Source organism: Dasypus novemcinctus, chromosome 10 (genome assembly GCF_030445035.2).
Source record: "Dasypus novemcinctus isolate mDasNov1 chromosome 10, mDasNov1.1.hap2, whole genome shotgun sequence".
Taxonomy (NCBI): domain Eukaryota; kingdom Metazoa; phylum Chordata; class Mammalia; order Cingulata; family Dasypodidae; genus Dasypus; species Dasypus novemcinctus.
Window position 1 is genome coordinate 90,755,840 of NC_080682.1, and position 56,667 is coordinate 90,812,506.

Below are 56,667 nucleotides of genomic sequence, written 5' to 3' on the forward strand. Positions count from 1 at the left end.
ATCTCTGGACTGACCATGTGATAGCCAGGCCCTGAGCCTCAACAGACTCCAACACCTACAATCTGATTTATTGGACTCACCTCACTCAGCTAAGATGGAGTTGAAGAAGGACAACCACCACACCATGGAGCCTAGAGTGCCTACAACTGAAAGCAGGAGGATTGCATCCAGTATCCATGTGGAATCTGAGCCTCCTCTTGACATAGAGGTGCAATGGACATAACCAATCCAATGTCCACAGAGAAAAGGTGGCATTGGAGTGGGAAAAGTGGACATGGTGGCTAATGGGTATGGGGAATGGCAGGAAGAGATGAGATGTGGAGGCGTCTTTGGGACTTGGAGCTCCCCTGGATGGTGCTTCAGGGGCAATCACCAGACATTGTAAATCCTCACAGGGCCCACTGGATGGAATGGGGGAGAGTATGGGCCATGATGTGGACCATTGACCATGAGGTGCAGAGGTGCCCAGAGATGTACTTACCAAATGCAATGGATGTGTCATGATGATGGGAATGAGTGTTGCTGGGGGGGGGAGTGGTGGGGTGGGGGTAGTGGGGTTGAAAGGGTCCTCATATATATTTTTTTAATGTAATATTTTTACAAAATCAATTAAAAATAAATAAATAAAAATACAATAGTGTATAATAAAAAAAAAGGAGAGGATGGAATCAGAAAGCAAAGAATAGGATACAGTAGAAATAATGTGGGCTACAGAAGTAGAAGAGCTGAAGTTAGAAGATTATAGACAAAGAGTAGGCACTGAGACATTAAAGAGGTCCTGAAAATTTGGTTTTATCCATTTTTTCAGTTACACAATCTAATTCTCTTGTAGGTATGTATTGTAGAATATGGTTCCCTATGTTTTCCCCATCCTGAAGACAAGCACACATACCTTCTTCTTTGCTCAAAGGTTTTACTGCTTATCTTGGGAAGACAGAAAATAAGAAAGTAACAACCTCAGGAAACTGATGAAGTTCTAGAACATCCTGGAACATTTATAGGTTTCATTTCTGCTCTGTGATCACTGATTTCCTAGGAGTTAGTGCCTTGAAGTCATGTGGTTTTTTGATCTGTTGCTCTTAGATATCCCTTTCTTTTCCTGAAACCTGGCAGAATCCTTTCTTATAAGATACAGTCCATGAAAATATTGTTATTAATTAATGCAGACATGGCTCAGGAGTGAGAAATTTGAAGTCAGAGCACCCATTTTCTCTGTCATCTGGGAAAGAACCAACTTCCTATTGCTTTTATCAGTCTCAAACTTGTACCCACAAACCCTGCTTTAACCAGGGTCTGGAAATGTTGAGGTTTTCCTTCTGCATATAGAGGTAATTCTCAGCTGCCAGGTCTGAAGTTAGCAGTATGTACTGACTTACAGAACAAAGGAATGTGCCAATAAAGTAAGCAGAGGTTCCCTACCCAGAATAGAAACCAAACAGAGTAAAAAGCCAGTTTATTGGCTCCAGGAAAAGAAGCAACGGGGTACCCAGCTCTCAGGCAAACCCTCACTCTCTCTGTACTGGCTTCAGCCAACCCAAGGTCCACTGGATCCCTCAATCTGAGGGCCCCTCAAGTCCCTCCCCTCCTGGGGTGAGGCCAGCTAGCTGCCTGACGGGGAGGCTCCGGGCTGTTCAGAAGCAACACCTGGCACAGCCGAGGCGGCCTCGTAGTCTGCGATGCGGCGCTGTACCAGGGCAGGCATGAGCTGCACATAAGCGGCCATGAGGCGGTGGTTGGAATGGATCAGCTTCCCTGCACAGCTGTGCAGACAGGCCTCCTGGAAGGAAGACAGGGTGGTAGCAGAGGTCAAAGGGGTCTACCAGGCCCCATTTCCTTCTTTCTGCATTCCCAGCCTAGAACCAACGGTCGTGTAAAGGCCAGGGTTGGAGATAGAGGAAGCAGGGAGATGGGCAGTCGACCGGTAACTGAGGAACTCCTACTCAGTACTCAGTTCCCCACCTCCTCGGCGTCCAAAGCTCGGTGGTGCAGGCTGGGCACGCAGCGCTGGAAGCAGAGTTCTGTCATCCGATTGTACACCAACAGGAAATCCCGCAACTGGGGGGAAAAAGGGGACCAGGGACTCAGCGGTAACGGGTTCCGCACCTCAATTCAGGCCCCGCCGCCCGAGGTTTCCCAGGGCCGCGCATCACAGCCAGATGCTCCCAGTCCTTGGTCCCCTAGCTCTTTCGGGTATCCACGACCAGGACAGGGATGTGAGCTGAAGGTATGGCCCTGGACCGACTTAGCGCCCACTCACGTTTCTCAGTTGCTGCTGCTGCTCCATTCCGCCGCCGGCGCGCGCCTACGTCACTTCCGTTGTCACTTTTCGGTAACACCCCGGAAGTGATCTAGCAGGGTTCCCCAAGGATTGAGGGGTTGGCTCAAAGATCGCCCTGCCCTCGGTAGCTAACGTCACCTCCGCCCTTATAATCTGCGACGTGGCCGGCTTCTTCTGCCCTGCAGGGGTCGTCACTTCCGCCGAGTTCCTGACCTGCTGCTAGGATCGCGACGGGAACTGGAGCCGGAGGTCCCAGCGCTACCCGGGCCTGGCGCCCTGAGGGGAAGAGCAGCCCAGCCCCAGGTGAGAGGTTCTTACCTGGGCGAGGGGGAGTTGAACGCACGAACCTGCCCTAAGGGCAAGATGTCCCTCAGCCTTGGAGGAGGATGGGGACACACCTGATGCCCAGGTGTGTGGGGGTGGGGCGGGGACTCACACCTGGGGAGACAGAACTGACTTTGGAAGGCCCTGTCTCCTTCCTATGTCTTGGGAAGGAGAGGCTTTTACTAGCGATGGGGAACATACCGCAATTGATTCATCCTGGGGAGATGTCGAGGAGGGGAGGTGCATGGGGTGGAGGAGGGAGAGACTGTCCGAAGTAAGGTGGAAGAAACACCAAAAGAGTGGTAAAAGGAGTGATCAAGCAATAGAGGACATAATTAAATGGGGAGCAGACACCTGAGTCCTGAAAAAGGGTTCATTTCCTTGTGGGTGGAGACACACCTGAATGGAGATAAGCTCCAAGAGGGCACAGATTTCACCTTCCTGTTCACTACTAGTGCCTCAAATGGTGCCTGCCATATGGTAGGCATTCATTAAATGTCTACTGAATGATTGAAAGCATGATCATGCTTTGAGGAGTTGAAGACACCTGAGGCCTAGCTGTGCATGTATATAAATGTGCACCTTGGAGGGAGAAACATACAGCTGAGAAAAGGCAAGGTGGCTGGACCCCAGGCCACACTTAAGCCCTTGCAACAACTTCTTAAAACCTCACAATGTCCAGGGAGGCCTTCCTCTTCTAGAGTGCTGGACAGTTTGCAGAGCTATCTATGTCGGGTTTTGCAGGGCCCTGGGGTGGAGAGTTTGACTCCAGTCACTTCTCCAGCCATGACGGACGGGATCCTGGGGAAGGCAGCCACAATGGAGATCCCCATCCATGGGAATGGCGAAGCCGGGCAGCTTCCTGAGGATGATGGGCTGGAGCAGGTGCTTCTATTTAATTCTTCTCCTAATTGTTTCAGTTCAGCAATCCCTACTCAAGCCCTGGGCTCTCATTCTCATTCCACTTGCCTGCCCCTAATTTATCTAACTCTTCTTAATCTTTTTACAAATCTTCATTCTGGTTTTGTGCAGATTTCCCTTGTATGTGCCCTCTATGATGTTTCAATCCAACCTTGTTCCCACCCCCAAAATGCTTCAGCTGCCCTATGTTCCTGAAGTTCCCCTCTTCTCTGGCCTATAGGACCTCCAGCAGGTGATGGTGTCAGGACCCAACCTCAATGAAACCAGCATTGTGTCTGGTGGCTATGGGGGCTCTGGTGATGGACTCATTCCTACAGGTATGAATGATCAGAGACAGGAAGATTGAGTTAAGAGGGAGGACAGGAATAGTTCCAGGGAGTATTGGATGTATACCTGGAGGTCTTGGGAACTTCTGCTAGTAGGAAGCCCATGAGCCCTCCTTAGCCCATGGCCAGCTCCCAGGGTTGTCCATCTGCTCCCATTTGTCATTTAACCCCTGAGATGCACCCATTTGTCCTTTCCCTGCTACCACCACCTGAGCCAAGTTAAGATTTCTAGGTCAGAGAAGTACTACTGCTCTGTAGCTTGAGGCTGATTTTGAACTTTGTGAGGTTTCTTAGAGTTTTACTTCAGACTCTTAAATTTAGAGGAACAAACAGCTCTGAAATGTCATACAGACTAGGATTCCACATGGGAAAGCCACCAGGTTTCCAGTTACTAGGATCAACTGATCTTGATACTCCTCTCCCCCAATATACTCGTCAGTTTCTTCTGTTTCTTCTACCCTGGGAGAGACTGTATTCTAGCAACAACCACCCCCATCCCACACACACTCACACTCCTCAGAAGGAGACCAGGTGCTCTCATGGAGATGTATATGGGTTTTAGGTCTCAGGGCACAAGGTTTAATTTTCCCCCAGTGAGCAGGGGAATCTGCTTATGTCTGTAGTTTCTGCTCCTTCAGGAAATTCATTTTCAGGCACTGGGAGGGAAATTTGGGTAGGGCCACAGAGGTGTCTGGTTGTGTCTGAAAGAGGCCGATGTCAGAGAACTTGGTCCTTTAGGGTCCGGATGCCATCCTTCTCACAGTGCCCCTCCCAGTGGCCCCGGAGATGAGGTGGCTCGGGGCATCGCCGGAGAGAAGTTTGACATCGTCAAGAAGTGGGGCATCAACACATACAAGGTGGGACTTAAACACCTCTCTGTATCCCCAAAACTCCCTTGGGAAACTTTTCCTTTTTCCCCAGACCCCAGTATCCCATCTGTGACTGAGATCAGGAGCCTAGGGTTGCTGGGGTAGGTACTTAAGTAGTGTGTGGGGGTGCTAGGGTCCCTGACTTATTCTTCTACTTCCCAATCAGTGTACAAAACAGCTGTTATCAGAGCGATTTGGGAGAGGCTCCCGGACTGTGGACCTGGAATTAGAGCTGCAGATTGAACTGCTGCGTGAGACGAAGCGCAAGTATGAGAGTGTCCTGCAGCTGGGCCGGGCATTGACAGCCCACCTCTACAGCCTGCTGCAGACCCAGCATGCACTGGGGGATGCGTTTGCTGACCTCAGCCAGAAGTCCCCAGAGCTTCAGGTGCCTCAGCCAGGCCAAAGAGGGTGGGGGGACTGGGCCCAGGCCATCTCAGGCAGTCACCCCTCAGCCACCCTCCCTCCCTCCCTCCTACAGCCCACAGGGAGAACCCCTCCAGGGTGGGCCCAGCCCTGCCCCAGGAACACTCACCTGTGGAGGCAGCCTAAGGGTGTGTACGGAGGTCCAGAGTTGGAGGAGTTGGGGCAAGGCGCACACTAGGTGACTCACATGTAACCCTTCTCTGCATTGGCGAGAATGCCGGTGGTGCTTGGCCTAATTAGAGCCTTTTCCTTGGCTGCTGCACTATCTCTCCCTGTTGCAGTCCTGTGAATTTATCTGAGAAGCACCACTCTCCCCATTCCTACTCTCGGCATTCCCAGGGAGGCCCCCTAACTTTCTGGCTGAGAGAGCCTTACTGGAAGCAGTCTTTGGGTGTTTTAGTGTAATTCAATGGCTGTTTCCTCCCTGGGGATGAGGGGAGTGAAGGGCCCTACAACTCTAGTCAGGATTGTTACTCAAGGCCTGTCCCTCCCTTCTGTCTTCAGGAGGAATTTGGCTACAATGCAGAGACGCAGAAGCTGCTGTGCAAGAATGGGGAGACGCTGCTAGGGGCCGTGAACTTCTTTGTCTCTAGCATCAACACTTTGGTCACTAAGACCATGGAAGACACACTCATGACTGTCAAACAGTATGAGGCTGCCAGGTGTGGGCGCTGGCAGGGCCTAAGGTTTTGGGAGTTGGCTGGCATGGGTGGAAGTTTGGGCATTAAGGTTGTAAGAATCCAGGAAAGAAAGGAGAGTATGTGTGGAGGAAAAAGGGGTGGAGACCAGCCTTTATCGCCCCCTCCCCAGGCTGGAATATGACGCCTACAGAACAGATTTAGAGGAGCTGAGCCTAGGTCCCCGGGACGCAGGGACACGGGGCAGAATCGAGAGCGCCCAGGCCACTTTCCAGGCCCATCGGGACAAGTACGAGAAGCTGCGGGGAGATGTAGCCATCAAGCTCAAGTTCCTGGAAGAAAACAAGGTGCTAACCCTATCCCTCTTGACCCTGGTCCACCTTCCCATCTATGACACTAACATTCCCCCTAATTCCCCTCTATCACTGAATCAGGAAGCCCAGCCTGGCTAAGGAATGGTATACTCTTCCCAACCTCCTCAACCCCTGAAACCTTTCCAGGTTACCCTCCTTTCAATCCTTGCCCTTTTCTATTGGAGGATTTGCCTACTGGTCCCAGGAGCTTAACAGAGAAATCACCCTCCCAGGTTGGGGTATCAAAATCTCTGGCTTGGCAAATCAGGTCAGATTTCTCCTTTGACTCCCTGGGTAGAATTCAGCCCCATCAAAGCAGAGTCACATGCCTCTGGTCTGGGCCTAAACTCAGGCTCATAAACCCTCAAGGAGGGTGCTGAGTCTAACCTTAGCTGACCATGCTGGACCTTCAGATCAAGGTGATGCACAAGCAGTTGCTGCTTTTCCACAATGCGGTGTCTGCCTACTTTGCTGGGAACCAGAAACAACTGGAGCAGACCCTACAGCAGTTCAACATCAAGCTGCGACCACCAGGAGCTGAGAAACCCTCTTGGCTAGAGGAGCAGTGAGCCACTCACAGCCCAACCTGGCTATCAAGAAGGACATTGGGAGGGGCAGCCCCCAGGGTTGGGGAAATTGGACATGGGACATCCTCAACCACCTGCCTCTGGCTTGGGCTCCCTCTCCCTTGCTGGGACTTGACACCAGTTTGCCCATGCTGCTGTGGGTGGGTTGCCACCCTGCCCTATATCCTGGCCACTGGGCTTCATTCCCAGATCTTTTCCTTCCACTCCATCAGCCAAAGGCTATAAAAAGACCACTCCCTGGCCAATGGCATCACTCCTCAGGCCTATCCACAGCTCCTGGAGCCTGCCTCCTGACCAATGGCAGAGCTTCAGAAGGCCCTGTCAGCCAGTGGCAGCTCTTCTTGGGCTCCCCTGGGCCAATATTGCCTCCAATGCCCTTTGTCCCTCCTCTGTGCGTGCCCATTGCAGAGAAGGGGACTGGGACCAAACGGGTGGGGATAATGGGACTTCCCCCATCTACCCACTCAGTTTGTGCTTAGAGCCCTGGAAGATTGGGGCCTAGCACTAGGAATAAACCTTTCATAAAAGCAGGCCCAGTGAGGTCAATTTGTTGGGAACTCCAGGAGGGTGGACTGGGTGATAAAATATTCTCTCATCATACACCAAGATCCTATCAAGTCAAAAGAGCTGGTGCCAGGCAGCTGACACAGGTTTGAAGGATAGTCTAAAGGCTTACTTTCTTCCCCCAAGCCTGCTTGGAGCCAAAGCCTTATTTGCCCTGCAGGCCAGTACCTCTTAACTATAGATCTTTTCTTTTAAAGATTTATTTTTTATTTATTTCTGTCCCCTTCCCCGCCACCCCCCCCCCCCCCAGTTGTTTGCTCTCTCTGTCCATTCACTGTGTGTTCTTCTGTGTCCGCTTATATTCTTGTCAGCGGCACTGGGAATCTGTGTCTCTTTCTGTTGCGTCATCTTACTGCGTCAGCTCTGCATGTGTGCGGTGCCACTCCTGGGCAGGCTGCACTTTTTTCCCGCTGGGCGGTTCTCCTTACGGGGCACACTCCTTGCGCATGCGGCTCCCCTACGCGGGGGACACTCCTGCATGGCAGGGCACTCCTTGTGCGCATCAGCACTGCACGTGAGCCAGCTCATCACACGGGTCAGGAGGCCGTGGGTTTGAGCCCTGGACCTCCCATGTGGTAGGCAGATACCCTATCCATTGAGCCAAATCCGCTTCCCTTAACTATAGATCTTAGGAGCACAGGGGATTGGGCCCACTGACCTTCATGCTGCATTCATCCATACAGCAAATATTTTCTGAGCGCTTTTATTTGCCAGGCACTGAGCTAGACCCTGGGGAAATACGGTGAATAAAACAGTCCCTGCCCACAGTGCTTATGGCCTAGTGGGGGATAGAAACAAGTAACTAGGCAACTACAGTGATAAGTACTAGGATACAGGTAGTGCAAAGAGAGCCATGGGAGCAAAGAGGAGGGGCAGCCAGCTCAGACTGGGGTGGAGACAGGGATTGTCAATTTGAAAGCTGAGACTTGAAGGTTGAGTAAGTGACAGCTGGGCAAAGAGTATGGGGAAAATCATACTAGGCAGAGAAGCCAAAATAGGTTTCAATTTGCATTTCAATTTGACTGGAATGAGAAATATTGGAGTGGCTGGAGGAAGAATGCAGAAATAAGCTGATGAGAATGCATACTTGGCCTGTGAATGAAGGGGGCTGTGAAGGCTTTTAAGTAGAAGGTTGATAGCATGGGAGAAGTTTAGGGTTGAGGAAAGTAGTCCCTACAAGGGTTAAAGTCATCCAGATTCCAGTCTCTGCATCCTGGGTAATCTAGCAGCCCCAGCGCAAAGCTACAAATTCGCAAGCACTGGAGCCCCCTAGTAGTGCTGGAACTCAGATGGATGAGCTGTTGAGGCAGTTCCCATGGCCCCTGCTGCATTCTGATGTTAATCCCAAATTTGAATTTGTGTGAGGCAAAAAAGCTCCCCAAAAGCACTTTGATTAAATCAGAGCCCAGGTGCAATCACCTCTGTTCTCCTTGGCCAAGGAGTGCTCCAGATCTTTCAACATTCTCCCCTCTCTGGCCAAAGGAAACAAACAGCTCAGTGGGCAGAGTCTCAGCACCAGCATCCATATAATCCAACTCTGCTCTTTGTCACAGACAGTGCCTCTCCCAGGCAGGCTTCCTGGGCTTTGGTCAAACTGCAGTCATTTGACTACAGCTTGATTATTAGTTGGGGGTCCACATATATGCCACCATTTTATAGGTCACCGGGACGTTTTAAACGTGAAAGGTAAGGAACATTAGTGATCAGAGGCAGGGCTTAAGAGCAGGTCTCAGATCTTGGTTCCACCACTTTCTAGGTGAGGGACCAGGATTAATTTAACATCTGGGAGCCAGAGCTCTCAGTTTCTTGCATTGTAAAACAGCACTAATAAAAGAAGCTATCTCTCAAGGTTATGAGTATTAAACTAGATAATATATGTGAAGTGAATTGTTTCTGTGGCTGACACATAATAACATCGCAGTCCCTGACAACTACTGTTAGAGTGATTTTTATTATTTTCTACCGGGCTGCTTTCCCTTAATGCGGTGATGCTGAGAATTGCTCTGGGTCTCTGGGAAGAGGAAAGGAAACGCTGAGATTCTGAACCATGATTTCCTCACGAGGGGGCCTCTGAAGGAAAGCCAGGCAGCTAGAGCCCAGTCAAGTTCCCCACCTTTCTAATTCGTCAGCACCTGGGTACTGCCCTTCCACTCTGGGGGCCTTGGGAGGCAATCCCTGCCTCTCCGCCTCTCAGCAGAAAACAGACGGGCTTATTCTGTAGGACCCCGCAAGAAAACTGGAAAGGGCGCCTCCAGAAGGCAGCCGGAACAGGCTCCCGAAATCCCTACTTGGACCAGCTGCTCTTCCTGGACGGAGTCTCAGCCCAGTCCCAGAGACCAATTACGCCGCCCTCCCTCCTGGAGCCCTCGGAGGCCAGAGGCGGCAGGCGGGGACTGGGAATCCGGGCTCCGGGCTCCGGCTCCCGGGCTCCACAGCCCGAGCGGAGGCGGCGCCCGCAGGAGCCGCAGGAGCCGCAGGGAGCAGGGGGCGGGGCGGGGGCGGGGCCTCCGCGGCAGCGGGCGGGGAGTGGGCGAGGCTTCAGCGTCTGAGCCACCTCCTCCGCCGGCGGGTCCGCAGCCCCTCCCCGGCCCCTCCCTCCGGCCTGTGCGGCGGGTCCGGCGGCGGCGCCGGCGCGGGGACAGGCGGAGACGCGGGACGTGGGGCGGCGCCGCGGGCAGGGCCGGGCGGACGGGCTCTGGCAGCGGGGGCAGCGCCGCGGGCCTCTTGGAGTGGCCGCAGTCCAGGCCTCAGTCCTGCCATCCTCCTCCCCCGCGGTGAGTGCGACAGGCGGGCCCCGGGCGTGCGTTTGTAGCCCTGTATGACCCGGTCCCAGTCCGAGTCCAAGCGGACCCGTGTCTGTCCGAGTGGCTGTGGGTGGGGGCGCGGATGCTTTTCGAAAGCTGTGCCTGTCTCTATCCACGTGAGGCGTGTCCCTGTCCGTGAGATCAGCGGGGGGATTCTTCTGTCTGTGGCTGCTCACGTGAGGTCCATGTTTGAGGGGGTAGGCGCGGGTGGATGGGTGATGGTTCCTTGGAGGAGCGCGGGGCTTGAGAGCTTGTGGGTGTTGGCCGAGGGTGCCGAACGCTGCGGCCGAGGGTGGGGGTGGGGGGTGGGGCTGCCGAGCGGGACTCTGGAATCTGGTGGCCCAGCTTGTCTGAAGGGCTCCTTTCTCCCCAGTGCAACCCCCTCCACCCAGCTCGGGCACCCAGAGGCCCACCAAGCAGGATGAAGGGCACACTTTCCTCCCCTAGCACCGCTTGCTGGACAGAAAACCTCATCTGGAAGCTGTTAATGTAGGAAGAGACCCCTCTGATTCCCCTGCAGCCTGGGCCCAGCCTGCAGGACCCCAGGTCTCTCCCTGGTTCTGGCCTTTCTCCCTCCTGGACTTGGCTTCAGATCCTGGACAGCAAACCTGCAGGGACAGATGGTTGCAGGATGGAGGGGCAGGCTGCACCCCAGGGAGATCAGTCTGGCTGGAGGCAGGCCCCGGGCATATTCCTGGTGCAGGGCTCTTTGATGTGGATAGCAGAAGCCCAGGACTGGCCCTAGTAGGAAGAGCAAATCTAGGAGGTCATAGCAGGTGCAGAGGTCTTCTCCACAAATTTCCCTCTGCCAGTCTGTCCAATATGCCAGTGTCCATTCATCCCCTCAGCAGGGCTTGGATTTGCCTGTGGAACGGGAGTCAGAGCTGCAGGCCTGACAGGTGCCCTGCCTTTCTTGGCTTTCATGCCTCCAGTGACAGAGCATTTACTCCCTTCTGCTGTGGAAAAGCTTCCTTAAGTTAAGTGAAGGTCTCTCTCCTTGAAACTTGGTTCACTTGTCTTGTTGCTTTTGCTTGCGCTCCCCCCCCCCCGCCCAGTCTCTCTGGTGAGAGGAAACTGCAGAGATTTAAATATGGCTCTCCTGTCACCAGCATGTACTGAGCACTTTATGCATGCTAGGTACTGTCTCGGCCACTTAGGGGACAATGGCATTCTTGATGAAAGAAGAGCTTTAGCAAGGGTCTGTGTGCAGAAAAACAGCAAAACCATATGGCTAGGGTAAAGGGTACTCAGAGGAAGTGTCATGGGTGACTTAAATGCAGCAAACATTTTGGAAGAGACACTAAGACCATCTTCGAACGTACTGCAATCTATAGGGGCCCTTGGCTGGAAAGAAAATCTTGCGAATCTCAGATTTTGGAAACAAAAAGACCCCACCCAGCCCCAATTTGCTAGTTAAGGGTGGTGGGGTAGAAACTTGCCTGGAGTTGCACCTTGAATTAGTGGAGTTAGTGTTAGAGTCAGGACTAGATCCTGGATCTCCTGACCTTTAAACTTAAACACATTTTAGAAGTACAATCAAGGCTATAGTCATAGCTTGTGTCTGAAAAGTAAAATAAGGTGAGGGATTGAAGAGACTCCCAGGATTCTGGCTGGTGTGACTAAGTGGATGGTGGTGCATTTTCTTGAGATGGGAAACACAGGAGGAGTAGGTTAGGGGGAAATTAATTCGGTTTTGGACCAGTCCTTATGCATTATCCAGGTAGCAAGGTCCAAGGTGCAGTTAGATATACAGAGATAAGGCTTTGGGAATCATGAGCAATTGTATGGTAATTGGAACCATGGGAAGTGATGTGATTGCACAGACACATGGGAAAAGAGAGAGGAGAAAAAACCCTAGCCCTGTGGAGCTAAACATTTAAGGAATGGGCAGTGGAGGAGCAATCAGAGAGGCAAGTGGAGATCCCACTTTGAGTGGCTCGGGAAAGCCACAAATATGGCCTCTGTCCTTTTGAGACTTGCTCTTTTGCCCAGTTGATCCATCTGTCTCCATTTTTCATGCTTCTGTTCCTTTACTCACAGTTTTCCCAGTATATCTGTCAAACTCCTATTGTATCTCAACACTCAGTTCAAATGTCCCTTTCTCTGGAAACCTTCTTTATTCTCCTCTACCACCTTCAGAGTTACGTAATTCCTCCCCTTTGCAGCCATAGCAGTTTGAACATGTCAATGTTCTGGCACTTATCACATGGTAGTTATCTATTTCCATGTCTCTTTCCGATATGTGCTAAGAACTCGTTAAAGACAGGGGCTGCATCTCATTCAGCTTTGTGTCTCCAGTTCCCAGTTAAAGGGCTTGGCCCAGAGTGTGCCCAGAGAAGTTTGAGTCTTGGATTAGCTGATTGAATGGTTCATTCCCCTACTCAATCTGGCCATTGTAGGGGAGATTGTGCTGTGAATTTCATCACTTCTCTTCCCTATCAATCTTATTGGAAGATTTCCTTGGCTTTAGGGACTTTACCTCATCCCATTCCAGAGAAACCCCCAAAACTTAAATCTGCAGTCATTTCTCATTTTGCTGAGGCCTCAAATGATCAAATATACTTGGAAGCTAGAGAGCTGGAGTGAGTCATTTTAGCAAGCAAGAGCCTAGCTGACCTCTCACATCCACTTTCTGATAATGTCTTTGTCACCTCCACTCACAGCTGTGTAAAGCATGAACACTGGGAATCTCATGAAGTGACAGACGTCTTGCAGGAAATTAGATGCTGCTTGAGAATTTGGAGAAACTGAAAAGCCTTGGAACACATGCCTTGTAGATGTCAGTGATCTAATGGACTCATCGTTGGCTGGCCTCATTTGCTCACAGTCGACTTTTTCCTCAGCCCCCTGGACCTAGCTTCCTCTCTTCCAGCCCACAGATACCACACTTCCTGAGAATAATGACGCTTTGCTGGGGGGTGGGGGGTGGGTGGGGGGGCTTTAGATCTTGGGGCCTCTCTATAGCATTTCACAATGAAGATCACTTCCTTGTCCTTAGAAATCTCTTGTCCCTTGGTCTTCATGACATCTCTCTCTCTTGCTTCTCCTCCCTCTCTGGCCACACCATCTCAATCCTCTTTTCAGGCTTTGCTCCTGGGTCCATCCCTTAAAGTCTGAGTCTCCTCAGGGCTCAGTCACAGGCCCTCCTTTCTCCCTTATACTCTCTCTGGGTGATATCATCTACTTCCATGACTTCTGGAGCCATCTTCATTCCACCAGCTCCCAAATCTCCAGATCAGACCTCTTTCCTAGGTTCCAGCCTAGCTTTCCTACTGCCGACGGTACCTCTCCATTTCAGTGTCCCGAAGGCATCTCAGTTTCATCATATTTAACACTGAACTTATTACCCTGTTATTAAACTGCACCTTTTCCTACATTTCTAAACTAGAAGACTGGGACTCATCTCTGATTCCTTCTCCCCAACTCTTCACATCAAATTCAACCAGGCACCAAGTTTTGTTAATTCTTCCTTATGAAACCCACTTCTGTAGACCTCCCCTTTTGCCACTCCCAAAGGGAGGGTGACTACCATCTCTCCTCTGGAATATCATAGCAGTCTCCTAACTTCCTTCTCTTGATCCCTCTAAATTGCTTTCCGTACAGCAGTCAAAAATGTGCTCTTTTCTCTTAGAACCACCAAATTAATATCTTTGGATAATGCATTAAACTTGTAGCAGGAAGGGTAAAGTCTAAACTCCTCAATAAATACAACACACGTTGCAGGATCTGGTTCCTACCTACCTCCTTGCCTGCTCTCTGTAACATTTACTCATTCCATAGCTCTCAAATTGAATGTCACTATCTTTAGGAGAACTACCTTGACTTCCAACCTTCACATCCCACCCCAGATCTGGGTGAGGTGACTTTCTCTGTGGTCCTTGAGTAATCTCTGCTTCCCCATCATAGATTGCAGTAATCTGTCTATTATTAATAGATTGGGAAATCCATGAATACTGAGCTGGGATGATTTATCTTGGTATTTCCAGGCCTAGAAGAGGTGTCCAGTGAATGGTGAATGAGAAAACAAGGTGCCTTTAGAACTGAGCCATAAAGAGATACAGGAATGGCAGGAGGTAGCCTGAGGAAGGAGGGTGAAATCTCCGTTCTGAGTTCAACCCTCTCCAAATGTCTACTGTAATAAATAGTCTACTTAAACCACTGCCTGTAGGACCTGAGGGGCAGATCTCTAGAGCAAAGTGGGATGGGGGAGATAGGAACAGGAGTCCAAGAGAAGAAGAGAACCTTAGAGAATCGGACGAGGGTATGGTCTCAGCCGCTGCTTGTCCAGTAAATCTGGGTGGGGAACTGAAGCAGGAAGGGGAAGGGAGGGAGGAGCTGCACGGTCCTTGGATGGTGCCCAATCCCCGCCTCTGTGTGACAAGCTGGGAGAGCCTCTTGGGCTTGGAGAGAGGCGGAGCTTGTACATTCAGCTGCCCCATCAGGGCCCAGCAGACCATTCCTATCTTCTTCCCAGCCCTCCCCCTCACCGGACCGACGGAAGCTTCAGCTCAGCTCTGGCCTCCCATTCCTTCCCCCAACCCTCCATCTGTCTTCCTGCCTGCAATGCTGTCCTGATATTGTCTCCAGATTCAGAACCTCTCACATCTGGAGAAAGAACCTCAGGATCCCAGTGCCCACATCAGGAGAGGATGCTCTCATCCTGCCCCACCCCAAGTCCACCCTCACACAAACATAGGGCAGGGCACATTCCCCAGCCCCTCTCCTGCCGCTCCCTAAACTGGAGAGGGCTCTGGACTGGCCCCACCGCCCCAATGCATACATGCATTCAGTCATTATCTTTAGAGAGCCAGGATACATCTGGCTGGCCACGGGGAAAGGTGACTTGTTCTAGTCATTCCTTTTTTTGAAGTAGTTCAGCTATTTTTGTTTCCCTTCTCAGCCAGATTTTTCTCATGAATTTTCTACACCCACTATTCTAACTTCATTCTTGACATGGCTTTTCCCTCTCATCTGCAGTCCATCATGATGTCCTCTTGATTCTACCTTCTGAATACTTCTCAAGTCAGTCTACTTATTTGCCTTTGTTATTGCCCATGTTATTTCATCTAGACCGCAGTAGCCTAAGTGATCTCCCTGCTTCCACTCTTGTTCCTCTTTAGTCTGCTCAGCCACCAGGGTAGCTTTTTAAATTTTTGTAAATAGCATCATGTTCTTTTTCCCCCAACTTAGAATAAAATCCATATTCTTAACACAGTCTACAAGGTCCTTCTTGATCGCATCTCTTGCCTTTTATTCACTTTGCTCTAGCTCTGTCCTTTTGTGTTCTCACATGAGCCTTCTGCCCAAGACCCTCCAATCATGCTATTCCTGCAGCCTAGAATGACTTCCCTTCCTCACTCCCCAATACTCCCACCCGGACTCCCACCATTTTTCTTCCATCCCTCAAGCTCTACTTAAAAGTCACCTGCTTGGAGAAGTCTTCTTTGATCACCTGATCAACAACCTTCTTTCTGATAGCATCCTATTCTCCTTCACAGTACTTTTGTTTTTCAAACTCCCCAATTTTTCAAACTGGATAGTGACCATATCTGTTTTGTCCATCAGTCTATCCCCAATGCCTTTAAAAGTAGGCACATAAATGTTGAATTACTGAAGGAATTTAATAAATATATCAATTCTTATGTTGAGTTCTGTGCTAAGTGGTAGGAATAAAAAGTAAAATATAATTCCTGCCCTCAGGAGCTCTCCATGCAAAGGAGGAAGCAGACAGGTAACAAGAAAATTATAGTTTGGTGTGATAATGGCTAGAAAGAAGGAAAGACGATGCCAAGGGACCTGACCCAGTCTTAGGGAAATCAGAGGCAGCCTTCTGTAGGAAGTGACCTTTAGGTTGGGACCTGACAGATAAGTAGGAGTCAGCCAGGCAAAGGAGGCTGAGAAGAGGATCTCAGGTAGAGGAAGCAGAATGTGTGACTGCCCATAAGCAAAAGAGAATGAGGAGTCTTCCAGGAACTGAGAGGAGACCAGTGTGATTGATCACAGAATCATGAGAGATGAGATTGTAGAGGAAGGTATGGATCAAAGGAAGGTAAGCCTTGTTGGGCAATTTAAGGAGTTTGGAACTTATTCTCTGAACAATGGAGAGTCATTAAAGGAATTTAAATAGAGATTAGTGACGAGATGAAATCTGTGTTTTAGAAAAATTGTTCTAGCTATGAGGGGAATGGGTGAAAAGGTACAAGTGAGGAGCCAAGGATACCGGTTAAGAGGTGAGTTCTGTGTTTCAGGAGAGAGCTAATTGATGGTAGCCCAAGTGGGGAGGGTAGCTGTGGGGTTGGAGAGAACCCTTCTAAATTAGGGTAAGATTTGCAAGACCTGGATACTGAATTCCCAGGCAGGTGTGCCAAGAGGCGGATCAGAGCCTAGGTGACAAGGCTGCAGATAGTCAGCGAGACGTGCCAGCAGGAGGAGGTGCCCTGGAGGAGGATTTGAGAGAGGCAGAGGAGATGAGGGTGGGTGTGTTTGAAAAGGTACATCCCTGTACCAGGCACTGAACACAAACTACTTCAAACTCTCAGAACAACTATTTAAGATAGAGATTACTGTTCCCGTCTTACAAATTAGGAAACTGCTGCTCAAAGAGGTGGTGTGAATTGTCTAAGGTCACATAGGTGGTAAGAGTCTGAGTCAGGTTTGAAACCCAGTCTAACCTTAAGTGTCTGCTCTTAACCAGAGCCCTGTGCTCAAGGGTCACCCAAGCTACCTACACCCATCATGCTCCTGCCAACTCACTGACCTGTCCTGCCCTTCAGCAGGGAATAAACAGAGGTCAGCTCTGTGGGGATTAGAGTGGTAGGGCTGGGGTGGGGAGTGCTGGCTTCCCTGGTGCTGACCATCTCCCCATCCACAGGCTGGTGTGAGTGATAGGAGCCATCCGTGGGCATCATGGCGAAGAGGGAGGACAGCCCTGGCCCAGAGGTCCAGCCAATGGACAAGCAGTTCCTGGTGTGCAGCATCTGCCTGGATCGGTACCGGTGCCCCAAGGTTCTGCCTTGCCTGCACACCTTCTGTGAGAGGTGAGGGGAGGGAGGGATGCAGACCTCAGAGGCCCCTGTGAGAGGGGAGCAGTGTGTGTACACCTTTAAGAGGTTGAGGGACACCTGTGCACACACAGGAGGGGAGCAGTTGAACCCTCCCAAGAAGGTGATGAGGCTGTGGGCCTAAGAAGCTGTGAGAGGGCCAGAAGCTCCTAATACTGGGCCATGGTCTCTGCCCAGAATAGGGCTTTTCCTGCCCCTTCCCAGACCCCAAGGCAACCCTTGACACTGCCAGAGAAATCTGACAGTCCTGGGACTCTCAGCCAGCCCTGACACCAGAGAGTTTGCCACCAATGGAAAGATATTTGAAACTAGGCTGCCCTTCCCTGCTCATCCCCTTGGTCGTCCTCAGGCCCTGAGTGAAAGGCTATTCCTTCCATCCATCATTCAGTCTTTCAACAGATACTTACTTGTTGAACAATTACTATGGGTCTGCCCTTGGCCTAGGCATTGGGTATGCAGTGATGCACAAAAACAGATATGTCTTTACTTTTAAGGAGCTTACAGTATAGTGAGGGAGAAAAATAGTAATCAGGTAATCATAGAGTTAAATGTATATGACATCCTTAAATAAATACTGTAAATAAAAGCTCATGGTGCTCTGAGTGCACAGCATGTGGGATCTGTTCTAGTCTGTGGAATCAGGGAAGGATTCCCTGAGGAAGTGGACTTGGAGATAAGATCCAGAGGATAAATAGGAGCTAACTAGGAAGAGGGGGATGGGGAGTACATTCTGGTCAGAAGGAAGTCCATTTGAAAAGGTCAGTCACATGGCTTGAGGGAATGTGTCAGGTAAAGGGGCCTAGAAGAAGCCGGGTGAAGCTGGAGCAGGGCAGGAGCGAGTGAGAGGGAGATGGGATGAAGCTAGTAGAGGTGAGTGGAGGCCAGGCCACACTGGGCTGTGTAGACCTGTTAGGGAATGTTGTCTTTACAGAAAGCCTCTGCAGGGTTTTATGCATGATCACATCTGTATTTACATAATATTATCTCCTGGCGCCTCATCCCTCATTACTCTGTCTTGGGTGCCCTGGTTCCTGACTCTTCTCAGCAGTCTTCACCCAAGCCTTCCTTTGGCCACCTGGCTTCCATGCTTCCAGGAACCCTGCTTCCAGCCCTGCTCTTTGAGAGTCCAACTCTACTGCCTTCTCCCCTTCACAATTGCTGTTGCTCTCCAACTTATCCCTCCCCTTCTTCCCCATTTACTGTAGACTTTGAGAACAACCCTCCTGCCCATCCCAGATTCTTCTATCATTTTGGGTGATTTCACTACTCACTTTTAGCTCTTGGTTCTTGATTGTTTCATCTCCAGTGACCTCCTAAACTCTCTCAGCCCTACTCTCTCCCAACCATGCCCTCGATCTTGTCATCAACTATAATAATACCACTCTGTGGTCATAAACTCCAATATCCCACCAGCTTGATTGGATGTAGACATCCAGCCACCTCAACTGCTCCTTCTTCTCCCAGCCTCCAGCCCCATCCTGGCCTCCCTTTCTTTCCAGGATGGTATGGTTTACCATCTGACTGGCCCCCACAATTACTTCACTTTGTCCTTTGCAAAATCCACCCAGCAGAACCTCAATCCTGAATCAGAACTGTAATTGCACATCTTGGCATCTTTCTCCTACACCCAGATTACTGAGCACTCCTGGAGAAAAGCTGTGCTTGGGAAATTATGATAACAATAGCTACCATTTATTGATTGCTTACTATTTGCCAGGGATTGGCTAAGTGATTTACACGTATTAATTTATTTAATCCTCCCAAGAGATAAAGAGATATTTTATTAGCTCTATTTTAGAGAAGAGGAAACTAAGGTTCACAGTAATTAAAGAAGGTTTCCAAGTTACAGAGCAAGTAAACAGTCTAGGTCTGAATCTAGGTTTGACTGCAGAGCCTCCACTCTTAACTACTACTTATTCATTCATCTATTGAGCCTTGCTTTCAAAGAGCTTTTGCTTTAGAGGAAAATGACTAATAAGCATGCCAACAAGAGAGTTGCAGCTTGTGCTAATTGTTCTACAGGAAATAGATGGAGTTAAGTATGGATGGGTAGGCCAGGGGCCACTCTTATGTAGAATCATCAGGGAAGGCTTCCCTGAGGAGGTGGCATTTGACCTGAGACCTGAGAATGAGGAGATAGACCTGTGAAGATTGTTCCAGGCAATAGGAAAACCTTAAGGTACAAAGGCCTTAAGGAAGGAATAAATGCAGCATGTTCAGAGACCAGAGAAGAAGCCAGTGTGGCTGGAGAATAGTGAGTAAGGAGGACAGTGGAAAGAGAGTCAATTCACAAGGGAGTTTGTAAGTTTTAGGAAAGTGTTTAGATTTTATTCTAAGTGCAATGGGAAACCATTGGAGAATTTTTTTTTTGAGCAGCAAAATGATGTGATATAAATTAAGTTTTTAAAAAACTCACTCTGGCTGCTGTGTGGAGAATGGGATTATAGAGGAGTAAGAGTGGAAACAAGAGACCAGTTAGGAAGCTATTGTAATAAGCCAGGTCTGATCAACAAAGAGGAGGTCTTGATAAGGTAGAAGGTATTTTGCAGGGAAACTGTAGATTCAGTGAGCTGAGAAGAGAGCTGCAGGGCACCAGAGTGGAATGGCTGAAATGCAGATTTCAGAGTTGATGTGCTGACAGGTGGGTAGGGCATGGAAGTGGACAGCTGAGGTGAAGGGGAAGGAGAGATCATTGGAGTGAGGTCAAGGAATTAAGGAATCATGATCATGAATGGGTCACCTTGCAGATGTCAGAGCCACTGAGAATGATGGCATGTGTGTGTGTGGGGGGGTAGTAACAGAAGAAGAGAGTGAGCTAGGAGAAAGACTTTAGCAAATGGGGGAGCCACCCTTAGGTCAGAGGAGACAATGACTAGGAGGGGTGGTAAGAGATAGAAGGCATGAGCTTCAAAGGAGCTGAAGAAGAATAGTTTAGAACTAGTGTTCCAGTTGGGAGCAAAGAGGACTCAACCCCACCTTCTGGCCCTAAGGAATGTGGAGTATGAGAGAAAAAAACACTCTCTACTTGGGAGGACTGCAGAGAAAAACTAGGTCACAATTAAATAAGTTAATGTTTGTGAAGCACTTAGAACCATGCCTAGCACATACTGTTTGCTAAATAAATAAAAGTAATTTAGATCAAAAGGCATCAGGAATGTTCAGAGAAGAGTCTATGGATATGGGAGAGTTTGCACAAATGCAGACCTTTTCTCCACAAATTTGTGGTCTCCAAACACAGCTGCCTTAAGTCCTGGCATCTGTTTCTGGTCAACTCCCTCTACCTGCTTTTCACCCTTCTCTGACATCCCTCCAGCTGATCTTACCTGAGGTGAGGTTGGTGTCCTCAACTCTAACTTTCCCCTTGTGCTCATCTGCATCTACCTCTACCTCTTCACCAATCCCTCCATTCAGAGGATGGAGTACCCTTCTCTTCAGACAAATCTGAGCCACTCCCCCGTTCCTGAAGACCTGACCCATCAGACTTCTAGTCTCTTTCACCTCTCCCTCTCTACTGCTTCCTTTCCAATTTATAAACATGTTTCAGGTACCCATTTAAAACAGAAAGGTAAGAACTCTCAGTTCCTTGTCCCCCTCTAGCTGCCATCAAATCCCTCAACCCCCTTCTCCCCCATACTTCCAACCTCCCATTCAGTCTTCAGCTTGCTTCTGGCAAGCTTTCCTTCCCCCATCTGACTCTGTTTTCCTTACAGACAAAAGTGCCCTCACATTGCCAGATTCAATGGGTATTTTCCAGCCCTTATCTTACTGACTCCTCAGCTGCTTTTGGCACTGATGACTCTCCATTCCCTCCTTCTAGAAATGTGCTATGACTTTGCTTCCCTGACACTGTCTTTCCTCCTACCTCTCTACATGTTCTTCTTCACTCTCCTCATTGAGTTTTTGCTGAGTGCTCTGTCCTACCCTCTTCTCACTGTATACCTCTGCTAGGCTGATCGTATCATCTCCATGGTTACAAAAACTATCTAAATGCCGATGGCTCTCCACCTCTATCTCTAGCCTGCCTTCTCTCCAACTGTCTACTATATCCTTCCCTTAGATGTCCCATTGTTAGGATAAACTCAACCAGAACAAAGTTGAATTCCCCTGTAACCTGTTCCTTCTTCTGTATCTCACCTGAGTATCATCAACCATCCACTAGGTCATCTGAACTAGGAATCTGGAAGTCAAACAAGACTCATCTCTCTTGCTCCCCATATCTAATCAGACAACCCCTCCCACTGGCCATGCTTCTTATATATTTCTCAAGTTCATCCCCATTTTAAGGACCTTTATTGCTCCTACCTAAACCCAGATCCTCCTCACTTTTGCCTAGCCCATAGCAAGAGTATATCGCTTAAGCACATGCTTTGCCTTGGATTTGAAGCCCAGCTCCAGTGCTCACTGGATTACTTACCATTTCGGAGCCTGCCTCCTTGTCATTAAAAAGGAGATCATCTTAACTACCTCATAGGATTGTTGAGAATAAATATAAAGCACACAGCACAGCACCTGGTACATACGTGTCTAATTAGTAGTAACCAGATTATACCAATGATGCCACTGCCCCCACCTGGTGTCTTGTCTCCTTTGTTCACCCTCCATATAGCAGCAGTGAGGAGGAGCGTTATGAAATGTAAACTCGGCCATGCCACTCCCCTGCCACTCCCTGTTGCTATAGGAATAACTTCTAAGCCCCTTGATATACATGGCCCATGAGGTCCCCTGCAAGCTGGCCTCTGCTTCCCTCCGCAGACTTGTACAATTTCTTGCCATGGACCTTGTCTCCAGCCACATCAAATTGCTTATAGCTCCTTATTCACACACTTCTGTACCTGGAACACCCTTCCTTCTCACCCTGCTCCTTTCTTTGATCAAACTAATATTTATTCATGAAGACAGCCTCTATCACCTTTTCATGAAGCCTTTCCTGGCCACCCTTCCCACCCAGGCTGGGCTAGATGCCTGTTCTTTGCATTTCTTTATCACTGAATCTACTCTATACCCTAAATTAATAATAAATCGTATCAATGGCTTAAATTATATAGTGCCTTCTGCAAGTCAGGCATGGTTCTAAGCACATGACATTGAATCCTCCAATACCCTATGAGATCTATACTGTCTTCCTTCTACAGAAGAGGAATTCATGGCCCATAAAAGTTAAGTAACTTGTCCAGGGTCATGCAGTGTAATCCATGGCTCACCTGGGAGTTGAACCGAGGCAGCTTAGCTCCAGGACCCAGGCTCTTAATCATTATACTCTTCACTTCTCTAAACTCTCTTTCTGGGACATTTTATCTCTGTAGACTGGATGTATTTTAAGGGCAGATCCTGTGCCTTATCATTGTGTCCCCAAAGCTTGGCACACATTTGGCAAGAGTAGGCAGTCAGTAAGTGTTTAATGAATTAATGAAGGGGAGTCTAGTTGCACATTTTCTGTGAGCAGGGCTTGTAAACACCCGTGAAAGGTGAACCTGTGTTTGTGCACACCATGAGGAATACAGACACATCTGCTCTTCGGAGGGAGCTCAGGGATGTGCCTTTGACACCTGCTGGTGAGATGAATGTGTGTGTTCATTAGAGAGGTGTCAAAGTGAAGTGTAGCAGCACACATGTGAGGAGGTGGTTGTGCGCCCTGTGGGAGGGCTGAGAAGGGGTGCAGAGGTCCTGCTCTACCCCCTCTCCTACCTTTGACTCCCCCTCCTCCCTGGCCAGATGCCTCCAGAACTACATCCCTGCCCAGAGCCTGACACTGTCCTGTCCAGTGTGTCGGCAGACATCCATCCTCCCCGAGCAGGGCGTCTCGGCACTGCAGAACAATTTCTTCATCAGCAGCCTCATGGAGGCCATGCAGCAGGCACCTGATGGGGCCCACGACCCTGAGGACCCCCACCCCCTCAGCGCTGTGGCTGGCCGCCCCCTCTCCTGCCCCAACCATGAAGGCAAGGTGGGCCCAAGCTAAGCCCAGTGAGGCCAGGACTTGGGGCGGGAGGGGGATGGAAGGTGTGGGGAGACAGTATCTGTGGGTGACAGGGTATTCGTCTTAATCTGGATGAGTGGTCCGGGTAGGGGGAGCAAGGGGGAGATGAGGGACAAGCGGGCAAATAGGTGGGGAGGGGGTGAAGAAGTTTGGTGTACAGCCGTTGCCTGACTGGTGTGCTTGCCCTGCCAGACGATGGAGTTTTACTGTGAGGCCTGTGAGACAGCTATGTGTGGCGAGTGCCGCGCAGGGGAGCACCGGGAGCACGGCACGGTATTGCTGCGGGATGTGGTGGAGCAGCACAAGGCAGCCCTGCAGCGCCAGCTCGAGGCGGTGCGCGGCCGGTAGGCCTTGGGTGGGGCCCTGGGCTAGCATGGCCATCAGGATGGTGTCTCAACAGGGGCAGGGGAGAGATCCTGGGGGGGGGGGGGGGACGGCGGAGAAGGGGGAGACAGAAGTCTCAGGGAGGGCAGGGAGGACCAGATGGGTGTGTGCTGAGAGGGTAGGGGTCCCAGGGAGAATGGTTTGGTGAGGGCACCCTCCAGCAAGCCCTATGTAACATGCTTCCCCTCCCCAGACTGCCACAGCTGTCTGCAGCTATCGCCTTAGTGGGGGGCATCAGCCAACAGCTGCAGGAACGCAAGGCAGAGGCCCTGGCCCAGATCAGCGCAGCCTTCGAGGACCTGGAGCAGGCACTACAACAACGCAAACAGGCTCTGGTCAGCGACCTGGAGGCCATTTGCGGGGCCAAGCAGAAGGTGCGACCATCCCTCCAGTCTTCCCTGTGACTGTTCGTCCTGGGCTGGCCGCGTGGCCTCCATCACTTTCCCTGCCTTTCACACCTGTGCTCCCCCTTCCTTTGTCTCTAGCTTCCTGACATCTGTGCTGCAGGCACCCCTGTCCCTTGTCCGCACCCACCCTCTTGTATCTTTTTCATGCCTTAGCACTGCAGGCTCATGAAGAATCACAGGAGCTTCCTCTGTGCCAGTCCTCGCCCCCAGCCCTCCCTTTCCCTTCCCCAGGTGCTGCAGACCCAGTTAGACACACTGCGCCAGGGTCAGGAACACATCGGCAGTAGCTGCAGCTTCGCGGAGCAGGCCCTGCGCCTGGGTTCGGCTCCTGAGGTGCTGCTTGTGCGCAAGCACATGCGAGAGCGGCTGGCGGCGCTAGCAGCGCAGGCCTTCCCAGAGCGGCCGCACGAGAACGCACAGCTGGAACTGGTCCTCGAGGTCGACGGGCTGCGGAGATCCGTGCTCAATCTGGGTGCACTGCTCACCACGAGCGCCACTGCACACGAGACGGTGGCCACAGGCGAGGGCCTGCGTCAGGCGCTCGTGGGCCAACCCGCCTCGCTCACCGTCACTACCAAAGACAAGGACGGGCGACTGGTGCGCACAGGCAGCGCCGAGCTGCGCGCTGAGATCACAGGGCCCGACGGCACGCGCCTCTCCGTGCCCGTGGTGGACCACAAGAATGGCACCTACGAGCTGGTGTACACGGCACGCGCAGAAGGCGAGCTGCTGCTCTCGGTGCTGCTCTACGGCCAGCCGGTGCGCGGCAGCCCCTTCCGTGTGCGCGCCTTGCGTCCCGGGGACCTGCCACCGTCCCCGGACGACGTCAAGCGCCGCGTCAAATCCCCGGGCGGCCCGGGGAGCCACGTGCGCCAGAAGGCTGTGCGGAGGCCCAGTTCCATGTACAGCACTGGTGGCAAACGGAAGGACAACCCTATTGAGGATGAGCTCGTCTTCCGCGTTGGTACTGCGGGGTGGGGTAGGGGGAGTGGGACCTGAGTGCGGGCTCAGACGCGGGGAGTAAATTCTTTGTTTCCCGCGCCGTCCCTTCTGCACAGGCAGCCGCGGACGGGAGAAAGGCGAATTCACCAATTTACAGGGTGTGTCAGCAGCTAGCAGCGGCCGTATAGTAGTAGCAGACAGCAACAACCAATGTATCCAGGTAAGCACCTGTCCCACCGCTCCCCAACATGGAAATAAGGGCTCCCTCCCAAGCTACAACCTTCTGAGAAAACAGGGTTTGCAAGTCACCTCCCGAAAGATGAAACCCTACAGATAGAACTATTCCTTAAAAAGCTAGGAATCTTTATGCACCCACATCCTACTCCACCTCCTTGGCTACAGCAGCCGCCAGCACATCCTAGTCAGGAAGGTGGACTGACTGCTTATAACTGTCCCTTCCAGGCTGTGGCTCAGGCCAGACATCTCCTGGACCCCTCTGCCTGCACTTGAGCCATGGGCTTGCTCACTTTCTCTTTTTTTCCTGCTGGGTAGGAGGCAGGCTCTGCCCTCCCCTGCTATCTTCCAGCATCCTTGCCTGGCTCCTGAATGTGTGTTTTTTGCTGCTGGTCTCTGCAAACATCTAGTCAGCTAGACAGTAAAAGGGGATTAATTAGTGAAAAGAGGTGCCTTTCAAAGTGGCTGGAAATCTCAGCACAGCCTCACAGATGATCTTGCCCCTGCCCCACCCTGTACCTCTCGCACCTAATTGAGGCACCAGCTGCACTGAATGGACATGGTTGCTGCTGCTCTGAGAGTCCCTTAAAACCAGGAAGCGTGGTGGTGTTCACCCTCTATTCCTGGTAGCAAGCCCAGAGCCCAGCATGGCAGGCACCAGTGTGGTGGACACGGGGTATGAGTTAAAAGCTCAGGCTCTGAAACCAGACACCTGGGCTTGAATCCTAGCTCTGCCACTTACTAATAAGTCATGTGACCTCTCTGAGCTTTAGTTAAATCATGTGTAAAATTAGGAAAACAATACCTCATAGGGCTGCTGGGGGCATTAAATGACATGATGTAGTGTGTCTGACACATAGAGGGCTTTCTAATGTTAAAAATAGCATTGTCCAGGTGGGGCTGTAAACAAAGGCCAGGAGGTAGGAAACTGCTGCAGGGAGTTTGTTCCTATCCCTGCGAGGCAGGAGGTAGATTACTATTAGGAGCCTGGGTGGCTGAGGGTCAGAGGGTAAAGGGTTTGGAGATGAAGCTGTGGAGTTTTGAATTTTGATTTTTTCTAATTCCCATGCACTTTAGTTCCTGGAAACATTTCACCAGTTAGCAAAACTTCCCTGGAGGCCCTTACTTCACAACCCCTATATATATATATTTTAAATTTTTATTGTGGTAGCATATATAAACATACAATTCTCCATTTTAACCAGCTTCAAGGTTACAATTCAGTGTTATTAACTGCATTCACAAGATTGTGCTACCATCACCACCATCCATTAAAACTTTTCCATCACCCCAAACAGGAACTCTGCACTCATTAAGCATTAACTCCCATCCCTTCCTGCTAACCTGTAACCTACTTTCTGACTCTATGAATTTACATATTCTAGTTCTTTTTGGTAAGTTAAATCAGACAGTAATTGTCGTTTTGTGCCTGGTTACACCACCTGTGGATTTAACCTGACCCTGCCTGAGTATCCCAGTCACTGTTCCAGCTCTGCCTAGGGTCAATGCTTAGCAAATTTCCTCAGTGCTTAGAAAGCTCATGTCAGCTCCTGACTGGCTCCTGCTTTCCACTTGCTAGGCTGAGGGTGCCAGGAACTTTTCTAGGGCCCTGTTCCAGTCCTGCCCAGCTGCTCTTTATTCCTACCCCATTCCAAGTGCCGAGGTATGGAGAGGTCCAGGCAGCACAGGGACGCGTTTCATTTGTGCTGTGGTCCTACTCACATCTGCAGTCACACCCTTCCCCCTCCCCCAACTCCTTTTCTCTCCCATAAGCCAGGGATGCTTCTTGAGATTTTCAGCACCTTCCCCTGGTGTGCCCATATCCAGAAAGATGCATGGCACTCTTTGTCTGCCCCGGTGAGAGGCTGTGCTTGTCAACTGGTCCAGGGTGGGGAATTGAGAGGAGGGCCAGGTACAGCCGCCCCTCCCTACCAGATACCTGCTACTGTGCACAGTCCTCCTCCTACTCCCACCTGCACCCCAACTTCATAGCTGCTTTGAGTCTGGCTCTCAAATTCCAAACTGAGTTTCTGCTTCTCTCACTCAGGGGTCCTCAGGCCTGGTATGGGGTCCCTTCACTCAGTTCATGAGGATTGGGGTCCACATGAACTTTTCCCCTTTGGTGCCTTCTGTGGTAGAGGCTGAGATAAATCCTCTCATTGAGCTGAACTAGCATCAGCTGACAGAAGAGAAAAAACACTTCATGATTTTAAATGGAAGAGTTTGATTTGTATATATTATATCCTTATATATAATTGAACTAATTGAATTAGTTGAGAAATTTTATCAACTCTTCCATGAAAACTTCATTTCCTTTAAGAATAATATTAATCATATTCTCCTCTGAGATCCCCAGCCATTTTTTATTTTATTTTAAATTCCTTTTATTTTTCTTTTCTCTAAATATAATTTTTTAAAAATTCACATAACATAAAATTAACCACTTTGAAGCAAACAATTCAGTGGCATTTAGTGCATTCACAATGCTGTACCACCACAACCTTTATCTAGTTGTACCTCTTTTCCATCACTCTGGAAATAAAAACACTGTACCTACTGAGCAGTTTCCTCCCATTCTCCTTTTGCCCCAGCCCTTAGCAACTACCAGTCTGCATTGCCTCTATGGATTTACCTATTTAGACATTTCATATAAATGAAATAAAGCAAGGGACCTTTTGTGTCTGGCTTTTTTCACTTAGCATAATGTTTTTAAGGTTCATCTACATTGTTGTCCTCCAGCCTTTTGCTATAGCATTTATCATACTTTACCAGCATCACTGGTGGGTTTTGTTTTTGTTAGGTTTTGTTTTGTTTTAGTCTCTCTCCCCCACTAGACCCCAAGATCCCTGGGACTCTCCTTCCTGCTGCTGTCATATAAGAGTGAGATGTTAAAGACCAAACTAGGGCACCAGAAGATTCTCGAGATGTTAAGAAAGCCAATATGGCAGATTTTGGTGAGCCAGTAGATGTCGAGGGAGAGAGAGGGGTCAGGAATGGCAGGACTCAGTGGCCTGGCTGGGTAGGAGCAGGCTGGGTCTAAGATGATGAATTCACCTTTAGATGTGTTGAGTTTGAGGCAGCTGTGTGGCATCCAAGTAAAGCTGTCCAGTTCTGGTCTGAATTGAGCTGAGGAACTCATTATTTTGTTCAATGCCTACCAAGTGCCAATTACTATACTAGTATTGGAAATGCAGTGGTAAATAAAAGACACAGTCTCTGCCTATATAGAGCTTACATCCTTAGAAAAGGACACCACTATTTTACACCTATTTAGTTAGTCACAGAGGTGGTAATTGTTAGGAAGAGAGCTATAAAGCACATATCTTAGAGACCTAACTCTGTGTGTGTATTGATTCCGGGGGAGGGAGGTGGTCAGTAAAGGCTTTTCTTGAAGAAGTAACCTGGACATTTGGAGAACTGAAGGATAAGAAGGAATTGTCCAGATGTAAGGGGTGAGATAGGCTAAGATGGGAAGAACAGGACCCTGCCCCACCCCCCACCCCCCCAAGCCTCATCATTGTTGAGTCTCAGACTGAACTGCCTGGAAGAGGCAGATGCATTACCTCACTGCTCATCTGTCCCTTTCACATCTATTCTTAGGCCCGTTTTGCCCCCCTTCTGGTCCTGGCAAGCACTGTCTTGTGACAGGGCACCAGGGCAGAACCCAGGTGCTACAAAGTTCAGCCAGGTGAGGGCAAGGTGGAAGGTCAGCATTAGGCTGGAGTGATGTCTGGTGGTGGGACCGGTTCAGGCAGCCCTGCCGGCCTAAGAACTGGGGATGGGGTGGGGGTAAAGAGCCAGACACACTAAGGAAGGAGCAGGTCTCCTTCAGAGAACAAGGCCTACGGCTCCAAACTTGAATTCTCCAAGGCTGGTCCTGTTACTGATTCATCTTGTGTCCCCAGAGCCTGTAACAAAGCAGAGTGGGGGAGACTAATAATGAGTAATGTTTTGGCTGTGAAGGAAAATCAAGAAGATTTAGCTTAAGAGGGAAAGAGGGTTATGGGAGGTTCTTTGAGGGTAAGGAAATTTGAGCATGTTAGCCGGCTAAGAAGGAGAAGCCAGGAAAGGGCAAGAGGTTGAAAGATTCACTCTGTCCTGGAGGAAGATCACCTTGTGGACCCCAGAGCTTGAATGGCTGGACTGGCTGATCCATGGGACTAATCCTTTACACTCTCTCTCCCTTCACCTCCCCTTCTGATCTTCTACTAAGTCCGGTAGCATCTACCTCCTATATATCTCTTGAGTCCATCTACTTCCCTCCAGCCGATTTCCCTCATCTAAGTCATCATCATTTCTCACCTGGGCTACTGCTGTATCCTCTAACTAGTCTGAGGCTTCCAGCCTGGACTCCTCCCTATAGTTAGATTCTGCCCTTTCTTAAAAGCAAATCTGACCTTGTCATTCTCCTACCCAGAAATTTTCAGTGAATCCCTATTACACTCAGGAAAAAACACAACTCTTCTTGTTCACCTGAGTGCTCCCTGCAATCCAGTCACACCAGCCAGGTCCTCAAGCATTGCCCAGACTGGACTCTGCCTTTTTCATGCCATTTATAAGGCTTGAACGTCTTTACTCCTCCTTCACTGGTTGCCTTCCGTTCATCTCTTGGCATTTTTACCAAGCTCTTAGCTCAAATGACCCCTTCTCTGCAGAGCCTTCCTGACCACTGCTGCTCACATTCCCATTCACACCTCTCCCACATGTCCCTTAAGGTCTGTGTCACACCAGCCACCGTGTTTGATTCCACCCTCTGTCCTCTCATAATATCAGCAGTGTTTATTGAATGACTGAATGAATTGGGGGGGTCTCTTCCCTCAGGGTCCTGCTGCCTTCCCTCTCTTCTCACAGTCTCTCCCCTCTTCCCCACTCCCTCCCTTGCTCCCCTGTTCCAGGTTTTCTCCAATGAGGGCCAGTTCAAGTTCCGTTTTGGAGTCCGAGGGCGCTCTCCTGGGCAGCTGCAGCGTCCCACAGGTGTGGCAGTGGACACCAATGGAGACATCATCGTGGCAGACTACGACAACCGTTGGGTCAGCATCTTCTCCCCTGAGGGCAAGTTCAAGGTGAGAGGCATGCTGTTTCTTACTGTCTACCCTTCTGGTGACCAGCCAGGCTGACCATTCTGGTGGCTCTTGGTGGTCAGGGCCTGGACTAGTCCACTCCTGCCTCCTCATGCTTTCAAGTTCATCCCCAGCCCAAGGTTCTGCTTTGGTACCAGGCTGAGACTACTCCCCCCCCCACCCCTCCCCCGCCACCAGTTAGTATAAAACCCCTTTTAAGGATATCCTCTTCTTCCAGACCAAGATTGGAGCTGGTCGCCTCATGGGCCCAAAAGGAGTGGCTGTGGACCGGAATGGACATATCATTGTGGTTGACAACAAATCTTGCTGCGTCTTCACCTTCCAGCCCAATGGCAAGCTGGTTGGCCGTTTTGGGGGCCGTGGAGCCACTGACCGCCACTTTGCAGGTATTGAAGGACAACTCAGAGATCTCTTTTGATACCCCAGTCCCCAAGAACTCTCCTGGATACCCCATCTCTGAAGACCTCTCATATATTTTGTCCCTAAAGACCCTCCCTATATCCTATCTTATATCCCTATATCCTACTTTATATCCCTGTATCCTACCTTATATCCCTATATCCTACCTTCATTATCCCAGAGACTTCCTCCCACTTATCCCAGTCTCAGCGATCCCACCCTTCTAACACCACAGCTTTTTCATCCCAGGTACTCTTCCCCATTCCACTCAGAATCACAGCTTACTACCCTAGGGACTGCTTTATAATTTCAGGACCCCATTTTGTAGCTGTGAACAACAAGAATGAGATTGTGGTGACGGATTTCCACAATCATTCAGTGAAGGTCAGTGTCCTCCCTCCTTCCTTCAACATCCTTTCCTCTTCCACAAGAGTCTCCTCTCTCAAATCTTTTCTTTTTAAGCCCCTTACAACAATTCTTTCAAATAATAAACACCTTTGGCATGGCTACTTTGTCCAGGTACTATGCTAGAAGCTGGGGAGTCAGTGATGAACAGAGCAGACCAGACACATCCCCTGTCTTCTTGCTTAAGGTCTAGTAGGGGAGAGAAAAGGATAACCAGGAAATTAAAAAGTGATGTGATAAATTCTGTGATTGGGAAGTAGAGAGAACTGTTGGAAGACGTGGAGAAAGACTTGAGTCAAGTGTGACTGTTTGAGAAAGACCTAAAGAGCAAATGGGAATTAAGCAGAAGGTAGACAAGGGGAGAGTATTTGAGACAAAGGAGGAGCCAAGACCAGGAGGTGTGGGACCCCTTAAGATGTGTTCACAATGCTACAACTGGTCATGCTGGTTTGAGGAGGGGAAGATGTGAGGCAAGGATGCTATTTGTCTATGATATTAAGGGGGTTGCTCTTCCTAAGAGCCATGGGGCGCTATTGAAGGATTGTGGGGAGACGAGTGATAGGATCCTGTGTCTTAGAAAGATCTTTCTGGCTGCTGCATTGGAGGGCTCAAGACTTGAAGCAGGAAGATCAATCTTTTGCAATAATCTGGAAATGAGCAATGATGAGGTTCTAGCCCATGATAAAGGCAGTGGCAGTATAAAGATAGGCACAGATTTGGGAGGAGTTCAGATAGAATTAGTGGATTGTGTTAATTCCTTGGCTGTGGAGCAGAGGAGAGGGTGGTGTCAAGAATGACTTATGGCAAACTTGACGGTGCCAGTCACGAAAGAGAGGATGCAGAACTGCTTTTCCAGGGAAGACGGGCTGTTAAATTTGATGTGTCCAAGGGATATCAGCTGGGGATGTCCAGTAGGCAGTAGGATACATGGGTATGAAGCCTAGGAAGGAGGGGTGGACTGTAGCTGCAGCTCTGGGGTCCTCAGCCCTGCGTGTTCACCCCATCCCCTTCCAAGTCCCCTCCTCTGCCTGAGGCCTGGTCCCCAGTCTGCAGCCCCTTCCCCCACCAGGTGTACAGTGCTGACGGTGAGTTCCTCTTCAAATTTGGCTCCCATGGCGAGGGCAATGGGCAGTTCAATGCCCCCACAGGAGTAGCCGTGGACTCCAATGGGAACATCATCGTGGCCGACTGGGGCAATAGCCGCATCCAGGTGAGTAAGACCCAGGGATGGTGTGGGGGTGAGGCTTCCCGTCGTGTCCCCCGCCCACTCCTTCCCATTGCCCCTCTTCTGCCTGGCCTTGCCTCTCCCCACAGTCTCCACTCCTTCCCCAGGTATTTGACAGCGCTGGCTCCTTCCTGTCCTATATCAACACATCTGCGGAGCCACTGTATGGCCCACAGGGCCTGGCACTGACCTCGGACGGCCATGTAGTGGTGGCCGATGCTGGCAACCACTGCTTTAAGGCCTATCGCTACCTCCAGTAGCTGCACAGGGGTCCCACCTGGCTCATGGAGGGACAGACCTAGGGGTGATTGGACAAGAGGGTCTGGCCAGGAGGTAGGCCAGACCTGGCAGCACTGAATGTGGGCTGTGGGTGTGGGTTCACCCCATGCCCTCCCTGTCCCCCTCCCTCAACCCCACAGTTGCACTTTATTTATTCGGTTCTTGCTTTGGTGACTGAGTGGGCCTGGACTATGGTCCCAAGGATGTGTGCAGAGCTTCACCCTACCCCCCCACACACACCTCCCCTTTCCCCTCAGTCTGCCCCACCCCCAGCCTGGGGCCAGAACAGCCTCTTACTCCAGGGAAGATGTCCCTCTGGTTGTCTCCTTACCACCCATACACACTGACAGAGACAGCAATACCCCACCCCCCATATTAAATAAATGTCTTCGACAAGATGGTTTTGCTGGTTTCTTGCAGGGTGGGACTGTGGGGGGATGGGGTGGTAGAACTGGCTCTGGACTAAAAGGTTGGGTGGGCAGCATTGTCAGGGGCAGGCAACCCAGCTCTCTGTCTTAGCCTGCCATGCTGCTGACACATGGCACTCAGTGGGTTGTCTTAAATAACAAGCACTTTTTAGCTCACGGTTTTGGAGGCTAGAAGTCCAATATCAAGATATTGGCAAGACCAAGTTTTCTTCCTGAACTTGGTAGTGCTCTGGTGCTGGCTTGCTGCAGTCTGTGGGGTTCCTTGGCTTGCATCTCTGCCTCCTGTCATGGCAGTCTCTCTCTCATGGTGTCTGTTCTTCTGCTTTCCTTTGACTTCTGTTTGCTCTCTCAGACTGACTCCAAATTTCTTCGGTTATAATGGACCCTAGTAATAACAGATTAAGATCCATCCTCATTCACTTGGCCACATGGTAACTAAAAACAACACTCCAAAGGGTTCTATTTATAAGGTGTTTATACCCACAGGAATACAGATCAATTAAGACCATGTATTTCTTGGAGTACACGATTTTCAGTCTACCCCACTCCATATGGGGTCCTGCTACTTTGAAGCTTCAGGAGAGGAGATCAAGAGAGGGTAAACCCCTGGAATTCCAAGCCACCTGCCCAATCCCCGTCCTCAAGCCCTGCATTTCCTGTAGAAATAGGCAAATCTTTTGCCTCTCTACCTTGGGGCTGGGGAGGAACCTGGGGAAAATAACCTTTGCCCAAAACACGTCCAGCAGCTTCCAGGGAGAACATTTTCAGGGGGTTGAAGGAATCCTTGACCCATACCTGGGCTAGGGACTGATGGAGGTGCATGGTATGCTTACATTCCCCTCCCCCACTCCCCATTTGATATTGTGCAAGCACACCCCACAACGCCATCCAAAATATCTAGAAAAGCATATAGGACCCTCTAGCATTTCCCTCACCTTTCCCTTGTCCTTTTCCTTCTTTATCAAGGTCAACCCTATTTGGACAGCCCTGGAAATGGTGTGGGAGACTCCATGGCCAGTTTTAGAGCTTAGTCCTGAAGCTCTTGCTCCATAACTCCTTTCCAAGATTGTATGCAGTCAAACAAGTGTCCTAGTGTCCTGTTCTAAGTTCTAGTCTGCTATGCCAGGATTTGGCCGCCAACTCCAGAGATATTTAAAACTAGCATTCAGTGATCCAGGTGCACAGTGGGGTAGGACTACTATTTCTCCCATTCTACAAAAGGCTGAAACTTGGAGAAATAGATCGTATCACAGACCATGAGCAGAGCCCAGTTTTGAATTTGTAGCTATCTTATTCCTAAGCTTCTACTCCTAATTGGTAAGTTATAGTGTCCTTCTCATCCTGTGCCCCTTGAGCCTAGCATGGTGACCAGTAGAGAAGGCACTCAACATTTAACACTTGGGAATGAGACTCTGGGAACGTTGGTCATGGGAGGTCATCAAAAAGATCAAGACATTATCCCCATATAGCACAATTCCTGGGGCTAGGATAGGAGGGGCTGTGTAAGGACCTCTGGAAGACCAATGGGGGCTTTGTAGAGCTCAAGGGCACACTGGGACCATATAGAAGTCTCACTCTTGCTTGGCTTCCTGGTAGTCTGTATCTCCACTAGTTGGGGCCTTGTAGACAGGTGGAGAGGCAGATGAACTCTAAAGTTCAAAGGTTTTGGGGTCATCTCCTGGAGAGCTTTCAGGTGATGGTCTACTCCTCCTCCTGCCCACCACCCTTCACTCCAGTCTTGAGCAATGGAAGCTCAAAGTTTCCAGTTGTCCCTCTCACATGCTTGCTCCCAACAACTAATTGTAGCAGAATAATAAAATGGCAATAAGGCTGACCTTCCTTGGGTTAATGCCTGCCTGAGAACAGGCTGCTGAAGCCAATTTCCATGGATACCAGATTAGGTGGTCTGCCTCAGCTGTACAGGTGTCTCAAGGTGGGCTCACTCAATTTTTCCTAAATCAGATGATAGAGGGCATTTTCTTTAGCCCAGAAGTAGACCACAACTTGAGTCAGGAGACATATCTTGAATGAGCTCTGCAGACTTAGGGATTGCAGAAGAAGCCCTGCCTGGTCCCTCAAGGGCTCACACATCACTTAAATAGGGCTGTCCAGTAATCAGAACAAGGTGAGCCCATATGTGGTCTGCAGGTTCATTTATTTACCCAAAAAGGACTTATTGCACACTTTCTATGGGTCAGACACAGTGGTGGACCCTGGGAATAGAGGCAGAAATGGTCCCTACCTATATGAAGCTTATATTGAATGGGAAAAGGAGAAAACAGGAACTAAATGTGTAATGACAGTTTGCATTAAGATCTGTAAAGGAAACGAATAGGATGCAGTGATAGAGGGTGGGATGTTAAATAGTGTGGGCAAGGAAGGCCTCTTTAAGCTGTGACCTGCAGGTTGGTGGATGGGGGGATCCTCTGTGTTGAGAAGACAGGGATGATGATTTCAAAACTTTCTACAAAGCTATGTGTGCTACTGGTATAAAGAAAGATATAGAATTGAGAGTACAGAAATAAACCCACACGGCTGTTGCCAATTGATTTTCAAGAAGGGTATCAAGCCACACCATATGCAAAAATTAACTCAAAATGAATCAAGGGCTTTTAATATAAGAGCTAAAACCATAAAACTCTAAGAAGATTGCATAGGAGGAAATCTTCATGACTTTGGATTCTTGCCAATGGATTCTTAAGTATGGCACCAAAAGCACAGGCAACAAAAGAGAAAATGGATAAATTGGACTTCCTCAAAATTACAAACTTTTGTGCATCAAAGGACATTATGAAGAAAGTGAAAAGACAATCTACAAATGGAAGAAAATAGTTAATCAAATATCTGATATGGGTTTAATGTCCAGAACATATAAATAAACTCCTACAACTCAACAGCAAAAGGACAACTCAATATTAAAAATGTGCAAAGGACTTGAATAGACATTTCTTCAAAGAAGATATACCTATGGCTAATATGCAATGAAAAGGTGCACAGCATTAGTCATCGCAAGTCAGGGCAATGCAAATCAAAGCCACAGTGAGATACCACTTCATACATACCCACAAGATGGCTATTATTTAAAAAACAGAAAATAGCAAGTGTTGGTGAGGATTGGAACCCTCATGTATGGCTGGTGGGAATAGAAAATAGCAATCACTGTGGAAAACAGTCTGGCAGTTCCTCAAAAAGTTAAACATAGAATCACCATATGACCCGGTAGTTCCACTCTTAAGTATTTACCCAAAAGAATAGAAAATAGGGGCTAAAACAGATAGATACATGTACAACAATGTTCATACCAGCAATTTCACAATAGTCAAAATGTTCCTGTCAATAGATGAATGGACAAACAATGTGATATATACATACAATGGAATACTACTCAGCCATAAAAAGGAGCGAAGTTTGGATAAATGCGACATGAATGAACCTTGAAAACATTTTGCTAAGTGAAATAAGGCTAGACACAAAAGGACAAATCTTGCATGTTTCTACATGTGTGAAATATCTAAAATAGGCAAATTCACAGAGATGGAAAATAGATCAGAGGTTACCACAGGGAGAAGGGAAAAGAAATTAATGCTTTAATGGATACAGAGTTTCTGTTTGGGATGATGAAAACTTTTTGGTGATGGATGATACAGATGGTAACACAGCACTGTGAATGTAACTAATACCGTTTAATTATACATCTAATGGTTAAAATGGGAAATATTATAAGTCTTAGCACACACACACACACACAAAATGTTTTTAGAGAGTTCCAGACAAGGAAGAACAGATAAAATGTCCTGAGGGGTCAAGATCTTAGTGAGTTTGAGAATCTGAAAGGAAGCCAGGGTGGTTGGAGTGGAGGGAGGGTGAAGAGAGAGAGGAAAGAAAAAACTTTGGAGAGTTAGGCCTGAGTTGCATCATTTAACTCAGGAAAAGAGTTTGGATTTGATTTGGAGTTTAACAGTAAACCACTGAAACTGTTAAGCAATAGGACTGAAAGGAATGCATTTTGGGGAGAATCTGGCAGCTGGGCAGTGATTCTGTGAGGTGGAAAGAAAAGTGAGAATGAAAAGCAGACAATTACCATCTCTAAACTACTCTCTCTTGAGCCTGTGGAGACCTTAAAATCATCTATAGTCTTTGACCCAGCAACTCCAATTCTAGGACTGTATTCTAAGAAAACAATTGGGAAAATGCACGAAGGAGTGTATGCGCTAATATTTCTTACAGCTTTACTTACAATTGAAAAAACAAAAACCTGTTCCATCAGTAGGGAAAGGTTAAATTCAGTATGGAGTAGATATAGGATGGAACTATATGCACTCTTTAAACTGCTGACTAGATATACTGTGATGTTAAAAAAGTTTTATAAAATCCTATCTTTGTTTTAAAGAGTATTGTAAGAATAGAAAAAGGATAGAATACAAAATAAAATGTTAATAGTTGTGTTCTTCGGTTAGTTGAATTAAATTGATTTTTAAGTAGCATAAGACAGTCCCATTTACGTTGTTGAAGATTACTGTGGTTGCTGCAGAGAATGTATTGTTGAGGATCAGGAGAAGTAGGGAGGCTATTTCAGTGGTTCAGACAAGAAGTGACAGTGTTTTCATTAGCTAGATAGGATGGAGAGAAGTGGACAGATTTTAGGTATAATATGGACAGGATTTAATATTTATTAATCATATCTGGTATTTCAGGCACTGTTCTAGGTGCTGAAGACAGTGAGGAATAAAGCAGATGAAATCCCTGTCCTGTTCTGAAGACGGTGTGGTGGACAGTAGGATGGATAGTAGTGGGCTGGTGCTGATTTATGATCGGAGAGCTGATTTCCAAATTGCCAGGAATTTTGAGTTAGTATTGAACTCAGACTTAGAAAAAATTAAATTATATATAGTTAAAACTAAATACTTTTTGCTTTAGAACTTATTTCTAAGTTAAGTTTTACTCACCTCCTTACGCAGGATGGGAGTGGTTCACCACCACTCTTCCAGACCCATCCAGGACTGCACGTGTGAAATTGTTCATGACACTGAATCCAGCCTAATAGTCAAGGAAATGAAGACACGCACCTGCCTCTTCCTCAACCGCCTCTGTGCACATGACTTCAGCGGCAAGACCGCCGACGTGATCAACCGCAGAGAAGCGACAGAGCGAGCGGGAGAAGGCGATCATCTTCCAAGGCATGGTGAGAGTGGCGGAAGCCAAGCCCTGCGCCAGAAAAACCACGTGCGCAGAGACCTGAAGCTTGGGGACATGGTGCTCAAGAAGGGGATGCATCGGATAACCATCGCCCACTTCTCCCTGGGGAATAGGGTAGCGGGGCTCTCCAGCGTGAGCGAGGGGGCCCTGCTGACTTACCAGATCGGGGAACCCTGCCTGCATCAGTCCTGCTGTGCGCAGTGGCCGGCGCGCTGGGCAAGCCGAGCGACACGCGGTCTCTGGGCACGGCGCTCGTCACCAGGCTCGACGGCCAGTTCCCCTGCGAGGGCAGCATCCCGCAGGATGCACCCCTGAGCAGCGGAACACATCCTGTGTCTCGTCTGGACTGCTGGTCCTCGACCCCCCGCAGCGCCGCACCCCTGCCGACGTCCTGGAGGCTCTCAGTGCCGTCATTACCTCTTGGCAGTCCCCGTCATCTTTGGGCGGGTCTCTGCAAGTGGTTCCCGACACTGAGACCAAATGAGCAATGCAAACTGGTCCCAGGAAGTGAAGGTGATGGAGGAGGGTTCCCAGTCAGAACTTGAGAACTGTGTGCAGCAGCAGCTGCTGCCGGCCTGGAAGAGCTGCATACCTGAGGCCCTGAGCTGGGAGCCGGAGGTACAGATCGGCCTCATGCCGCCATCCCGGCGCAAAAACCTGCGGAAATAACAGGAAATAGCCGGAGGCACCAGTACCGTCGTCTGCCGCCTGGAGCGCTGGGCCTTCGGCTGAACTCTCCCCCAGGCTGCGATGGGGGCAGGGACGGGGCAGTCCAGGTCACACACAGGGTTGACAGAGGTACCACATGACTAACTTTCAGAATGATTATTTGCTTCATTGGAAAGCCTAGATCTGCTTTAAATCGCGACGTTTTAATCTACCCCAGCCTCTTTAACCATGGTGTCTCTGGACTGAGAGAGAGGCAGGAGGGGGGCCCACCCACGCCACCCAGGGCTCTGACCCAGCTGGCCTGGCTGCCTGACCCAGGAGCAGCGGATCCCCGCAGTTCAAATAAGCTAAAAGTGCAGCTCACTGCTGGCTTCCTCTTCTCCCCACTTTGACCCCAGGCCCCTCACTCCCTCCAGCTTTGGAAAACCTTCACTTCAACTTAAACCTAATTCAAACTGTATTTATTTATTTTTTACTGAAACCAACTTCTCTCTCCTCCCTAGGTGGCTCAGCCCCTAGCCTAGCTGGACAGCACAGGGTGTCCGACCACTGCCCACAGAGGGGCTCCCCTCCTCATGCCCCAGGCACTCCGTGTCCAGCCCACCCTCCCTGTTTCTGGTGATGAGGAGGCCCTTCTAGACTTGGTTCTTACCCCATCTCGGTAGCTTCCCTGAGGTGCTGTACATTCGCAATCACCCTCGTTTCTGTCACCCTCCCCATGATACTGAGATCACACTGGTAGACAATGGTTGGGCCAGGCCAGTGAACTGGGTGGGAGGCCTGCTTGCACACTCTCTTGCTGGCCCCTTCCCGGCTCTTGTGTTCAGAGAGTGGTGGGGGGGCCATGTCTCCCACCCTACCTCATACAAGATGTGGAGGGTCTCCAAGCATTGCCTGGCCAGGGTCCTCCATAGTGGTGAGGACTCATGGGGACAGTTGTGGGGACTGGGGGGCTTGTCCTGCTGGCTTGAGAGCAGCCCCACTACCCTTTCTGAGCTGAGCTTTTTGAAGTGGATGCCCATCTTGCCAGAAACGTTGTCCTCATCAAGATACCCTATCCTCCCCTTCACTAGGCTTGGCCCTACCCAGTACCAAGCAAAGACCCTTTCCCAGAGGCCTATCCCCAGTGCCTCTGCCCTGCTGACAGGACCCTCTCAGAGAAGCTGAGCTTCCTCTGCTGGCTGGCCTTGACCCCCAGGCCTCCTGCCTGTCCTTGCTCTCCAGAGGAAGGCACCCAAGGCCTCAGTGACTGTGTTCCCAGAGTGTGAGCTGTCCTCCCTGCAAAGCTGACTCACTGTGAGTGACCTTGGGCAAGTTCCCCAACCCCCTTGTGCCTCAGTTTCCCCATCTGGAAAAAGTGGAACCACCTCTTGCCAGCAGCAGCAGGCATGTCTTCCTCCCCATGCCTCTATTTAGCACTTAGGTGGCTTATGCCTCTGCCTCAGTAGGTCTGGGAGAGCCCACCTGAGCCCAGCACGTACTCCCCCTGAGCATCAAAGTCTGCCTGTACCTCAGCCACCTGGCTACTGAGAGCCAGGGCATTGTGCTCAGGAATAGGGGATGCCCTCCTTTCTATATTTATTTCAAAAAGAAGCCTTCTTGGGGAGCAGGTGTAGTTCACTGGTTGAGCTACTGCTTCCCATGTATAAGGTCCCAGGTTAAATCCCTGGTAATTCCTAAAAAAAAAAAAGAAAGTCTCCTAAGGGAGTAGAAAGACAGCCCAGCCCAGGGTTTGCAGCCCCTGTGACTCTCTTCCTGTGAGGCTCTGAGACTTGGCCAGGACTCATCACTGCAGAGCCCCTCACACCAGCAGCCTGGCCAGCCCTCCTGCTTTCCTCATATGGTCTTTCTCCTTTTTAAAGCAATATCCTCTGGGTCTACAAAGCCCTGTCAGAGAGACCGCCCCTTCCAAAGTTCACCCATGTGTCTGTTTACATTTCTAGCAAAGCAAATGAGAGGAGGTTGGGTCAACCCCCAGTGGGTGTCACATGCTGAGAGAAGTCATATATTAAAGAAACAAATCAAAATGGAAAAAGTTCGTATAAGGACTGTATTTTGTACTACATGGGAACTCCTCTTGCATGTCAGCAATAAAACTTCCTGATTTGGTGCAATTAAAAGAAAAAAAAAGTACTAAGAATTGTCTATGTGTCAGGCACTATTCTAGGCACTGGAGATGTACTAATGAATAAGGTAGACTCCCTTTCCTGATTTTTAATATAAAAATATTATATACCTTCAAACATGTATGTGTATATATACCCAGACACAGAGATAGAGACAGAGAAAATAACTAAGGCAAAGTATTTGCAACTGGTAACTCTAGGTTAAGAGGACAAGGGTGTTCATTGTACTATTCTTGCAACTTTTTTATAGATTTGACAATTTTTAAAATAAAAAGTTAGAAAACAAAAAATTTAAATACATTTCTTTAAAACAAAGATATTAATTACAAAAACTTATCACTTCCTAATGATTAATATTTTACTACATTTTTCTGTTACCCGTGCTCTTGAGGTTACTTACATCTGTTGTATCTGTAAGGTACTCACTCATACAATGGTGTGCTACTGCGTATCATTTCCCAACTCCACGTTTGATGACATCTTGTAGGTGGATTGAAATTGGCCACTGCAAGAGTATTAACACCACATATGTAATGAAATGCTCTAAGTCAGGCCTTCTTTACCCTCCAGAAAGCTGGCTGGCTAAACATTTACCAGCATACCCCTTGATAGGGTTAGGAACACAGCCAAGGGGTAAATCATGGCTCCACCACTTGCTAACAATGTGTGGCTTGGATAAGATACCTAATTTGTAAACTGGGACTAAGGATAGTATCCATGATATATGTATACATATATATGTGTGTGTGTGTGTGTGAATTTAATGAAATAATCCTTGCTGGGTGCTTAGCATAGTGCCTGGTGCATGTATCCAATAAGGAGGAGCTGGATTATTATAACTACTTATTCATAGAGAAGTAAGAATGGGCTCTGGAGGAAACCCCCTATAGACAGAGCAAGAAAAAATGTGCATGTTGAAGAGATCCATTGGGAGCAGCAATGCTCTTTTTAGCTGTCTGGAGCTTTATTCCTAAACCTTCTAAGTCTCTCATTCCAGAAGTACACAACCCAGGCACCAGGCCCAGCTCACACAGCCTCCTCAGTGAACCCCAGGAGAAATGGGTCAGGGAGCTCAGCTTAGTAGCAGGGAAGGCTAGAGAGAGCCATTCCCATGGCTAATGGGCCAGTGTCCAGCCTAAAGCAGGAGAAAGCTGTGTCCATGGAGAATGAGGCAGGCCCACGTTCAGACCCCATGAGGGGGAAGCCAGAGAGCTCCTGGTTAGGTCTGAAGACTGAGATTGTATGGAAGGAGAGATAGCTGAATTTCTCTGGACTTGAATTCCCTGGGAAATCAAGCAAGATGCTGAGGTCCTCTTACACACTCTGAACAACAGAGGTCGACAGAGGAAGGGGAAGGAGAATCGAAGGGAATAAACCACTAATCCTCCACCCTAGCTGAGGGGGAAGAGGGAGGAAAACCATGTGGAAACAGTTCCAGGGAAGAAAAACTCCTGGGCTCTGGCCGCTAGCTGAAGGGTGGAAGCTTACTCATCCCTGTGGCCTTTAGGAGACTCTCAGGTCCAAATATGGACATGGAATCTTCCTTCAGCCCTGGCAAGAACGTTAGGAAAGAGTGGGAGAAGGAGTAGTCCCCTGGATTGAGTGCAAAGCCACTCCATTCTGAGGTTCCCTGAGAGCTCAGCAGGATAGCCAAAGTACCCACTGCTTGGGTTCCCAAATGGACACAGTCCTCTGCCTCTTGACTCCTGCTCAGAACTTGAGCTTCAGCCTGGGCTGCCTTCGGTCCATAAGGCACTGCTGGCCTAACACCTGGCAGGGAGGGTAGGCCCACTAATGCCTTCTAAGTCATCCTGAGGTGGACAAGTGAGTTAGGAAACAACAGTGAAAGGGGGCCTTAAAGGAGTATTCTAGGAAAGATGGATCCTGGGGTGCTATGAAGGAGAGATGAGCTGAATGGGAATGAAGAGGCCAAGCTGAAAAATCATCACCCAGTATATGTTCTATTTCCCCCAGAAGAGTCCTACTAGGCTGAGGGAAGACTGCTCTCCTGGACTAGCAGTTCAGTGTAGGGTCCCACTAAGAGGACTGTGGCGGCCCCTCACTGTGGATTTTCTGGAGGTTGTTTGTGACTTGGTATGAAAGTTCCCATCTGCCCAGGTGCCCAGGTGACGCCTCAGTGAAATCCGCAGGACATGCAGACACAGTTCTGGCAGCTGGAGACAAATTGAGGGGATTGCTGGTGGATGGTCACTGGGTGCTGAAGGGGGAGAAGGTTTCAGAGACTGATAGGGGAAAGAAAATGGGGTGGGTGGGGTGTCTGGGAGCACCACAGTGGCCAGTAGCTGGGGTGGAGTAGGCCGAGCTGGAGATGCCCCACAATGGGAGAGGGTAGGTGTCCGGCATCCGCTGGGGGAGCTAAGGCATTGCCAGGGCTGCCAAAGGCTCAGAGGGTCCAGACTGGAGGAGAGAATGCTGTTGACAAGATGTGTATTCTCTGAAAGTCAGAAGAGGATACTGAGCCTGGTGACATGGTGACATGACAGAGGTCCCAGAAATCTTTATTTTCCTTTTGGGACCAACCTTTGCAGAGTAGAAGAGGAACTGGAGACCTCTGCTAAGTTTATATGGGAGGGTGTCGGGTGCTTAGAGCTATCTGAGAGGGCTCAGGATGCTTTCAGGGGTCCTGGAATCTCAGCCTGGCCCACTGCTAATTCTGCTTGTGCCTGTGCTCTGACTGTAGCCAAGTCACAGCTGGAAATGGCATAGGCGTTGAGAGTGGTTCCAGGGAGTCCTGGGGCGTACAACTACCTTCTCAGGGGATGGCAGAAGTGTGAGCGCAGCACTGGCAACCTTAGTCAGTACTCGAAATACACATTCGTTTGTTTGTTTTTGTTTTTATTCAACAAATATTTATTTAGCACCTATTATTTGCCAGGCACTGTTTTAGGTGACAGGAATATAATGGTAATAGTTTATGTAAAACGAAATAAACCAGACATAAAAGGACAAAAGTTGCATAATCTCACTGATTTGAAACAATTAGAATAAGCAAACGGATGGAGTCAGAACCTAGAACAGTGGTTCTTAACCAGGGGTCCATGAGCTTGACTTGAAATTCAAAAAGACATTATTTTTGTAGGGACGTGTTGGTGTGGGTGTGATATATTTATTAAATAATACACAGTATAGTGTGGGCTTAGTAAGGGGTCCATGGTTTTCACCTGACTAGCAAAGGAGTCCATAGAACAAAAAAGGTGAGGAATTCCTGATCTAGAATATAGGTTACTAGGGGACAGGGTGAGCATAGGGAATGGGAATTTAAAGTTTAAAATGTACAGGGATCCTATGTGGAATGATGGGAATGTTGTGGGGATGGATGGTGGTAACGGTAGCACAACATTGTGAGTGCAACCTACAGCACTGAAATTTATATCTGAATATGATTAAAAGAGGAATTGTTTCAAACCAGCAGAATATCTCAGCCTACAGATTGGATCAAGTGTTAAAAACTGCTTTTTGACCTTGAATAAAAAGGCGGAAATGGCAAAGACAAATGAGTTTATATGGCTAAGAGTCTTCCAAAAAGATGTGGGAGGTCAGGAGGGGTCACGCTTACGCACACCTCAGCAGGACCCCAGAGAGAACCAAAGTAGACACAACCCTAGGTGCTGGTTCTCCTGTAGGCTATGGAGATCCACGGGGTATATGATCATGGCAGATGGATTTGGAGTTCTGTGCCATGTCAGAGGGCCCTACTTTGGAATTTGTGCTCCTGAGTGTGATGGAGCTGGACTCAGATGTGACCTTCCTACACATGCCTCTTCTGTCATTTTAATGAACCTGTGGGTGATGCTAGGGATGGTGCATATTCAGGGGACTTGAATCTCTGGACTGCCCATGTGCCAGCTGAGCCCTGAGCCTCAGCAGAGTTACGACTCCTACTCTCTGGTTCATTGGACTTACCCAGGTCACCTAACATGGAGGTGAAGATGGTCAACCACCACACCAGGGAATAAACAGTGCCAACAACTGCAAGCAGAGGAATTGCATCCATCATCCATGTGGAACCTAAGCCCCTTCTTGATCTAGAGATGTAGTGGACATAACCATCCCAGGGTCCACAGAATGGAGGAATAAAATATGGATTAGAGTGGACTTACTGATCTCCTACTATAAAACTATTGTGATTAGTAACAGAAGAAATTGTAGCATTGAGGTAGAGAAACTGACCACAGTAGTTGCTGAGGGCAGGGAGATGGAAGAAGAGATGGATGTGGGGGCATTTTTGGGACTCTGAGTTGTCCTAAATGATTTTGCAGGGTCAGATGCTGGACTTTATATATCCTGCCTTAACTTACTGAATGTACTGGGGGAGAATGTGAACTACAGATGAACTATTATCTATGTGGTGCAGCAATGCTCAAAAATGTGTTTGCCAAGTGCGATGAGTGTGCCATAATGATGGAGGAGGTTGTAGGTGTGGGAGGAGTAGGTATGGGGGGTGGGGAGTATATGGGAACCTCATATCTTTTAATGTAACTTTTTTTGTGATGTATATAGCTTCACAAAAATACAATTTACAAAAATGATGGGGTGGGGAGCAGGGTATATGAGAACCTCTTATTTTTTTTAACATTTTTAATATAATGTTCTTTTAATCTATTAACTTTAATTTTTAAAAAGTGTAAAAAGGGGGGGGGGGACTGTTAAACTGTATATATGGTATCAGAATAAAAATTTATTTAAAAATCCATGGAAATTTACTACACGAGCTGTGGGCCCTAAGTTATACCATGGACTTTAGTTAATACTACAATCATAAAAACGTGCTATCATCCATTTAACAAATGTTCCACACCAGTGTGAGTTGTTGGTGGTGGGGTGATGCATGGGAATCCTGTAAACACACAACTTTCCTAATAAATAAAAAAGTATACCATGTAAAAAATAAACAAGATAAATGAAACGAGCAAACAAGCAAGTAGATGAAATAATTTCAAGTTTTAGTAAGTGACATTAAGGAAACAAGCAGGAGCCTGAAATGGTTAGACAAGGGTTCAAGAATGGCTTCATTGGGAAGATAGCATTTAAGCAGGAATCAGCTGTAAATATTGTGAAACCCCAGTTACAGTTCTATTTATTCTGTGATGGGTAAATAAAGCACTTTTCCCCTAAGGTGGAAACTGCCAAGAAAGACTAATTACTAGTAGTGCTCTGGAAGAGAGACACCTCCTCTTCCGGCCCCATTACTGTCAGACACTCCCTCCCAGGGGAAATTTTTGCAAAGCACTTTGCCAGTGGGGGTTAGGTTACATTTGGCAATGGTGGGACATTGACCCAAAAAATCACTAGCCCAAGGGCGAAGCTGCTGAGAATAGGGGTGCCCTGGAAAGGCTCTCAGTGGAGCTTGGAAAAAGCTGTTCTCAGAGTATTTCTAAGAATGTTATCTGTGTGTGTGGTTACTAAGTATGTATAAGTATCAGTGTCTCTAGCTGAATCTGTCCTAGAGCAGAACTTGACACTTAGGACGCAAAAATGTTAGTTTCCTTCTCTTCTCCCCTCCCCCAATGGAGAGGTAAATCAAACCACAGAAAGATGATCTGCAGGCCACCCCTTTCCCTGCCTTTATGGGCACCTGGGTTGGCACCCACTGCCAAAGTAATGGGAATCACAGCTGGACATCAACATTATTGGCTAGTCACTGCTCAGAAGTCGCTGTAGGGGGTGGGGTCCCCTGCTGGGAAATGGGAGTCCTGAACTTAGATTTATATCCAGAGTCTGATCCTATTTGTAGTGATGAAATCGGCCAATATTTGCTTGGTCCTGGGAGACAGTTCATTCCCAGTAGGGTTGGAGGCAGGGGGTGGAGCAGCTGCCATCTCTATATAAGGCATTCAAACCGGGTACCTGGAGCTGTCCTGTGCCCTCCCAGCTCAGCATGGCTAGGGTATTGGGAGCACCACTTGCACTGGGACTGGTGGGCCTGTGCTGCTCACTGGCCGTGGCCCACCCTCTTCTGTGAGTGTACTGGAACTAGGGCCAGAAAACTGGGGTGTGGGGGAGGGTGGGGGAGGGTGGGCCAGGGCCTGTTTTCAGACCTGGGAAAGGTTTGGAATCAGGAGCTAAGGGAGTGGGATTGGCCCCAAAGGACTCAGATAGCTATCTGTCTTCTCTCTAGGGCTGGTACCCCCAGGAAGGGGGCCGAAGGTGGCAATGGGACTACTCTGGACCCAGACGTGATTGGTAAGACTCCAACCCCTGAGTCCGTTGGCCTGACTGGCCTGTGCATTTTATCATCGGGCTGGTCTTTTACTCTGCCATTTCCCACCCCTCACTCCAGAGCGCTGCTCAGATGGCTGGGGCATTGATGCTGCCACCCTGGACGACGATGGGACCATGCTGTTTTTTAAAGGTAGGAGGAGCTGGGGTTGGGGGATATGGGGTCTCAGGTGTGGTCTCCTTCACAGAGGGGATCTCCAACTAGGAATTATCTGAAGTATCACTCACAGCTTCTCTGTAACTATCTCTGTAGGTCAAAGATTTGCTATGGTTCACTGAATGAGTATTGATTTTTCAGGGGAGTCTGTGTGGAAGGGTTATGCATGGACCCGAGAGTTGATCACAGAGAGGTGGAAGGATTTCATCGGCCCTGTGGATGCTGCATTCCGCCTTGGTCATGACAGAGTCTTCCTGATCAAGGTACTGCTGGGTCAGGGTCAGGGTTGGGCCGGGAAGGGCTGGATTGTCTACTAGAGACCCTTCTGCAAGTGGCCTTGGCATAGAGCCCATGCCAATATGTACCAGGTTTCCTCTTTCTGTGCTTTCCTTTCCCCACAATGCTCAGGCTAAGGGAGTATGTGTGGGGCTGGAGGAGGGGGGCACACAGGCACCATACTCAGTGGCTGGCTGTTCTTCAGTCCCAACCTTGGTTTTTTACCTCTTTGCTACACCTAGGCTATGGGCCATTCTTTCCTTCTTGACATTTTGTTTCCTTGGCTTCCATGACTCTGCATTTGGATCCAGCTAATATGGCTGCACAGGTTTTTCACAATACAATGGCACCTGGTTGAGGGGCAAGTGAGTCACATGCCCTGGCCCAGGCCATGTCTGCTTGGAGGAAGGGTATTTTCTCCTAACTCGTTCAAAGGCACTGTATGGTTGGGGCAGCCCAGACTATGAGCTTTGTTTTCTGTCCGGCCTCTTTTCCAGCTCCTCTCAGGCTTCTCATCCTCAGCCAGAGTCTGAGTGTCCCTTAGGGGTCTGCCCTAGCCCCTCACTACACCCCCCAAGTGACCCCAAACAGCCATGGCTCTGAGGACTGTCTAAGCTGTTGACTCCAGATGTGGATTTCTCTCTTGAGCTCCACACATCTCTATTTCCAAACAGATCTCCCTAATGTAGATGCTCCACAGGCACTTCAAATTCAGCACCCTCCAAACATAATTTTTCATCTTCCTCATTAACCAATTCCCCCTTCTGTGTTCCCTGTTTCAGTAAATGGCACCATTACATGCTTGGTCATGGCCAGCCACGAACATGATCTGGTGCTTGATTATCTTTCCAGGCTTAGCTTGTCCCAGGGGACGAGGTGCCAGCCAACTGAGGTGCCAGCCAACGGAGACTACTGGAGTTCTCTGAGCATAATAAGCCTCCTTGACCGCACTGTATCCATGCTGCTCCCTCTGCTGGTAGCACTCTTTCTCACTTGTCCACCTGGAAAACTCCTGCTCATTTTCCAACTCTTGGCTAAGATGATTCTTCCTCTGTGAAACCTGCTGGGACCTCTCTAGGCAGACTTAGGCATTCCCCTTCTGTTCCCAAGCACTTCACACTTTCTATCAGTCACAGTAGTTGCAGGGCTAGGAGGTGTGGATCCTTTCTGCCTTTGTACAGTGAACGCCTTGAAGGCAGAAGCAGGGTCTTGATTCCTTTCCTTCTAGTGCTTAGCACAGTATCTGGCATATAGTGAGAAAGAGCAACTGTTTCTTGAATGAGTATATAAATAAATGAAAAAAATCAATGTATGAATGGATGGATGACTGCAGGCTATTTATGGATATCTGGTGGTATTGCAGAGGTGTGTATCACAGGAGTGTCTGAGGTGCATAAACAGATATGTGTATATGTTATGGCAATAATGCCTGGGTTTGCACCATAAAACTGAAAGTGTGTATTTGTGCAAGGGGACAACGTATTATTATCCATAAATGGACTGAAATGGGGGGGGGGCCTGCAGGAAGATATTGCGTAAGTGTAACAAATCAAAGATGTTGTATGAAGGCAGAGTGACAGAATTTGGGGTAGCACAGCTTAAAAGAGAGTGCTTTTGTATGCAGGGGGACAAAATCTGGGTGTACCCTCCTGATAAGGAGAAAGCAAATCCAAAGTTGCTCAAAGATGAATTTCCTGGAATCCCTTCCCCCGTGGATGCAGCTGTGGAATGTCACCGTGGAGAGTGCCCAAATGAGGGTATCCTTTTCTTTCAAGGTCAGTGAAGGCTGGAGTCCAAGAGGCTGGGTGCTAGGGGCTGGTAGTGATGGTGGTGGTGGGGCCAACAGTGATTGTGGCAGTGGTAGTGATGGTGATGGTGAATTCCTAAGGAAGGGAAGAAATAGAGAAGCCAGTTATGACTCAGAGTTCATGTAGGGGGAAGAGAAGGTGACTGGAAGCCATTCTGAGGACAGTAACTGAGTATAATTTTGCTAAAAGTACCTCATTGTCCCTTCGGACAAATCTACACCCCTTAACCTGGCATACAAGGCCCTCCTTGACAAAGCCCATGGGTCCAGTCTCATCTCACATTGTCTCTTTTTTTTTTTTTTATTTTTATTTATTTATTTATTTATTTTTTATTGACTTTGTAATAATATTACATTAAAAATATATATGTGAGGTCCCATTCAACCCCACCCCCCACCCCCCCTCACCCCCCCAACAACACTCGTTCCCATCATCATGACACATCCATTGGATTTGGTAAGTACATCTTTGGGCACCTCTGCACCTCATAGACAATGGTCCACATCATGGCCCATACTCTCCTCTATTCCATCTAGTGGGCCCTGTGAGGATTTACAATGTCCGGTGATTACCTCTGAAGCACCATCCAGGGCAGCTCCATGTCCCAAATACGCCCCCACCTCTCATCTCTTCCTGCCTTTCCCCATACCCATCAGCCACCATGTCCACTTTTCCCAATCCAATGCCACCTCTTCTATGTGGACACTGGATTGGTTGTGTCCATTGCACCTCTATGTCAAGAGGAGGCTCAGATTCCACATGGATGCTGGCTGCCATCCTCCCATTTTCAGTTGTAATCACTCTAGGCTCCATGGTGTGGTGATTGTCCTTCTTCAACTCCATCTTAGCTGAGTGTGGTAAGTCCAATAAATCAGATTGTAGGTCTCACATTGTCTCTTGACCTTGACTACTAAGCTCCAGAAGCTTTGTACTATTTCCTGTACATAAAACTTACCTCAGGCTTCAGGCTCTTCCCTCTCTCTGGAGTTGCATCCCCTCATCCCCCTTGTATACATTGTGACTCCTTTGCTTTAGATCTCAGATTAAATATCACCTTCTCTGGGACATTTTCCCTACCCTTGCTGAGTTGGTCATATGCACTTTGCTGCTGTGTTTTGCTGTATTGTCACTCCCTCAGCTGTCTCCATGCTGGACTGTGAGCTCTATATAATCAGGACCATATCTGGCCCATCCTGAGCCCAGGTCCAGCACAAGAATGGGCATAACCTGGCCTCACTGAGTGTTTGTTGATTGATTGGACCAAGGTAACCGCAAGTGGTTCTGGGACATGGCTACGGGAACCACAAAGGAGCGTTCCTGGCCTGCCGTTGGGAACTGCTCCTCTGCCCTGCGATGGCTCGGCCGCCACTACTGCTTCCTGCAAAACCAGTTCCTGCGTTTCAACCCCATCACGGGGGAGGTGCCTCCCCAGTACCCTCGAGATGTCCGAGACTACTTCATGTCCTGCCCTGGCAGAGGTGAGAAAGTACGAGTCCCTGGGACCCAGTGGAATTCACCCATCACCCCTGACCTGTGAATCCCATGTGCTCCAGCACCCATCTTAACTCCATGTTATAACACCATGGCCCTAACCCTAGCTCCATTTCTATCCTGGCTCTTCCCTATCATCCTCATATGGAAGGCCATTCACCCACTAACTCCAGCCATCTCTCTGTTAGACCTCTCACTGACCTCTGGCCTCCCTCTGTGTTCCCCTCATTTATTTCTATTCCCAGGTCATGCCCCTGGACACAGGAATAGGACCAGCCATAGAAATGGTACACACCACGGCCATGGGTATATAGATGTGCGCTGTGGTCCAGATGTAGTCTTGTCTGCACTGGTAGCTGACAACCATGGTGCCACCTATGCCTTCACTGGTGAGACATGCCCCAGATTCCCCTTCTCTGCCCTCCATACCCCGCTCTTCCACTTGTGTCTCCCATCCCTAACCTATTTCACCCTTCTTCATCATTATTTCCCTTATCTTGCCCTGTCTGTTCCCCATCCTTAGCATGCCTGCTCAAACCTCTCATCTCCTCTGCTGCTTTTCTCAACATGTCTCTCATTGCCCAAGTCTCTAACTTCATCCATCTATCTACCTCTCAGCACCATTTAAGACTATTTCTTTGCCCTCTTTGGACCACTCTCTGTTCTTGTACCTTTTCATATCCTCCTTGCTCCATGTCCTGCAGGTCCTCTAGCTCTCCTTGAAGTTATCCTCAGGAGCTCCATCTTTTCCCAGTTCCTACATCCAGACTCTGAGTATAGCATTATCCAGGAATGAGGTATTCCCATTGCTGAAAATCTGCCAGGAAGTACCCTAGCCCCTTTCGGAGGGGTTTTCACCAACCCCAGGAGTTTCCCCCTCTGAGTGGTCAATAGAGACACCCCTTCCCTGACGTGCGATATCATAGGTAATAGTCATCTAATGATATCTACAGATATCTTAGGGTTAGTTAGGCAGGTAATAATTACTCCACAATTAAGAACATTTGTATTTGGCAAGATGGAAGTCACTGGTAGCCTTGACAAGAACAATTTCAATGGAGGAGAGAAACAGAAGTATAATTGGAGTGGTTGAGGAACAAAGAGACTAGACAATTTCTTTAAAAATTTGTTATGAGAAGGAGAGAAGAAAAATGGGGTGCTGGCCTGGCCGCTCCCACAATCTCTTGTCACCTTACAGTGTTAGAGAACACAGCCAGACTAAGAACAATCAGTGGGTGCTTCCCCTTTAATTTCTTGCCATAATATCTCATTATCTATGACCCCTGTTCTGTCTGCAGACACCTGAGAAGTATAGAGACCCTCATCAAACCCTGAGTGTTGGCATTACCTGGCAACTTGATCACTTTTCTCCATGTTTGCCTTAACTCCAGTTCCAACTGGTTCACAATGCCCAACATGGCTTCTCAAGTCCTGTTCTACTTCTCTTTCCAAAATGACCTCTTCCTTCTTGGTCCCTAGGTGCATTCTCTCCTCTCTTTCCTGACTCATTCCCTGCCTTTGTCACTAGCCTTTTCATTACCTGGGCTTTTAACATCAGCACTAGAACTACCCCTGGTACCCCACAGAGTCCTACTACTGGCGTCTGGACACCAGCAAGGATGGGTGGCATAGATGGCCCATTGCTCATCAGTGGCCCCAAGGCCCTTCCATAGTAGATGCTGCCTTTTCCTGGGAGGACAAGTTCTATCTGGTCCAGGTGAGTGTTGGAAGAGAGGCCTTAGGTGGAGGCTGGGGTAAAAATATTCAAATCTATGTTGATTCTAACATCCTTTGTCCTCCAGGGCACCAAGGTGTATGTCTTCCTGACAAAGGGAGGTTATACCCTAGCAAGTGGTTATCCAAAGAGGCTGGAGAAGGAATTTGGGAGCCCTAATGGGATTAGCCTTGAGTCTGTGGATGCAGCCTTTAGCTGTCCTGGATCTTCTCGGCTCCACATCATGGCAGGTGAGGGACTTCTGGGTGTTAAAGAGTGGCTTGTTCTGTTGACTCTCCATGGGACATGTCCTTCTCAGGGCATGAGAAGGGCTAGGTTAGGATTACTATGACATGGAAGCCATGTTACATTTGATACCTTCCTCCTAGGACGGCAGCTGTGGTGGCTTGACCTGAAGTCAGGAGCTCAGGCCACATGGACAGAGCTTTCTTGGCCCCATAAGAAGGTTGATGGAGCCCTGTGTGTGGAAAAGTCCCTTGGCCCCAACCCATGTTCCACCAATGGTCCCAGCTTGTACCTCATCCACGGCCCTGATTTGTACTGCTATGGAGATGTGGACAAACTGAAGACAGCAAAGACCCTTCCCCAGGCCCAGAGAGTAACCAGCCTCCTGGGCTGCAATCATGGAGGGGGCTCCTGAAGTGAGTCTGGCTCAGCCCCCACCTTCCCAGTTTTCTTATAATAAAGTCATAGTGCATCTTGTATACTTCTTTATTGGAATTGAGAGGTTAGCAACTCGTCTTTTGAGGATCTCAAGCTCAAATGAGGCTGTTAGAAGCAAAGGCTGGGAGGGCTAAGGGACAAATTTCATTCCTGTACAGATGATTCCTACTTTCAGATCATAAACTGTAGTCTCCCAGACAATCTACATGTAGTGGGGAAATAGGACCAGAATAGGAAGAACTACTGAGTTTACACAGCAAGTAAGATTCCTACTTGCTCATAACTGACCACAGCTTGGCATCAGGGACACAGGATCTGGGGCATCTACACATGAGCAGTGTGAATTGGCTCAGAGTTGCCATTTGAGGGGTTCCTATTTGGGCACCCTCAAATTGTGGTTCTGGGTGGTTCAGATAGCACCATGTGGGAAAAAGAGGCTTTGGTCCTGTGCTAGTCAGGGGTCCTCCAAAGAAACCTAGCCAACAGGCTGTATATATGTAAATATGATGGGATTTAATGTTAGAAGTGTCTCCCGTGACCATGGGGATTGGAAAGTGTGAACTGCACAGTAGGCAAAAAAGTTGGGAAGTCAAAGGTGATGATGAATTCCCCAGGAGAAGCTGACTGGCTGAAGTAGAGATAGAAATTCTGCTTTCTGACTGCTGAAATTGTCAGTTCTCCCTTTAAGGCCTTTGACTGACTGGATGAGACTTCTTTCATTGCTGAAGGCAGTCTCCTCTATTGATTGTAGAACATCACCCAGAGCTGCAATCAACTGATTTAAATCTATGAAATACCCTCACCTTAATAGGCCAGTGCTTGCTGGACTAAACAACTGGACACCTAGCCAAACTGACACATGAAATTAACCATCACGGTATCCCCATAGGTGGAATGAGGCTGAGGGTGGGGAAACTGAGCAAAATGCTAGCTGTGTGTTAGAGAAACTTGGAGAGAGGAAAGGGGACAAGAGGAGAGATTCTCAGGTACCTGGCACCATGAAACACATTTCCAGGATCCAACCCTTAGGGGGAATCCAGCTGGAGCCTCAGAAGCCCTGTTGGCAGAGAGGATCTGACCCACCCCTCAGTCTCCTGCGTATCTGCATCATCTAGGCCGGCAAAGTTTGCCTTGGTTAAGGTTACAGTGCTTGGTTCTTACCTGGTCATAAAGTGACCAAGGCTTTAGGCTCCAAACTGGCTGACAACCATGTGACTGGGTATTGGGGGCGGACTACAGGCAGCTGGGTCTCAAGCGAGACCCTTTCCCTTCTTCCTACCTTCCCACCCCAGCAGGGCCACTTGAAGTGGGAAGATTGGGTCAGGAAAGGCTTTATATGTAACATAATATTTGAGCTGAATTTTAAAAGATGAGTAGAATTTATGCTACTCCTTCAGCAAATATATATCAGCTGCTGTGGCAGTTTGAGATTATTTATGAATCCCCCAAAAAAGATAAAGAATGGGTTTGTAAATTAATCTATTCCTCTGAGTGTGATACCCTTTGATTGTGTTAAATTCAAAGGATTTAAATTTAAATTGGTAAAATAAATTTAGGGCTTTTGATTCGACCATGTGAGTAGGTGTGACTCAGGTTGAGTTCCCATCCCCTTGGTGGGCCTATATAAATGGACACTTAACCAAGGAGACACATAGGAAGAGAGATCTCTGTCATATTTGATCCTGGGACCCTGGGGAGAGATGAACCATTTGCCTGATAGTTTGCAGCTGAGAAAGCCTGGAGAGAAATAAACCCTATGCCAGAGACAGGTATAGGAAGCCCTGAGAGACAAGCCCTATGCCAGCCTACAGCTGAGATTGGAAGAAGCCTTAAGAGAAGAGGAAGGCTGAGTGAGCTCTCGCAGAGATCAGCAACCATCTTGCTTCAACACATGGCAACAGACTTTGGTGAGAAAATACCTCTTACGGTACCTTGAGTCAGACTCTTTAGGGCCTTGTAACTGTAAGCTTTTACCCAAATAAGTACCCCTTATAAAAGCCAGCAGATTTCTGGTACTTCACGTCAGCACCTCTTTGAACTGACTAATACATATATCTAACTTCCTTAGGAACTGCCAAACCGTCCTCCACCGTGGTTGTACTGTTCTATATTCCCACCAACCATGAATTAGTGCTCCTATCTCTCCTTATCCTCTCCAACACTTGTAGTTCTCTGTCTTTTTACACTAGTGTACAGAAATATTACTGATTTTTGCATGTTGCTCTTGTATCTTGTCACTTTGTGGAACTCATTTATTAGCTTAAGTAGCTTTGTCATAGACATTTCAGAATTTTCTAAATATATTATGTCATCCATGAAGAGTGAGAGTTTTACTTCCTCCTTTTCTATTTGCATGCGCTTTATGATTATTTTTTCTTGTCCAATTGCTCTAGCTAGAACTTTTATCGCAATATTGTATAACAGTGGTGACAGTGGGCATCCTTGTCTTGTTCCCAATCTTAGAGGGAAAGATTTCAACCTTTCCCCATTGAGTACTTTGTTGCCTGAGTTTTTTATATATGCCCTTGATTGTATTGGGAAATTTTCTTTCTTTTCCTATCTTTTGATATGTTTTTATCAAGAAAGGATGCTGGATTTTGTCAAATGCCTTTTCTGTATCAATCAATATGATTATATGTTTTTTTTCCCTTCAATTTGTTGATGTGGTGTATTACGTTAATTGATTTTCTTATGTTGAACCACCCTTGCATACCAGGAATAAATCTCACTAGGTCATGGTGTGTAATTTTTTTAATATTCTGTTGGATTTGATCTGCAAGTATTTTGTTAAGAATTTTTGCCTCTATGTTCTTGTAGTATCTTTATCTGGCTTTGGTAGTAGGATGATGTTTGTTTCATAAAATGTATTGGGTAATTTTACTTCCTCTTCAATTTTCTGGAAGTGTTTAAACAGGATTGGTGTTACCTCTTCTAGAAATTCTTGGCAGAATTCACCTGTGAAGCCACATAGTCTTGGACTTTTCTTTGAGATTTTTTGATGACTGATTCAATTTCTTAGCTTGTGATTGATTGGTTGAACTCCTGTATTTCTTGTGGGGTCAATGTAGGTTGTTCATTTCTAGGATTTGTCCATTTCATCTAGGTTGTCTAGTTTGTTGGCATAGTTTCTCATAATATCCTCTTACGATTCTGTTTATGTCTATGGGGTTAGTTGTAAGTTCCCCCCTTCCATTTCTGATTTTATTTACTTGCATCTTCTCTCTTTTCTTCTTTGCCAATCTGTCTAAGGGTTTGTCAATTTTATTTTTCTTCTCAAAGAACCAGCTTTTGGTTTTCCTGATTTTCTGTACTTTTTTGTTGTTCTCAGTTTCATTTATTTGTGCTCTAATCTTTGTTATTTCTTTCCTTTTGCTTGCTTTGGTGATAGTTTGCT

The 56,667-nt window shown here is 48.5% G+C and overlaps 4 protein-coding genes, 1 long non-coding RNA gene and 1 pseudogene across 12 annotated transcripts; 4 read left to right on the plus strand and 2 right to left on the minus strand.

Moving 5' to 3' along the window:
* Positions 1-1,436: 1,436 nt before the first annotated feature.
* Positions 1,437-2,354, minus strand: TIMM10B (translocase of inner mitochondrial membrane 10B). Its single transcript, XM_004466925.3, has 3 exons — positions 2,258-2,354; positions 1,960-2,055; positions 1,437-1,777 (listed from the first exon to the last, which is right to left on the minus strand). The coding sequence occupies exons 1-3, from the start codon at positions 2,282-2,284 to the stop codon at positions 1,601-1,603; spliced, it is 300 nt and encodes a 99-aa protein (XP_004466982.1). The 5' UTR covers positions 2,285-2,354; the 3' UTR covers positions 1,437-1,600.
* A 114-nt stretch (positions 2,355-2,468) lies between these two features.
* ARFIP2 (ARF interacting protein 2) lies at positions 2,469-7,252 on the plus strand. 4 transcript variants are annotated; one of them, XM_012528412.4, is made up of 8 exons: positions 2,469-2,581; positions 3,387-3,487; positions 3,744-3,840; positions 4,588-4,706; positions 4,885-5,106; positions 5,649-5,806; positions 5,955-6,129; positions 6,549-6,839. In XM_012528412.4, exons 2-8 carry the CDS (start codon positions 3,389-3,391, stop codon positions 6,702-6,704), a joined length of 1,026 nt encoding a protein of 341 aa, XP_012383866.1. In that variant the 5' UTR covers positions 2,469-2,581; positions 3,387-3,388; the 3' UTR covers positions 6,705-6,839. The 4 variants fall into 4 exon arrangements, with proteins under 4 accessions (XP_012383866.1, XP_004466981.1, XP_058161796.1 ...); XM_004466924.5 differs by having other exon boundaries at positions 2,475-2,581; positions 3,347-3,487; positions 6,549-7,252; XM_058305813.2 differs by having other exon boundaries at positions 2,475-2,581; positions 3,347-3,487; positions 6,505-6,681.
* Positions 7,253-9,919: 2,667 nt separating this feature from the next.
* TRIM3 (tripartite motif containing 3) lies at positions 9,920-32,882 on the plus strand. 5 transcript variants are annotated; one of them, XM_058305814.2, is made up of 13 exons: positions 9,920-10,060; positions 12,754-16,879; positions 16,962-17,127; positions 22,864-23,095; positions 23,321-23,472; positions 23,706-23,886; positions 24,151-24,883; positions 24,978-25,081; positions 29,991-30,158; positions 30,394-30,562; positions 30,889-30,959; positions 32,050-32,190; positions 32,313-32,882. In XM_058305814.2, the coding sequence occupies exons 3-13, from the start codon at positions 16,997-16,999 to the stop codon at positions 32,463-32,465; spliced, it is 2,235 nt and encodes a 744-aa protein (XP_058161797.1). In that variant the 5' UTR covers positions 9,920-10,060; positions 12,754-16,879; positions 16,962-16,996; the 3' UTR covers positions 32,466-32,882. The 5 variants fall into 5 exon arrangements, with proteins under 5 accessions (XP_058161797.1, XP_004466978.1, XP_012383865.1 ...); XM_004466921.4 differs by lacking the exon at positions 12,754-16,879; XM_012528409.4 differs by lacking the exons at positions 9,920-10,060; positions 12,754-16,879 and adding an exon at positions 10,124-10,271.
* LOC131280072 (uncharacterized) lies at positions 26,241-37,846 on the minus strand. Its single transcript, XR_009187654.1, has 2 exons — positions 34,748-37,846; positions 26,241-33,297 (listed from the first exon to the last, which is right to left on the minus strand). It is a non-coding gene; the product is annotated as an uncharacterized lncRNA (long non-coding RNA).
* A 25-nt stretch (positions 37,847-37,871) lies between these two features.
* On the plus strand, positions 37,872-41,418 carry LOC101427343 (serine/threonine-protein kinase 40 pseudogene; annotated as a pseudogene).
* Positions 41,419-46,726: 5,308 nt separating this feature from the next.
* Positions 46,727-53,312, plus strand: HPX (hemopexin). The gene is made up of 10 exons (XM_058305815.2): positions 46,727-46,882; positions 47,043-47,107; positions 47,205-47,276; positions 47,442-47,563; positions 49,201-49,351; positions 50,650-50,862; positions 51,121-51,264; positions 52,462-52,592; positions 52,678-52,840; positions 52,979-53,312. The coding sequence occupies exons 1-10, from the start codon at positions 46,803-46,805 to the stop codon at positions 53,248-53,250; spliced, it is 1,413 nt and encodes a 470-aa protein (XP_058161798.1). The 5' UTR covers positions 46,727-46,802; the 3' UTR covers positions 53,251-53,312.
* The last annotated feature ends 3,355 nt before the right edge of the window (positions 53,313-56,667 follow it).

Excerpts from the sequence above, each read along its gene's own strand:
- ARFIP2 (XM_012528412.4), top strand. The coding sequence starts at position 3,389 with ATGACGGACGGGATCCTGGGGAAGGCAGCCACAATGGAGATCCCCATC. Across the intron at positions 3,488-3,743 it reads AGGATGATGGGCTGGAGCAG|GACCTCCAGCAGGTGATGGT; the intron begins GTGCTTCTATTT and ends TCTGGCCTATAG. Across the intron at positions 5,807-5,954 it reads AAACAGTATGAGGCTGCCAG|GCTGGAATATGACGCCTACA; the intron begins GTGTGGGCGCTG and ends CCCCCTCCCCAG.
- TRIM3 (XM_058305814.2), top strand. The coding sequence starts at position 16,997 with ATGGCGAAGAGGGAGGACAGCCCTGGCCCAGAGGTCCAGCCAATGGAC. Across the intron at positions 25,082-29,990 it reads GCAACAACCAATGTATCCAG|GTTTTCTCCAATGAGGGCCA; the intron begins GTAAGCACCTGT and ends CCCCTGTTCCAG. Across the intron at positions 30,159-30,393 it reads CCCCTGAGGGCAAGTTCAAG|ACCAAGATTGGAGCTGGTCG; the intron begins GTGAGAGGCATG and ends CTCTTCTTCCAG.
- TIMM10B (XM_004466925.3), bottom strand. The coding sequence starts at position 2,284 with ATGGAGCAGCAGCAGCAACTGAGAAAC. Across the intron at positions 2,056-2,257 it reads AGCAGCAGCAACTGAGAAAC|TTGCGGGATTTCCTGTTGGT; the intron begins GTGAGTGGGCGC and ends TTTTCCCCCCAG. Across the intron at positions 1,778-1,959 it reads GAGCTTTGGACGCCGAGGAG|GAGGCCTGTCTGCACAGCTG; the intron begins GTGGGGAACTGA and ends TCTTCCTTCCAG.
- HPX (XM_058305815.2), top strand. The coding sequence starts at position 46,803 with ATGGCTAGGGTATTGGGAGCACCACTTGCACTGGGACTGGTGGGCCTG. Across the intron at positions 47,277-47,441 it reads GACCATGCTGTTTTTTAAAG|GGGAGTCTGTGTGGAAGGGT; the intron begins GTAGGAGGAGCT and ends TTGATTTTTCAG. Across the intron at positions 52,593-52,677 it reads ACAAGTTCTATCTGGTCCAG|GGCACCAAGGTGTATGTCTT; the intron begins GTGAGTGTTGGA and ends TTTGTCCTCCAG.